Genomic DNA, 72,089 nt, shown 5'->3' with positions numbered 1-72,089 from the left:
GATGAATTAACAGTTCTCCTAAATAGTCAAGTGAGAAAGAAACTATCGCCAAAGAAACTATTGCATTGGGTTTGAAGGAAGTAACTAATGAATGTACAGTTTGCACTAGAAGGGTATAATTTGGACTTAAAATCCAGCCACCTAATGGTCACAGGGCACTGCTTATGAACAAGCTGGTGGTGCAGGATTATTTAGAATGAATCCATGATCTATTGTTGTGCAGTTTACTGACTGGAAAAATAATTACAGTATGCTAAATAACCATATATCCTGATTTCTGATAGCAACTTACTACTGGAGTATTTAACTCAAAATCTAAATATTTATTTAGATTTATCTGCTATGTTATTGTTGTTCTCATGAAGTCATCCTTTAAAAATAAAGTGCAAGTATGATCTGGCACATATTACAAACCTCACTGTATTTTTACCTTCATCAAAATGAATAATTTTCATTTCTCATTTCTTCATTGTCATGCCTTTTTTTCAGGATTATATGGCTAAACACTTGATGACAATTTAAATTAAACATATTTCCAATAGTTTTGATAGAACTGTTCAATAGAATGGAAAATTAAATACTTGCTGCCACAAACATTTTGTACAATGTTAATTTCTGATAGGAGCAGTTGCATGAACCAGTGTATTTATATTACTCACATGTGCAAAACTCTCAGAACTTCATAGACCAGCTAATGTACCTGGACATCATAAGCTAGAAAACATTAACATCTGCTGCACACTCATATGAATATTAGAAGTTCCCAATATTTCACAGACCTTAAAGTTTCCTGCTTTATGACATCCAAATACATCAATCTATTTATTATACAACCATAAAACAAGGGATTTGGAATGTAAACATTCAAAAATATAGAGAGAGAACCTGCTCCAACTTCAATAGAAGACCTTCTCCTGGGGAGAAGATACAGAAGAACAAAATACAGCTTAGTTCACAGTTTTTTCTCACTGTTTCAAACCTGTGTTTAATACATTATACTCCATATTTTAAAGCCCTTTCATATATCAAGTATATATACATTCATATAAAGCATTTATACTCAAGAAGAATTTTGCAAGAAAGAAGTATGATTTTTAAACAGCATGAAAAAAAAAACAAAGTTAATAAGAGAATGGGCTGTGAAGATGGAAGTCCATATTTCATTTACTGTGTGTGAGAATTTAATAACTTTGTGGAAGATAATATTCTAAAGTGCCTGATTCAAATATTCGTATTTACTTTAAAGTATTGACTACTATGGGTCCAACTTAACATCTACCTGCAAATGCAAAATGTGTTTTGCTGTTGGTGGTGGTGATGGTGGTGGCTGTGTTTTTTTTTTTTTTACAGTCCCGACTTCTATCCTTCTTCTAATAAAATATTTATTTTTTATTTTTTATTTTTGCTTTCTCTTCCCCATCCAATTCCAACTACGCAACCTCGGTGTGGAATTCTGCGCTTGAGATATGAGAAAAATGGAACGAGTTTTTGTCTTCCAAAGTACTAATCCAGCAAGGTGCAACCCTTTTGTATATGATATTCAGTATCCATCACCCTAAATGAGTGGATGACTAAAGCCAATGGTATCAATCAAAATCTAGCAAAAGACCAAAATAGGTGCCCTCAGAACGATGTACAGATGGAACATAAGTGACAGATAGACTTATATGTATAGTCAGGGAAACAAATAGTATCCTGTAAGGAGCGTGTTTTTAATTAGCACCTCACCAAGGAATAGTCATGAGGAATTACACTATAAATTACTTTAAGCTAATTTTAAGCTAATTTAATTTTTAGTGACTTCTCACTTATGGGACATCCATCCAAACTTCCATACATTGCATTGCATAGACTGTCACTGCCATCTCTGCAGGACTCCAAAGAATTGCTTAGCTTGTACAGCATGGAGAAATTAATCACAGTCCTTAGTCTGATAATTTAAATCCAGGTTTACATATGCTTCAACCAATAAATCAGGCAAGCATAAACATTAATCTTATATGATCAGATTCTGATCTAATAAGTGTTAAATTTAATGGAAAGCTTGTACTTGATAGTTTGATTGCCTTTTTGTTGGACATAAACTTGACATATGGATACTGTTTCCCTTTTTCAAACATTTTCCGACTTATAAAATAGGTGTGTTTTCACTATCACTTGGTGATATGTTCTTCCTCCAGGACCCAGCACCAGAGAGATTTTCAGTGAAAACTTCTTTTGAATTCTTTTTGTAGAGCCTCCACATTAAAGGAGTGAGCAATGAATGATCTGCACTCACTGTTTCCTGCGTGTTTGGGAGTGGAATTATACCATACAAAGAGTGCCTGCAGCTGTCGGAGCAGAGCTCAGTGAAATACGCCAACATTTTCACATTGCGAGAGCAGATGTGGTTGAAATTGTTGACAAGAAGCAAGGGCAGAAGGTCAAATGCAGATTTTCCATATCAGTTTTTTTCAAATGTCTTTTCCAATTAAGGCAAGGATGGTACTTGGCCAGAGAATACTACACAAACCTTATGAAAGGAGTAATTGGTTGGGGAACAGAAGCTAGTGTAACATATTCCAGCTCGTAACAATGCTGCGTGATATATAATGCTTGGTCTGATTTTTATTTTATTTTTTAAATGTTATGGATATGTAGTAAGAGGTCTACTTTCAGTCTTATGAATGCATGTAAACACCTATTAATGTTAATGGGAAACATGTATGACTTTCAAGGAAAATGTAGAGCATTCCTCCCCCATACACGCCATTTTGCTAGGCATATTTGGAGGAGGAAACCCCATAACGCATAATGATTGAACTAGTGGGTCTGATTGTCATTGCCATTTTTTTACAGAAGAAATCACATACCCCAATGTGTAATATGAGATGTGGCCAACCGAGTATTGGGCTGACCAGGAAGTCAGCATACTAACAGTCTTGAACACTGCCAACCATAAATAGTCAGACCCCTAGAAAGGAGAAGAGTAGGTTAAAATTCATGTTTAAAAATGAAAACACAGTATCCACTAGGGTGTGGGGTATTCATCCCTTTTTTTGAGTCTCAAAGGTATACATGGAGTCACAGGTTTTTCTGTACAGTGTAAGAGCTTACTAGAAATTTATCCTTTTAATGGAAACTGCGATTCTCTTTTAGTCATAAGCTTCAGAGAGATAGAACTGTAAGTAAAGCAGCAAATGTTGTGAGATTCATGATAAAATGTCAGGGTCTGGCCAGGCTACATCCCAGTTTATAGTTCAGAGAACTAATATTCCAAGGAAGTGCATTTGCTGCTGAGTACTACACTCCTGGGTCCTGGTGCTCCAGTACAATGCTTGAAGTCAACTGAGCTACACTAGCGTGATACTGGATCAATGTAGTGGTGAACCAGACCCCGACTTTTATTGACTTTTCAGGCAATCTGCCACTTGGCAAGAGAATTTAGATTTAAAACATAAAAGCCAGTTTTAAGGCATGAGGGATTCACTAGTAACAGCAACTGAAAAGCTGAAATTCAAACCAAAAAGGCAAAGTACCACATTACCAATTCCCTGAGACATCTTGTCCCTTTTACTGCTTTCTCTATACACTGATCATTAATCATTTTTACTTGGAGTTATGAGTGAAATGAAATATTCCATAATTTATGTTTTTAAATCATTATTTTGTAAAAGTCATATTTTAATTCATGTAGCCTTATTTTCTCACAGAGCGGTTTGGAGTTGCCTTTCACTTTGTTAGTACTCTAAATTATTTTGCATATTTTCAATATTCTTAACTTCTGGACAAGTGACAAATATTAGAAATATGAGTTGGATTGGGTAGCTTTTGCCAGACAGATTAAATCTGCTGAGATTTTCTTCTCTCCCTGCATGGACAAGTAACCAACCGTTATTTGCTAGAGCCTGCATGTGCACAGTTACATTTTGTTTTTGACAAATATTCATGTTTGCGACATTTTCTTTGTACTAAGATTTTTGTTAGTAAAATTCTGTTGGTCCAGAAAGCAAAATGGAAAGTGTGAAACAATGTGGAAGCAAATAAAATTAGCAAGCCAACTCTTTCATTGTTTAAGAAGATAAAAGGGGCTTGTTTTGCATTTTACAGCCAATGAAAGCACAACGGAAAAACTACGCTGTGATAGGTTAGCCAACTATTTTAGTAACCTTGCTCGTATTGCAAATTACATCTATTGTACTAGAAAAATAATACCTTTCATGAAAAAGTTTCTTTATACTTGTTTTCTAATACTAAGTGTCTATTTCCAACACAATATATTGACCATCTTCAGAAGAAGGGATATTACACTCCCAGTCTGATACTGAAGTCTTCAGTAGATTTTTAGATATTTATTTAAATGCCTCATTTTAAATGTTTCACTCTGAAGATGTTTTCCTTTGTGTGCAGTTGGTTCCAATGAATTGTAGGTTTTCAGCAACTGATACTTGTTTTAATGTGGTGGTTTTCTGTTCAGTAGCTATATGGAGTGGAATTCTGAACTGCTTGTCTTTTAGCTTTTCAAAGGTAAAAAGAGAAGTAATAATAATATTGTCACTAATATTATCAAATGGGTGCATTTGATGTTTCACCCTTTTGACAACCTTTTGTTATAACAAGATAAATGAGTGGGTTTCTCTTGGACCTGTAATCTTCTATTTTTCATATAAAAAGTGACCTAATAAGTTTGAGAAATAACCAGCAGACGCTATGCACATTCTAAATGATTGCTCTATGTTGAAAAAAAAATATAAAAAAATCTGTGTCTGGAGAATAGGATCATCATGGTGAGAGCAACAGAGAGACAAGTATGGTAATGCAATATGTTGAATGCCTGTAAGGAGAACATGATAGGGATCAGAATCTGAACATCCCATGCTAAATTCTCACTGAGATGGCATTCTGAAACAAAACACAGAGGCCAAAATATAAAAATGTTTCAGATAGGAAGACAACTGATTCAAAGAGAAGTAAAATAAGTCTCTAAGACTTTATAAAGGGAGAATGTATCAGAAATTACTTGTTTATTAGGAGCTGATTCCTCTCAGCCAAGCATTATGTCTACATCTGTACTTGTATAGCTGCAGATGAACAAGGCCAAAATTTGCTGAAGGCTCAGGCAAAACTGCATTAAATTGTGCTGAGTAAAAAAAGCAAAAGCGGTGCCCAAGCTTAAAAATCAGTAAGAGAAAATAATTGAAGAAAATAAATTTCAGTGAGCTCCAGTCTGGTGTAAGGCAAAGAGTTTGAAATCTCTTTGCAGGTTTGTTTGTAAATTTGCGGGGAGGGGGGCTGGAAAAAGCAAGCAGATAATGTCTGTTTGGTATATCTCACCTTACACATGGCAGTCTCATTTTGTTCATTTCAACATTCCTTTCTTCCAGCTTTTGTCTTATCAATTTAGATAACAGGTTTTAGAACCTAACTTTCAGGTTCAAAGTCATGACCATTTCTTGTGAAGTTTGTGTTTCTGCATTTGCAAGTATGCTGAGGGTGGTAAGACTGAATATATAATATACCACAACAACAACAACAACAACAAAAAATAGAAGGTTTTCTGAAGTACAAAGGCCTTGAAGAGTATGGAGATTTTTTATGTCTTTTGGGAGGGAGGGCTTTTAGACCATAACCCTCCATATTTCAAGAGCTGTAAGACAGGCAACTTAAGAAGCCAGTCGTGGTGGAAAATAGAAGTTATCAAAGTGACTTTTTCAGACAACTCAGGACATGTATCCTTTTCACTTGTTGCTCTGGACACACCCTGCTAATTTTTCATGTAATCATTTTATTATTTACATCATACACTGTGAATGAAACATGGAAATTGAAAGACTGTTTACGAGGCAGAAGGCTCCAAAAAAAAACCAAGAAACTTAACTGTTTTCAGATGGGCATACCAGTTTGGCTGAGAATTTCACAGACGTGGTAGATGCCAGTTTCATAACTAGTCATTGACTTTCCTAGATGTTCTATCTCATTAACAGATCAAGACAATAGTTCTAAATTTAACTGATTGGGAAACAGGAAGAAAGTTGACTGAATACATTGTATGGAAGGGCTATAATCTGAAAAGGCTACAAAAGGGTATTTTCTAGCTGAACATTTGCAGTGCTGTTTTTAAGAATGCTGGCTCTTTAGAATACACAAAGAAGCAGATAACAAAGCCTCAAGGCTAAAAAATTCCTTGTTCCATTGCTGTATCACTGGCCAACACATGATGAAATTCAATTTGTACCCTAGTCAGAGGAAAACAAATCCATCAAGATGGTGATAAAACAACTGCCAAGACATAACAGTTTGTGATATGGATGCTTGTTGTTACACCAACTCCAGAACATCACAGCCTTTCAGTTTCCATTTCTGTCTATTAATCTAAACGATAAAGCTGATGGTAATTGAATGCAGTATTTCTGAGTAAAATGATTACCAACGAAAGTCCAAGAAACAACTTCATTTTTTTATGGGATTAAACTGTTGACTGAAATATAGAAAGGAAAAAGAAAAAGTAATGGTAAACCTGGCTGAAAGACTTGTTTACATCTCTGTAATTTCCTGTGTTTCATCTGGTTGTGAACTCCGGAGACCAAACTATTCCTTTGGGCTTCAGCATGTTTCTAAGCTTTCTCTCTGTTCCCAAATACCTACTTTTAATGGCAGTATAAGTTTTCCAAAGTGCTTTCAGATTTAAAAACACAAGTTTCACCAATTTTCTGTTTCCAGTCTTAATGAAGAAATTAAGATATCAAAGATTCATATTTCCTTCCTGAGTGTCTGTATTCTACTCGTGTGAATATCTGTCGTTCAGTAAGGCTGCAAATTTAACCCTTGGCTAAGTAATAGATTTTTAATTCATGTATGTTTTATAATGTGCGTGATATTGCAAGTCTTAGAATCACACTACTGATTTTTTACGTTTCTCAGCTCTTTCAGAGACCTAAGTCTCTATCTCCAGATTGGGGGAAACCTCATCTTTCGTATGATCCTTCCTCAGGAGTTGGTATCCTGAGGAAAAGTGGGTGGTATCATGGGTCATGGGGAGACTGACTCAGTCTTGAGAGCATTTAGGTGTAAAATAAACATCTATGCATCCAGTCAGTAGTGACCTCCAAAAACAAAGGATTAACAAAAAGGGCAATTTATAGGGCCTCTGCGTTCAGTCTGCTAATCTAATTTTTCTTTCTTTTCCTTTCCTTTGTCTTCTCTTGTCTTTTGTCTTTTCTTGTCTTTTCTTCTGTCTTTTCTTGTCATTTTTTTTCTTTTCTTGTATTTTCTTGTCTTTTCTAGTCTTTTCTTGTCGTCTTTCTTTCTTCCTTCTTTTTCTTTCTTTCTCATTTTCTCTTGCATGATTTCTTGCTTGCTTTCTTGCTTGCTTGCTGTCTCTCACTATTTTCTGCTTTGTCCCTCTTCTTCTTTTCATTTTGTCTCTCTCTAAAATCAGTAACTTAAACATTTCCATCTAAAATTTGCTTGGCTACTTGTTCAATACATTGGTCTGCTTTGGGAACTGGCTATTGATTAATGAAGGTTTTATGTCTCCATAGTGAAGATGCATATTATCTGACTAGTGAAAAACTTTCAGCATACAGGAAACCTGGCTGGGGCACTTTTATTTTCTGTGTGCTGTACTACTTCCACACTCATTGAATCCAGCTAACAATTCTTTGCCTACTTTTAACCTGTTACAAAGCAGCCTGAGAAAGTAGAATGTTCTTTGTAAAAAAAACTGACAACTCTCTTGATTTTAAGTATCTTCAATCAGTCTGTTGTTTCTATGCAACTAATTTTTGGGAATGTTACTCTTAAACATCCCTTTAAGTATGCCAGGTGTGAGAGTACATATTGTAAACAGGTTCCTGGGGAGGTGCATATTGGAGAACGTGTCTTGGGTGACCAAATATTACTGCCAAGTCTTTTTACAAACTGAGCTCCCCCTAAAGCCCTTCTACCTTCTACTCATATTTAACTCTCTCTCTCTCTCTCTCTATATATATATATAGCTGCTAAACATTAAAAGATTCCACTGACTTTGTGGGTGCAAAGCAGTTCAGGCCACTTATTTTCAAAAACATGAATTTCTAAACCTAAATGCAAGTATCAAGCTTCCAACTGTTTGTCTTTATACGGGGGAAATCACAAGATCTTTGTTGTTGTTAATAAAATATGAGGCAACACTTGCTGCAGGTCAAGCACTTAGTTAAGCCCTGGGCATGCAGCATGAAGTATAGTGTGTGCCTACAGCATTGCCAGGAAAGCCATCCCATTACCAAGCTCAACCTGGAATTTAATGTTGGCTTGTGAACTAGGTATTAAAGAGAGAATGCAAATGCTTTAAATAGAAAGTTTACAGTTTTAGCAGACTGCACTCAAGATGCTGCAGATTTTAACTTCACCTGTTGACTTAAACATTATAAATCTCCACAGCCTCCACATCCCTTTTCAAAGAAGCATCTGTTTCTCATGGTTCATTGAGGTATTAATCGTTTCAGGCACCAGGTGGTTTTTATGATTAGATTTAAGGCATACCCTACAGCCTTTACTTGAAGATTGTTATAGTGTGTAAAATGTCTTTAACAATAACAGAAGGAAGGGAAGGAAAATGGCTTATAGAATCATAGAAACACAAGGTTGGAAAGGACCTACAAGATCATCTTGCCCAACCGTCCTCCTATCACCAATACTACCCACTAAGCTACTAAATCTTATCTCATAGCACCTTGTCCAGGCGCTTCTTAAACACTGCGAGGGATGGGACTCCACCAGCTCCCTGGGCAGGCTGCTCCAGTGCCTGACCACTCTTTTAGAAAAAAGTTTTTCCTGATATCTAATCTAAATCTCCAGCTGGACTTAACTCCATTAACCACAACCCGCTGGGCACGGCCCTCCAGCCAGTTCTTGACCCAGAGAAAAATATACCTGTCCAGGCCATGGGCAGCCAGTTTCCCCAGGAGAATACTGTGGAAGACTGTCTCAAAGGCTTTGCTGAAGTCTAAGTAGACTGCATCAACAGCTTTTCCCTCATCTACCAGTCTGGTCACACAGTCATAGAAGGAGATGAGGTTGGACAAGCACGACCTGCCTTTTGTGAACCCATGCTGACTGGGCCTGATCCCCTGGATGCCATGCATGTGCCATGTGATCTGACCCAAGATGATTTGCTCCACAACTTTCCTTGGAACCGAGGTCAGGCTGACAGGCCTGTAGTTCCCCAGGTCTTCTTGTAGATGGGAGTCACATCGGCAAGCCTCCAATCCTCTGGGACCTCTCCAGATAACCAGAAACACTGATAGATGGTGGAAAGCAGCTTGCCAATCACCTCTGCCAGCTCCCTCAGCACCCTAGGGTGCAGCTCGTCTGGTCCCATGGACTTGTGACATTCCAGGTGGAGGAGCAGGTCTCTAACTGTCTCTTCCAGAATCACAGGGGGGTGATTCTCTACCTGAATTACAGGGGACATCCAGGTCAGGGTGTAAAGTACCCTGAGGATAACTGATCTGACTATTAAAGACAGATGTAAAGAAGGCGTTGAGAACCTCAGCCTTATCCTTATCCTCAGTGATCACATTCCCTGCTGCATCAAGTAAAGCATGGAAATTTTCCTTGGTTCTTCTCTTGCTGTTAATATATTTATAAAAGGATTTCTTGCTCTCTTTTACTGCAGTGGCCAATCTGAGCTCAAGCTGGGCTTTTGCCTTTCTAACTTCCTCTGCATATCTTAGCAACTTCCTTGTAGTCGCCCCAAGTAGCCTGTCCCTTCTTCCAGCACGCATAGACTCTTTTTCTCTCAGAGTCTCAACAAAAGTTCTCGGTTCATCCATGCCGGTCTTCTTCCCCTCCAGTTCTCCTTATGGGACTCAGGAACAGGCTTCTCCTTTAAGATTTGTGCCTTCAAGATTTCCATCTTGAAGAGCATCGAGGCTTCCTGGACCCCTTTGCCCTTCAGGAGTGACTTTCAAGGGACCCCTGCAACAAGTGACCTGAATAGGTCAAAGTCCGACCTCCAGAAGTTCAAGACAGCAGTTTTGCTAGTTACCCTCCTGACATCACCAAGAATAGAAAACTCTACAATTTCATGGTCACTCTGCCAAAGACAGTCCCCAACTTTCACTTCTTCCACCAGTCCTTCTCTGTTAGTGAAAAGCAGGTCGAGCAGGGCACCTCCCCTTGTAGGCTCTTGAACCAGCTGCGTCAGGAAGCTGTCTTCCACACGCTCTAGAAACCTCCTGGACTGCTTCCTCTGCGCAGTATTATACTTCCAGCATATATCAGGGAAGTTGAAGTCTCCCATCAGAACAAGTGCTGGCGATGGTGTAACTTTTGCAAGCTGCTCACAGAATGCCCCATCTATTTCTTCATCCTGATTATATGAGACACCTGCCTCACCACCACCTTCAGCATTGCTCCCCACGGTACTTCTCTGGTGAGCCATTTTATCCCCTTCTCCCGCCATAGCTAGTTTAAAGCTCTCTCGACGAGTCCTGCTAGCTCCTGTGCTAGCCCATAGGGTGGACTCGAAAGGGAGGAGAGACAGAACCCTGTGCCCCACCACACGAGCTCCCTCACCCACCCCAGCAGCGCTGCAGGCGGCTACAAGACGCTGGGCGCCCCTCCCCGTGCCCGGCGGGCCCCGCGCGGCGCCGCCCTCCCGGGGCTGTTTCTGGGCAGAGGCCGTGGGCGCAGCCGCCGTGGCCGGGGCACCACCCGCTCTCTGCCAGCCTCTGAGAGTTGGCGGGGGCGGCGTGACTCCGCTGCTGCCCCGGGCCTACCCTGGCCAAGCGAGGGCCCGAGGTCCCCCGTAACGTGTGGGTGGGCGCTGCGGCTGCGGCTGCGCCGGCTCCGAGGCCGCCGGCCTCGAGTACTGAGTATTTATTTACTTACTGTCCATCCGTGACTTTCACATCATACATAGTTGATTAGACGTAACATGTACCTTGATCTGTTCCCCCCAATCAGCTTTGCACATTTCACTTGAGATCTAAGGGTCTAGCTCACTTTTTCCCTGTCATAAGTGCCTGTGACAGCAAAGACTCCCAGACTGAGTTATACCTGCAGAGCCCATCTCTTGACATTGGGGTGTGTTAATGTAAATGATTGGCAATGTAGACGCTTGTCCTGCCTGCAACTATCAAGGTAGCTGCAGTGAGTTAGGGTACCAACTGCAGAAGCTGCTGCACAGGAGGTTGACTTGGGTATGAGGTGAAATGTGCTTTCTACTCCTTTGTTCTGAAGGAGCTGGCTCGAGGCGTGCTTTTAAATTACGATTTCCATGAGATACCTTAAAGCTCTTCCACTCCTTGTTGCTGTGAGTGAGAACTTACTCAACCTGCCTGCTCCACATCAGTCACTGTCTCAGCCTCCCAAGGGGGTATGACTTCATAAAGCACTTTAAAAATGCTCTTCTCTATACTTGAGGAGCAGAGAATGAATTTTATATGATGGATCCTGGCCATAATACTTGATGCACCAGCTAAGACGTTTAGTGTAAAGGCAAGATCTAATGTCCATAGAGGTTTGAAGAATATGAGTTTTGTCTTATGCATTTTAGTCATTCTCTTTGTTTTCTAAAGGTTTGTTATATTTGAATGGAAATGGTGGAGTAATATTTTCCCTGGGTTTCCATGGGTTCCCCATGAGATTTGTGGCGGTGTTTTTTAAGGAGTCTTCTAATTCATTTTTGTAGGTTCAGCAGAGACTGCAGTTTTTTATCAACATTGATTATCTTCCTACCAAGAGGCAGGGCCTTGGTGAGCCAAGCAGGGGAAGCCTGTCTCCATAATGATTGTGCGCTGGATAATAAAAGAGGAATTATATCCCCAATGATAGCTATCAGCCTGGCAATACTCAAACCCACTGGAAATGCATGGACAAATTAGAACAAAACTGCTCTTTCCCTTTTCAGCTTCTTAGTTACTTTGAAAATATTTTTTTCAGTTATTTATTTAAAGGGTTTTCATGGCACATAATACAACAGTCATTGGACTCAGTGTCCAATTTTCCACATACAGCATGTTCTGTATCTCTAAAACTGAAAAGCTGAATCACACTTTTCACATGACAATACACAGAGCCCAAGCAACGGCAGTCAGAAGGTTAATACTTAACTCAGCTCTTCAGTGTGGTCAAAACAGGTCAAATGCACTGGAATAATGAAGTAAGAAAGATGTGAAAGCCAAGGTTATAATCAAGGGGGCCTGCACTGGGCAGTCGGGAAGAAGGCTAGGACCTGGGACCTGGGCCGGGGGCTTGGGCCAGGGGCTTGGGACCTGCGCCTGGCTAGGCTGAGAGGGGAAGAGGAGGGGGAAGGCTGCTGTTCAGTCTACATTTTACAACTTGCTCTTGCTTGACTTATCCTTATGTTCCCTACCTTTTTTTTCTTCTTTTTTTTCTTCTTTTTTTTTCTTTTACGATGTCTTTTTAATTTCCAAACATTGAAAATTGACAGTGATTTACGAAAACTACTGCTGCTTAGAAAAAATGTGAAGAGCCCTGTTACTCTTATTACAAGAAAAATACTTGAAATGTCCGACTGCTTTGTCGTGTGAAAGTATGTTCCACTCAGAAGGGAAAAAGTAGTATTTTCTAGGAAAGAGATTGTATCCTAATGATGTTTAGAGAAAGAAAGGAAACTGGCAAAAAAGTAAAATATAGCCTAAGAATAAATGGCAGGCCTTGTGGTTTTGTTACAGTAGTTCCTTGTTAAACCAAGTTCTTCCAGAAAATTATGTTTTGTTGGGAATTGTGAAATATCTAACTTAATGAGAAACAAGCATGCTGCCAGGGGCCCTAAATAGACACTAACCATTAACAATGTCTTCTACCAACACCATCAATAGGAACTCAAGCAAACTCAGGCAGTTTTACAGGGGCAAAGTAGAGCCTGGTGAAAAACAAAAAGTATAAAGAAACATGGGGGAAATTTGCAGAGAGTACCAATCATTTTTTATTTTTAACTCAGACTTTTCAGGTTTTGCCTTATCATACTCCCTTCAGGGGACAGATGTGTCTATTAGTTTGGAGAAAATCAACAAGAATGTGCAAACAGGTATAGCATTCTCAGAAATTCTGAAGGCAGTGTCTGACAAAGAATCTATCCCATATTAGCATATATGATTGTTTGCTTCTATAAAGTAACTTTGCCTTTTACTCAGTTGGAGGACAACAGCAGTTGTGGGCAAATACATGAACTGTGTGCAATCCAAAGCATGTGATAACTATACAGCAAGGAAAACAGCAAACAGAAAGGATCTCTCTCATTTTAAATATCAGGTACAGATGTTTCAGCCACCCTGAAGACTAGAGCAAAATAAACAATATCCCCAGAGTTATTCTCTGCTATCTCTACTGCAGGAGCCTCTGACTTTCACCTTTAGTAGAAACGGTGTGTGTTGCTCCTTAAAGGAGAACAGAAAAGTATATAATCTGAAATTGCAATTAGAAACTGTGGTTAAATATTCAGCAGTACCTGAGTTTAAAAAAAAAAAAAAAAGTGGCAAGACGGTTCCCCCAAACCTCTATCCTTTGTACGTAAGAAGTATTTGTATTAAAGAATCTTGTATGTTAAATATCCCATACTAAGGGTTCCTAAGCTATACTAAGGCCAGGATCCAGACCAAACTGAACTTTATTGTAGAGACAAAACCCAAAAACTGTGAGAGAAGAAGGTAAGGTAGATACAGGAAGAAAAAAGGGCAGTTGAAAGGTCTTGACTGTCAGAGTTGGAAAAACAAACAACAAAACAAAACAAACAAACAAACAAAACAGAACTAAACAACAGAAAGAAGCTAAAACTGTGAAAAAAAGACAATATGACACGAATGTGTGTCCAGTAGGTAACATACAAAAAAAAAAAAAAAAGAAATAGCTTGCATTCAAAAACTCTTCATGTTAAAAACTATCTAAAAATCCATCAATCACCTCTAATACAGCCATAGAATATGGAATGATTGGTGTAGTTACAAGCAATCAATCTCTATATAAAGATGCTAGATAATTTTTCCTGACACCAGATATATAAAACCTGTTCACGAGGTGTTATATTGTCTCTACCAGTATGCGTGAACATTGAATATCTGCATATACATTTAGAAACTTCATAAGTATGAATTTGACTCAGTCACAGGAATGGGAACTTCAGTGATTTCTTCATCCATAAAACTGTGTCAGACAGTAAAATCTTAACCAGTGAGATACCAATGGTATTTTGAATAAAGCAACATAGGGATATAAAACCACAACATACATAAACACATAATCTGTGTTAATGTATAGTATCTCTCTATATATCCTAGTACCTATGAAAAATAATATTATTTAGGAATCATAACTGTATTTTGAACACAGTAGAAGGTTGGGACACAATAGCAAAACCCTTGATTATGTGCATTACTGGCTGCTAATTTATTTGTGCCAGTGGTGACAGAAATTACAAATCAGACTCTAATCTTCTGAGGTGTGACAGACCTAAATTTGGGCTGCAAGTAGAAACACACTTCCTGTAGATTAGGAAGATACCAGCACATATTAGAGGTCTCAGTCACTAACTACCCTATCCCAGGCATGAACTGTAAAATTAAGGCTAATTAAGGCATTCAGGCTAAACCCGCAAAGGAATACATGGATGCATAATCCCAGCTAGAATTTGTGAGGGTGCAGGAGAAATACTTAGTCTTTAACCCTGTACCTTGAAATTATACAGTGGGCTCACAGTGCATAGCAGATTTTCACAGCTCAGATAAAGGAGTATGTAGGAAATGCATGTTTTCTCATGGCATTTCTAATGGGATTTCTCACTGGGATTTACCAGATGCTCTTTCTTAGATTTGAGGGTTATGATTATGAGTGATTGTACAAGATGCATCAGGAGAGTAGCACAAGTTCAAATGATGGACTCAAAAGGCCCATCCCAAGAGAAGATCACTGTTTAAGGCAATACAGCATTAAATTATTCAGACCACAGTCTGAAGGGAAGAATTTGTAGAAATGCTATGGAAAGCCTGATGAGCACCCTGTATCAACTTTATAGGTTTAGGAGGTGTGGAGACTTCAGTAAAGCATCTGAATATTAGGTTTATCAGAACTCTTTTTCTAATTCTTTGATGTTTATTGTATACACATGTTCATAATGCATAGCATGAAACAAACAAAATTTTCTCAGATCCCTAGTAAAAATGGTTTTAAGAGTTTCTTTACATCTACTATATGTTTTCATCAACAAATGAACGTGTTTGGGTTTGGTTACTCTTCTGTTCACTTTGTATTTCTGGGGATAAAGAATTGCAGTACAGAGGCATTGCTAGAAAAGTACAAGGGATCCTTGTGCAGAATCTGCCTTTATTTTGCCCAGTTTAACTTTGGTAGTTTTCCCCATCAAAATTCATTGATTTACAGAAACTCCAAACACAATCCCTCTCTATCCTTTCCTGACTCTGCAGTCAGGACTAAGAATTAATGAGGCAGCCAGTTGTGGGTGTTTGTTTCAGACAATCTCTCTTACTAGCATTATAGTTCTAGGTTATTATACCTCCTTAAATAGCTCAGGCTCAACCTCTATAAAATGAATAAAACTTTTCAACTCTTGTTCAATAAGATGTGTTTGTTAAGTGCTTGATGATTTTTTATATTTTTTGGGAACTCTAACCTTTTTAATGAGCTACAAAGTGGTGAAGATTTGTGTGCTGCCCAAAGCCAAGCTGTTTAATTTAGGGTTTTCCTATAGCATATGCACAGATTTGAAATATGTTCTGGGTTATTTGTTGTTGGTGGGATTTTTTTTTTCCATTTTTTTTTTCATTTTATTTTTTTTCCCCCACTTCTGGCTCCACTCCTTTCAAAGCTTAGTGCTAAAGTTTCCCCAGGTGGCATTTTCCAAAACAGCTCAATTTGTTGGTGTCATAGGCTTGCTTAGCACACACAAGACACATTATTCCCTATTTATTTTGAGTTCCAGTATAAACACATTTGCAGCATTAAGACCAGCTCCCTTCTGCATGCCTGTGATTTCTGTTTGGTGGGTGCCAAGCTGCTTCTGTAAACGTAAGGGTGTAGCCAGAATCCACTTTGGTGGCTTTATAGAAAACCCAGTCTGTCTTTCACTTCTTATGCTTAGCAATATTAGGTAATAAAATTCATGTTTTTTGCAGACCATTCTTTGTGTTCTTGTGTATTTTCACTTCATCTGAAACAGGGAAAAGAAAAATGGCCCTGGATTCATTTACAAAGAGATGCTTATGATGCAAATGGCACGGGAGGTCATTAAGTTTGTATTAACCCAGGGACACTTCACATGCGTGTATGAGTGTGTGTAAGAAGCCTTTTTTTTCTTCGGCATATTTGTTCTACCCTCTCTACTAGCTTGTTATAGGTCCAACAGCAAACATTATTCAACAGCTATGCAAGCAATATTGTGTGTGTATGACTGTTATGAGCAGTCATGGATCTGGGCAGAATACAGGTAAAAAGAAGCTATTGCAGATACCACAAGTACAGGCATTCTGCCTGCTGCCTTCTTAGACACTTCCAACTCTCTCCTCCATGCCTGACTGTGCCACCACTAGAGCAGGCCAACTCATTGCTGGTCTAACCACACATACTTCACTGATCTTGCACACTCATTTACAAGGGAAGCTGGCAGCTCTTCCAAGTTGGGATTTTTATTTTTTTGTGTGTGTATTGGATGGGAAAAAGGTAGAGAAGATTGTTCATGTGATGCAGTGTCCATTGATACAGAGGACAGACACTTGCTCATTCAAAATGTTTACCAACAGCACTGCATAATGTAGTCCACAGTTTGCCCTATGACTATCAACCCCCACACAGAACAACAACAACAACAACAACAAAATAAAATAAAAAATCTGTTCTGCAACAGCTTTTTCTCAGTTCTGTATTTGACTTTGCTCTCAGGATGCTACCCAGTGCTTACACGTTTCCTTCTTTTTAGCTTTTCTGAGATAAGTCCAGGGGAACACACAGACTTCAGCATAATCCACCAGGTGTTTTCTACACAGTAGAAACAGTTCGGTAGAAACACAGTAGAAAACTACATAGGTAGTATAGTAACAGTGGATTAGAAAGACACTGAATATGTGTTAGGGCCAGAGTTTCAGCTGGCACGAAGAGATATATTTCCATTGAAGTCAAGGATCTGGCCTTATACTATCTGAGTACTTAAAACCTTTAAGACTTGGCTACAGACCTTATGAGAATAAGCTTTGTTGCAAGATTTTCAGCACTGAATGCTTGCACTTGGAACACAAAGATATCCTTTTGTACAGTATTTTGGCACTTCACCTTCTGGTTTGGGCCAGAATCGAGATGTACATGAACATGGAAAATAAATTTTAAAGCAATGGAAATGTTCAAATGGAAACTTCAGATGGGTCTGTGCTAATGTTTAGTTTGAGGGAAAACTTCTGATCATAGTTATTTTTATGTGTACCATTTCATTCATCCGTCATTCAGTAGTGGTCATTTTGAAATGCACTAAGCTTGAATCTCCCAGGAGGGGAAAGATAATCTTGCGGTTAATGCACAGCACTAAAAGTCAGGAGTTCTGGCTTCTCAGACATCTAGAGTGATTTTAGGCAGTTCACTTAAGCCCTGATTCAGCAAAGTATGTAAGCATGTGAGTAACTTTAAGTACATGAGTGCCATTATTAAATCCAATAGTGCATTTAGCAGCACTATACAGCTATGGAGTATTGTAAACTATTTTTGTTAATGATGAATAAACAACTGTTATTCCTCATGCTGTGTGTTGAAGCTTTGGAAAGCAACAGAATACACAAGGCAACTGAATAGTTCCCACTACAAAGAGGGATATTGATAAGCACAAAACACTGGACAAACTTTAAAAAGGGTCCTAGACCTTTCCTTGGTTTTGGACAAAAATCTGCTTTGTAAGGTCTTTAGACATCCTGAGTTTCTGGGGGGCTTTTTGTGATGTTCTGTGAAATAGCTGAATACCTACCTAAAAGTGTGAAACCTAGACAAAATATTCAGACGGAAAATGCCTACCAGAGTTGTGGGGAATGGTTCTAAAGAGGTGAAAAAGCTAAGGAAAACAGTCTTTCTGTGAGGAAGAACATTTGTGTCAGGGGACTGTACGATAGGGTCTGGAGTTTCATAAACACCAGTGCTGATTGTCAGTACTTCCTTCATAAAATACTGCAAATAGTTTATGTAGAAATGCATAATAAAGCACAAGGAGTGAGGGGGTGTATTATCCATCACTCTGCTTTATTACACTTCTCAGGAACTGCAATGGGTAGTGTGAAATATGTTGTTTCTCCCAGCAGAATCTCTATAAATGCGAAAATCAAAACTTATTCTACTGCCAAATAAACACGCTAAAGGTTAAATAATGTTGTGCTAGCTAGTGCTGTTTGCACACAGCCCACACTAAGAACCATTGAATGGCATGCACCCCTGGGACTCTCTAGTTATGCTTGGGTGGGGGTTAATTGGAAATGCTTCTTTCACATGGTGTTGCATCCTTTCTTCCTACTGTAAAACAGACTTCAAGCTATGATGGATCCAGCTTCACATCCCTCACTGCCCCTTGTGCATGTTAGTATTGCTGAGATAGTGGACACTTATAGGGGGCCACAATGGGCAGATATCTTTTCTTCTCCCTTTCACAGCTCCAGAAGAGTAAAACTACTTTGTCTCTGACAAGCACTTGGAGATCCTGCTCATGGTGCGATGTGGAAAAAAGGGCTGTAAAGACAAACTTTTTGACTCATCATACCAGACTACCGGTATTGCAGAGGAATCTGTTTTATCTGGGACCTCTTCTCCTGTAATCTTTGTGTTGGCCCTGCTGCCTCAGGCCCTAGCTGAACTTTTCTAGGCAGGTATTTAAATGTGCAGTTTTATTCCTGTCACTTGGACCCTGACAGTAGTCTTGTGTATCTCCATGTCATTGCTGGTTTCTGAGACAGTGCAACTTTGTCTGTAGGAAAAATAATGGGTAATGGTTTCCTTTGGATTCAGACTGGCTAACAATTCTCCATTTCACCACAGATTTCCTACCTAAATTGGTATGTCTCATTTAAAGAGATTAAATTTAGTGAAGGCAGAAGCTCAAGAGCATCATCACCAAGAAACATAAATTTACACAGGTTATTTTCCTTAAGTACTTGAAGTTTTATCTCTGACAAAGTGGACAACTCATCTGTCTACTCATCATGGTTGGGACTCACCAGGTAGGTATCCTGACACCAAGATGGAAGGATTCACTTGTGGAAATTTCCCATCACCTAGAAGGATGCCTCCAACCAGGTCTTACACTAAGCTTCACAGAAGGGAATGTAAAGTCCAGATCCCAACACTGCTTATCATGTATTTAATCCCCTGAGGACCAGAGACTTTCAAAATTTAGATTTCACACACTTGCTTAATAAAGATGTCTAAGCAGGCTGCAGGCTTTCCATCTTGAAAATGGAAATGACAATGATGCTCTGCTTTTCTAACACTGGAAAAGAAAAATCACTGAGGTAAAGTGGGACATTGAGATAACTACATTAGCTGAGGCTTCACAAATATCTCAAGAGTTTATTCTAAGCTTGCAAGAAAGTTGTTGGTGAATCTCCTCTAATCTACTTTCCCCATTTATGAATGACAATTAAGAGGATTTAGTCTTCTGTATTAGCCTAGCATGATTCTTTAAAAAAGCCCTGAAAATCTATAATAATTTGTAAAAAGCAAAATAATACTAGAAACTGAATTAATTTGATTTATACTTGTATTCAGTTGCTGAAATATATTTCTTTCTCCATGGCTGAAACACAAAATCAGCACAAAAAAATGTTTCCGTAGGGGACTCAGTAGCTTTGTTGGTCCCCAGGATCATCATTCTCAGCATGACCAGTCTGAGGAGGTTCAAGGCTCTAATTTTGATGTTATTTTTGGAAATGGCTTGGGTTTCTGCAGTTTTGGCTTTAAGTGAGATGGGAGTCATGCTTCTCAGCCCCAGCTGCCAAGCTAAACTTTTCCCTTGGTGTGAAAGCACGTGTTTGCCCACGTGCAATCTAAGCTACAATGTCTTGCAGTAATTACATTTGTAAAATGTCTTCCTAAAAATATTGCCTCTTAAGAGCATTCTCAGTTTTTGTTTGTCTGCACCCCAAATGGAAATAGTTAAAAAAATGCAAATGACATGTATTTTATATAAGTTAGTTTATTTTAGAATGAAAATAAGCCACAGCATCAGCTGCTATTATTATTGTTAATTCATTGCCTCACAGTATCTGCCTCTGTATGACTTGATGAATTTCTACTACCCATTCATTATTGCAAATGCATTTCCAAACACTTCATATAAAGCAGGCTTTAGATAGCTCACCACATTCTTATGAAAAGCAACATTGTGGAGCAATGCTGGCGAACAGTCGTTTAAAACAAATTCTCAGCACCCACTTCCCAACAACACAAAGCGAATAATCAACTGACAAGAGTAAGTTGTTTTGTACATGTAACATTGAATTCCTGTGAAACTGTGTTTCCTGCACCAATGTATTAAATTCTTTTGAGTAGTTTGTACAGGCCACTCTAATTCTGCATAACCAAATTTGGTACCTGGTTACTGTGTATCTTCCAGTAGACTGTAAAATCAAATTGAATATGGCAGCATTATAGAAGGGCTACTACCTTGCCAGTTTTACCTATTTGAAATTTAAAGCTTCTTGAAATCAACTGTTTGTATCAAATAAAAGCTAACCTGAGTCATTCCAAAACTCAAACCACATTTCCATTGTGGTCCAAGAGCAATATAGGCAATATGGCTCTTTATGCTCCTGGTCCTGTCTGTCCTTGAGTACTGACTCTAAGGCAGCTCTAGCCTGTATTTGCAGCTACACAGAAATTCTTTTAATGAAGAGTAAAGGAAAGTCTTGCTGAAACAGCGTCTCATCCAGTCACTCCTGGATACTCTCTGGCCACCAACCCACACACTGCTTTGGCCCTGCTGACTGCCAAGAGATTTTCCAGTAAATGCTGAAGTTGCCTGTTGCAGCATGGCCTTCACCTCTTAGCCTGCCCTTCAGTCAGGGACCTACAGTTCCGTAACAGACTGTAGAATCCCAAGTAAACCAAAAATTAATCAAAACTTATCTTTTATTTCTTTAGCGATTTTCCACACTTCTGTTCAGGCTAGCAGATGACAGTGCTCAAATAACGTATGAAAAACTATTCCTCTTCTATTTTTGGCATAACCAGAAACAGACTGTCTGGTAAGTCTCACTGGAGAGGTTGTTCACTGAACATTTCTACTTCCATTTTGTGGAAGCAAGAGGTCTAAATACTCACTGAAGTTTCAAAGTATTCTTCTGGCCAAAATACTCAACCAGCTTTGACTTTCTTCTACTACTAAAGAGCACTGTTAAACTTCTGTGACTTTATTACCATTTAGTGCAAGTCCATCTGTCATCACTGCCCACTGTTTTCTCTTATGGAGCAACATTTACAGAGTGTATCTTTACTACAACTCTTAACAATTTTTGATCAGACAAATCTGTGTACCAGGGAGATAAATGTGTGCGTTATCCTTTTCTCAGAATGCTGGCACCCACAGAAACAAAAGTGCCAGGTGATGTCTGTACAGAAAAAGACCCAAAAATACCTCCTTGCATTTCTTATCCCATTCAAAACCTCATAGGCTGTATCTGCAGATAGCTGTGTGTAAGCACACTAGAACTTTGATAAGTTTTCTCTTACCATATCTCACTGTGTTGTTCCATTTGATCACATAAATCCATGTAAGAATTTAAGAAAAGCCATCCTAGGTCAAGACAGAGATTTCTCTAATTCATTAGCCAATCCTTGTCAGTGGTGGTAGTGCACTTGAACAATGATCGTTTTTCTCCTACATAGCTCCTCGCCATCTAGTAGTATGTAGCTCAGGGGACCAGTGAGTTGAGGACTGCATTGCTTTTAATATTTACCACTGGATATATCTCTAAGGAGTTGGTCAAATCACTGAAAGAATCCCTTTAAACTTTTGACCTTCACAATATTAGGTGGTAACAAGATCCCATATTTAATTATATGCTATGCGAAAACATTACCTCCTTTGTCTATGCACTAAATGTATCACTGATGAAGACACTTCTCTAAGTATAGCAATGGGTTTTCCTTGGACTGCTTTCACATGTTGATTCTGACTGACATCAGGAGATCAGTTGCACATCTTGGAAGAAGTGCAACAAAAATAATGTGGCCTGTTCCCCTCATTTTACAGGTACATTTATATTTGTTTATCTAATCAGGTTTATTTCTGTGTGTGCTTTTCATACATCAGGAAATGTTCATAAGAGCTGTCAGAAAAAAAAAGAAAAAAAAAAGTGGGATTTAGTTGTACTTGAGAAATAATGATACATTGCCACAAGAAAGGTTAAAAACAACTTGTGAAAAACCCTTTAGCAGAAACAATCAAAAAGGTTGGTTTGGTTGCATAAAGGGAAAAAAAAAAAAAAAAAAAAAAAAGGAGCTCTATTGGACTTGAAATTGTCATCTGTTTATTCCCAGTGAATGAAGAAGATAAGAACTATTTGCAAAGTTTGAGGCTGAATTGTGTTTTTAAACGTGCTACATACCAAAAGGGTTCAATATGGAGGTGAAGAGAAGTTTCCTCACCCTGACCAGTTTATGCAAAGATTTTACAGTAAAATGACAATAATGTGAAATTCACCTGTTTTCATTTTTTACATTTTACATTTTGTTTTTACATTTTAGTTATTACAAAATAAAATCTTAGACTATCTATTTCAAGTGCTTGGCTTAAGTTCATAAATCTGTTGAATGAAAAGGGGAAGATTTATGATTTCTTATGATTTGATATGAAGTAAGGCAACTAAGTGTGAGGTCTTTCCTAAGTTTTACTTTGAGTCTTGGATCTTCTTTACAACAAAATGTAGGTTGCAAATTGCAATGAATTGGAACTGGTAATGGCTGAAACTAAACCTGTCCTATAAACTGGGACTTCAAAACCAATGCTATATTCTTCTTTGTTTGAATTTCCTACATTACACCCTAGCAACCTTATCACAGAATGCCTATGATCTGTGAGAGGGATGCAGCGATTGCCCTCCTGACAGTACCTCCTTCCCCCTCCCTCCCTCCCCCCCAAGAAGAAAAGAAAAAAAAAAAGTGAAGAATGAAAAAAAGGGCAGGGCAGGGCAGGGCAGGGCAGGGCAGGGAATGGAAGAAGGGCAGGGCAGGGCAGGGCAGGGCAGGGCAGGGCAGGGCAGGGCAGGGCAGGGCAGGGCAGGGGAGGGGAGGGGAGGAGAGGAGAGGAGAGGAGAGGAGAGGAGAGGAGAGGAGAGGAGAGGAGAGGAGAGGAGAGGAGAGGAGAGAGAAAGTAAATATACATAGAGAAGAAGCATTGCCATTGACTCAGGAGAGATGTCATTTGGTACCCTCTTGGTTGTACATGTTTAAAAAGGATTAATTTAAACTGGAATAACTTCAGAAAGAAAAGCTTTCAGTCTCATTAGGGAAGTAAAAGGAAATAAGAATAAATTGTTAATTTAACATAGAAAAACAAAAGCAAGAAGAGGATGTGTTTGTGCTCCATAAACATTTTAGAGGGAGTAAAGCAGCTGATTCTATAGGACAATGTTGACAAATAAGCTAATGGCTTTAAAGTGGCGATGAATAAACATAAGCTGAAAGTCAGAAGAGGTTATTAGCTCTCCGAACAGTGAGGTGCTGATGCAGCCTAAGAACTTGATTAGTTTCCTAGGCAGATTGTATACCATGGTTGCTTGCAATAATAAATGGCTGCATTCACTGATCTTTGGTTCTTATAAGGTTTCATGTTCCTGTCTCCAGATACAGTACTTGGGTTTAGTTCACTGAGCTGTTAACCCTGATCCAGATTTTCAGTCCAGATTTTTGGCTAGTGTGGTCTTTACGGAAACCAAAGAAAATATTTGTAAGAAAAATCTGCAGCAAAGTGAAATGCTTTGGGTTCTCAGGCACAAACAGAACACACCGGATAGGGTCATAAGACAAGAAGAGCTAATATAAGGCATATCTTTATGTCCGTACAATTTTTGAACAGATGTTATTTTAATTGATAGCATATTTGATTTCCTTAGGTCCAAGTTCCTGTTACATGAAAAAACACTGATACTATACCTGGGCTCACAGAGAAAATAGTCTTCAGACCTTTTTCAATACCTGAACTTCAGAGAAAGCACATAAAATATTTGTGATTGGCCTCCAATTATATCCTTAATGACCTGAAAAGAGCACTGAATGTCAGCCTTCCAAACTTCAGGGCGACTTGGCTATGTATCCAACTTTTGCAACTTGGCCCAATTGTTAGTATACATTCATGTATCTTCTATTTATATTTTCTTATTCATCTTACTCATCAGTAAATCTCATTTTCAGAGAATTCTCTCAATTTTTAACTAAGTCAACATTATGTTTGCCAGGCGCAGTATCATTACTGAAATAGGAATTTCACCTTGTGCCAGCAAAAGTCATGGGACTTATGCTTGAAGGCAGCCTGCAAATCATCCTCATTAAAGGAATACCAGCAACTCATTCTGAGGCTTATATCCTTAAACAACGAAGCCATATGACCATTATTGCACCCTCTGGAAAGGGAAGGAGTGGTTCTGCTCAGTGGAGGGATGGCAATCCTGCTTCAGACTGAAAGTAAGACTAGATGATATTTGGAAGTTCCTTCCACACAGCATTTCTATGATTTACTGTGATTAAAAATACCCAGTTTAGAGTTTAAGTATTTTTAGCTTTGGCTTCAATCATCTCTCTGAAAAATCACATTCTCTGTGGAAGAGAAAAGATTTTCTAGGCAGTTTGAAATGCAGCCTTAGCTGCAGTTTGAAAATATAAATTGTATCACTTCCTTAGCACAAAGACAGTGCTTTGCATGGCATCATGCTCTTTGGGCCTTTCCCAATCTCTATAACAAAAATTCACTTTGATTTCACTGGTATAATGCCAGGGTCTCAGTGACAGCAGGTAGTCACATTTCAATGATAATGTATTTATCTTCTGTCATTGATAAAAATGTCATGAATTAGCAAGAATTCCTATCCATTAAATTATTTGTATTATTTTAACTATAAGCAGATCAGAAAGTAAATGGGAAATATATGTATATTTTGTAGGGCAGAATTCTTTATTGAAATTCACATTTTACAAGAAGTGTGTTACCAAAACCCAGGAGTTTACAAAATTGAAACTGAAGATAATTAAAGGCTAGGAATAAGCTGGTGACCAAGAAATAAGAGTGGATAAAGCAGGACAGAGACAAGTTGAACTGAAATGAATGAGAGCCCTTCATTAATAAATTGGATGTTTTTAAGAAAGTGAAAGATGTCATTTATTTATATATATTCATTATCTGTCTCTTGTCATAACTCAAAATGCGTGCTTAATCTGGAGCAGGAGCTTTATGAGATAGGAGTGAAACTGGAAAGATCAACACCACAAACCCAGTGTCATGATGACTTTACAATCTATATAGTTAAATAGTTTATAACATTTTTCATTAGAAAGCTCAGAAAGGGCCTACTAGCTTACAATTTTCTTTGGCAAACAAAAACCTGATTTAAACACAATGAAAAAACTTGCTTGGGTTCAAGAAGGGTGACAAAAGCACTGTTTTTTGCTATCATTGGAACGTTATCAAATTATGTGTCCAAAACAAATGAATCTGAATGGAAGTAGTTAAAATACTGAAGTAAACCAGTCCAATTCTTTTAAAGATATTATTGCTAGCAGTATCCTCCCCCATTTGAAATCTGCATTGGGAGATAGGGACCCACTTCAAGTAAATGAGTCATTTTTGCTTCCTAGCCAGAACAATTAAACTTCTTGTATAAAACATGACCTGAAGCCTGCCCTTCACCACATCATCCCTCCTCAAACTCCCAGAGGTCAGCTCTGACATTTAACAGCTCACAAATTCAGTTTCTTAGCTCCTGAGGCCAAGTGCATGCCTTTAAAACCAAAATTCTGTTACTGGGATTCATATATGTGCATGGATATATATGCATATACCACTCATGTATGCACATATACAGCAGGCACATAGGTTGTGAGCTTGCTTCCGGACTATTCAGTATTACAAATGTCTTTTTTATCATTATACAGAAATAGCATATTTATTTATTTTTTTTTTTTTTGCATAGTGCGATAAATAGTCAAGGTACATATTGTCATACAGGGCACTATTTTTCACTGCTGGTGCCAGGATAAGAGCCATCATATGAAACTGCGCAAAACAGATGATACAAACAAGCCAAAAAACAGTTAATGCATTTTGCAACTCTTTACTTCTTTATTGCTAGCAGCTGAGGAGTTTTAGGTGTTTGGTTGTGTTGTTGTTGTTTTTTCTTTTTTCATTTGTTATTGATCTCTTGCCATATTGTGCATATAATTCCCTAAAAACATTAGCTCATTTCTACGCCAGTTTTAAAGATTAGCTCATCTGGGTTATGTACTTTGGTGTGTAGGTGTTGAGTGCTAAATACAACTTAATTTTTCATTTTTAGAACATTTCTTAACAATAACAGCTACTTAATTAATTTGATCTTCTGAGCTATTTATCACACTCCGTGTATGATTTGATGACCATACAAGATCATCATCTGGCAGGTGCAATTTAAAGGATCAGGAGGAGAGAATTTTAAGTTATTTATATACATTTCCCCCTGTAATTTCCTCACTTTTCCAGAATGTTTCTTTTTTTTAGTGGTGGTAGGATTGCAGTAATTTCCTTAAAGTAAAGGTCATAATTCAAAGTTCAGTAATTTGCGATGAATAAAGACAAAGAGAATGTGTATTTTCCTTACCTGCTCTAGCCCTTTCAAACAAGTTCCCCTTGGCAAGAAGAAATAATGTATTATTTCAGGTACTTGATAAGGCCCAAATAAAATTGAAACCACAGATGAGGAATTTTTTTTCCTAAGTTTGCTATCCAAAATCAGCTTCCTGGTGATAGGCAAAATATATAACCAAGCTTCTTTAACGCAAATCATTTGCAAAGCCCAATTTTATGATATCAACAGAAAGTGATAATTATATATTTTAAAAATCCCACCAAACAACAGCTCCCACCTCTTTTCTAAGTTTTCGAGGGCTTTGTAACACTTAGGCCATTAACTGAACAGCATGGGTAGACACATGGAAAAGTCCCACTGAAGCTACAAAACTATGTCTATATATGTTCACTTTCACTTAATGAAGACTACCTTAATTTTTATGATTTATGTACTGGAAAAGCTGTTTTCTAAGCAAACAAATAACAAAAACAAAGCCAGACATAATAACCTAGTAAACTCCATTATGTCCTTGCTAGCCAGATTTCACAAACTGGCCACCAAGGTCCTGTAAAATTAAACCAACAGCTCATCACAGAACTTCACAGCATGCGAGAACTTAGAGATGGAGAAACCCAATTAGGTCATCCACTCCAGCCCACCCTTCACCTCAGCTAACGATACAAGCTTCCATGGTGTTCTCATTTTATGCTAACTAAAGGAAAATGAATTTCATCTCATATAAAAGAAAGAATGTAGGGTAAAGCATTGAGGCAGAGTACAAACTGTGCTCACAATAGCCAGCCCAATTTTCCCAAACTCCTTTCCATCCAAAAAAAAAAAAAGGCAGGAAAAAAAATAAAAAAAAAAAAAAAACAAGAAACTCCAAATCGTCTGAGCAGCTGAACACTTAAGTAATGGGCTATTTTAGTCATTTTGTGAAAATTGCTGACATCAGCTAATAGAATTACTCTTGTTTTTGAATGACATGGGCTGTGACCTGGTGTTCTGTTCTTGGAGTTGTAATCATGTTATGGCATTGAAGTCAATGCTGTTACTGTCTTGTCTGACGGAAAAGAAAATTGTTCTTTTTTTTTCTTTTTTTTCTTTTTTTTTTTCAGTCAGCAGATTTGTTTGTTTGTTTGTTTGTTTATTTTTAGGAAAAGCAGACTTTCCTATGCCTCCAGTAAACCAGTTTCTCACAGACAATTTCCTATTTCTTTCAGTTTGACAGGGCTAATCTTGATTGTTTGCCCTTAAAGTTATTACTTCAGAAAGCACTGATTTTATCTCCTAACATTCATTTAATCAACTTTACAAAAAAGTGAACAAGTTAACATGGGATATTTTGGTGTGTCTTGGCTGGCTGCTTTCTTTTTCATTTCTTTTCTGTAATCTTTTGAAATCTGATGAGCCAGCTTTCAGAATTGTTGAAATCACACCACAGAATTAATTGACAGAGATGAAATTGCTCAGCACCGATAGAAATAGAACAATTACATCTGAATCTTCACAATTCTGAGCCCCTCTCCTTCCCTTTCTGGGCAAAAAGACTGGAAAACTGTACAGAAGTCTCCAGGAGATACTTGGCACTCTGAAAATAAAAAAGGTCTTCTTTATGACTATTTTTCCAAGAAAGAAGAATAAAATGGGAAGGGCTACAGTGATGCTTCAAGGGATAGAGTATGAGTGGAGGCTGCACAGTGCTGTGACTACAGGAAACAAGCAGTGGGAAAAAAATATAGGCTGGAAACCCCTCCTGTATTTTTAATACCACAGCCAAAACTAGACTACAGTGTAGGTCAATATAAATATCAGGTGGCTGCATCTAGGGAGGCCGAATTAACACAAACTTTTATTCTTGGCACGAAGTGTTTCTAAGACCTCCATAGCTCCTACTATTTGCGACAGTGATATTGATCAGAATGATTACAACCCTTGTCTTTTGTATTTTGCTTCACAAGTAATGTATATTAAGTGGAATCTGAGCCTAGTTCTCCAAAAACACAAATTGTGTTAAACAAATATACACACATTCTATTTCAAGAAACACAGTAAAAATAATGCTCTAAAATTAATGTGTTTCATATGTATATGTGTATGTTACAAATTAGCTGTTACTTTTAATGTTTCACTATAAAAAGCCTCCATTCAGCATCAGAGGGGAGTCCACTCCTAAATGGTATTATACTCTGGGGGTATATTTAAATAATTGCTCAAGTTCCAGTTTTTATTCTAATGTAATCAAATTATGGTTTACTGGCAAATTAAAATTAAATAAATATTAAGTGTTAATTTATCTGTAATTCTTTTTTTAGTAAAATAATAGGACATTTCCATGGTTTGCTGTATAATACACAAAAAAAAAAAAAAAAAAAAAAAAACCATAGAACTATAGCATCATTCAGGTTGGAAAAGACCTCTAAGATCACCTAGTCCAACCTTTAACCTAGTGCTGACAAGTCCACCACTAAATCATGCTACTAAGTTCTAAACCTACACATTTCTTGAAGACCTCCAGGAATGGTGACTCAACTACTTCCCTGGGCAGCCTGTTCCAATGCTGCACAACCCTTTCAATAAAGGCATTTCTAATACCCAACCTAAGCCTCCCTGGAGTAACTTGAGGCCATTTCCCTTTCCAAGCACTAAGTGATAAGATGAGAAGAGCTCATTGTAATATGGAAGGTGTACACTAGATTATTCCCAATAGCTATGATTTCAGATGGTGATATGAAAGCTTCTCTGTCTGGTGAACATTTCCAAAGCTAATGTGCCCTTGACCCAGTAAGTACAGTAAAACAGTTAATACAAAACAACAACCAAAACTGCTGTCATACCATAGAAACACTCTTCTGCTTTCCTTTATTAACTGACTATGTCTTAACCCCTCACTCATGTATGTATTTTATCACTTTAGGGGAATAGCTTCTTCTTCGTCTGAGCCAACATACTCAAACATGACATCTGTGGTGTGTGTAGGATGAACTGATTCAAGTTATTCACTTGGAACTAAAGAGTTTCTAAAGTAACAGTGTTGTGCTATTCATAGAGGAAAAAAAGGAGGACTAAAATACAGCATCACAAAAGTCCTCTGAAACCAAAATATTTGACCCTCCCTCTCCCTCTTTTTTTTTTTTTTTTTTTACTATTTCTAAGTTCTGAATGAAAATATACGCATTTCATATTTCTCCTGAATGCAATTTGTCATAGAATTATTTTTAAATGTTTCTCTTTTCTTCTCTCCAATGCTACTTGTAAGGAATTTTATGGAAGTCTTTACAGATGCTGAAATGTACACAAGCAAAACTCTGTAAGCATCCTTGACTCTTGACCATCAGACTAACCTGTTAGTTGCTACTTTTTGTCACTACAAAATATCCTTTACTCTTCGTCTATAATAGCAGTGATTAGTAGGTTGAAGTAGTAATTAGTAATCGAATAGTAATTAATAGTGATTGGTAACTGAGGTACCAAATACCACCAAATGCTATAAATGGAGATTAAATTTCTCCCAAAACTCTCTGTGTGAACAATTTCCACCCTTTTATTATTTGAGGTTACATAAAAGGGTACTTAACTGAAGTTTTCTCTTCCATTGGTCTGGCTCCATATAATTCTTAGAGAAATATGCATTAATAAAATGACTTATATAACTTTATAGTATGAACTGAATTATGACTGAACTACATTATGACTGATTTATATTAGGACTGAAATATATCACCTTATATTACATCAACTGGAACAAGAATATAGACATATTGCCAGCTAAACTAAGATAAATAATACCTAACTATTATCTACAATTTTTGCATATATTACTTGAATTTTCAAGACATCTTTGAAATGCTGTCTTTATGTATAATGCATGCTGACAGTGTGTTTTATGGTCCTATTTTATTTTAAGACCTGAATTTTCAGGATGAAAGTTAACAGGTATTTCAAGCCCCACTGTGAAAACTGTTCCACAGATGAGTAATCAATTTCTGTACCTACAGGCATAAAGCTATGTGGTTATGTGAGAGAAAGGACTGAACTTGTTTCCAAAGCAACTCTCTTCCTTGTAAAACATGTGGAAGGACTGTCTTTGGCAGTGGATTAGAAGCGCAGGGAATCTTTCTGAATGGCTTCTTGAGAAGCCTCATTTCGTTTGCAGAACCTGTGTAGGTCAGCAGGGACATTTTCTCGTTTAATGTCTATATATCCTTAACAGTACAAAAAATCAATAATAATACCAAATAGGATGTACATGATTGTTCCTTGACTGCCAGATTTTCACTAGAACACTGAAGAACCAGTTAGAATCTTTATACACAATAAAAAACAGGGTCTAACCAAAGATGGACGTTACTTCCAGGTTCTAACAGTTGATAGATGTGAAAAAGGGTTCATTAAGATAATGCAGAAAGATATTTCAAAAATAGTAGAAATATTTATACTTTGCTTACTGTGCATCATTCAGTACTGTGCAATGGTACAACAAGGATACAAGAACTATATCAAGTACAGAGAGCTTTCATACCTGTAAAAGGCTTGCTAAGCCCAGCTGAAAATACAGATATGCCACTTTCAGGAGTTGGACTAACACCTGCACTACACTGACTGATGCTATGTGATACTTCTGCTACCTGCAGTGTACCTCTTTCCTTACAAAGTCACAATGAATACAGTACAGGATGTATGTTGTTGTTAATGATCATGAAAATACATCTTTGGCAGAGACTCTCCTGCAACATGTTACATGCAACTTTTAAAACCAAAAGGGAAAAGAGAGGAAGGAAAATGTACCCATTTTATCCCCCTCCATTCTCTTAAGATTAGCCATTACCATATGGGATCTTGTTTTGCAGGGCTTTGGATCAGAATCAAGGGTTTTGTTTCTTCAATTTTAAGAACTTTTCATCACTTTTTCCTTCTAGCCTGAAAATGCAACCTTAAATACTTTACCAGGGAAAACTTCGATGTTTGAAAAATAATTTCACTCTGTGCCAGCGTCTGCAATTGAAATCAGCATCAATCCTGATTCAGTTCTGACTCCCACAAAGGAATATTCATTTTCACAAGGAATCGTCTTTGCTTACATATGTACACCTATTGCATAGAGCTGAATAAAGAGTGGGGAATTCTCTGTTACTTGAGTGCATCCCTTCTATTGTTTGTTCTTCCTTCTCTGATCCCCTCCATAACATGTAAGGCACAGACAGAAAAATACAGTCTACCACAAGGTGTCTTTGGCCCACAGTTAGGATGGAAACCAGAGTCTTGGATTACTCAGAGATAAATACAGAATGTAAACTAATTAATAGGGAGCGGGAGGGGTCTGGTAAATGGCTATCAATATGATAATTGCGCAACAGATAAGTGTGTGCTGGACTGCAGTGTGTGGGAAGCTGGAATATGGGATTTCCTTTGTTCAGGGTCAGGACATTGGTGGGCTAAGTTGAGTATTCTCCTGCCAGCCACCTTCAACTTGTGCTGAATCTGGATAATGTGAAAAACCTCAGCAATGAACCCACCCTATTGTGCAGCTCTGAAGGAGTGAGCTGAAGGTGAAGATCTAACTCCTGATCTCTGAATGAAGAATGCAGTTTATCTTCACTTCTGTTTCACCAAGTGTGGTGATATAAAACCATCTATTCCAGGGGTTGGAACTAGATGATCCTTAAGGATCCCTTCCAACCCAAACCATTCTATGATCCTACGATTCTATGAATTCTGTTCTTACCTAAGATCCTCTTTACTCTTTTTATATTGAGACCTCCATGTACCATTAAGTTGCTTAAATGGCAGAACCTAAAAGCCTGAAGCTTTGCATGGACAATTCTTCGTGACATTATGGCACTGCAGTACTACAAAGTCTGTATCACAACTATATATATATATATATCTAGGTGTGAACACCTTGGTCAGAATCTTCTGCTTTCTGATGAATTTTGCTGTGGTGAAGGTAACAATTTATTTTCTCTCTTCCCATCTTGCTAACATGTTTGACTTCCTGTGTGCAACTGTATATGCAAGTCTATATGCTAAATCTTTAGAGGAAAAAACAAAACAAAACAAAACAAAAAAACTACTGATTTTTGAATTTTATCCTCTGGGGCCTTTGAAAGCTTTGTAATTGATTATTTTGTGTCCAGAAATATTTCTTCTGTGTATAAGGTGATTTATAACTTCAGTTTAAGACAAATCTTGGACACAGTTTCTGCTTCCAGTTGAGTGGCTGATACTCTTTAAACAAAAGCCTGAAATAGTGACTGCTACTGTAAAATGGACTTCTGTGATAGATTTCCAGATGATTGTTCATTCATCCCATTCATCCAAAACCTTTTGAACTTCAAGTATTTTCAAACATTGTCATGGCTAAACTGTAACTTAGCCTGAATATCTGTGAACAGTATATGGCATGAGCCTCAAAAAAAAAAAAAAAAAAAAAAAAAAGTGAAATATACCCTGAAATCATTATCATTTTGCAGAATTACTGCAGAATTACATTTTTGCAGAACTGATCAATTGATCAATTCTAATTTTCTGTCAGGTGTGAAAAATTAGTTGTCACCAGACTCTCTTCTATATGGTTCTGAACTCAGCCTACAGAGTCAACAGGAGTTTTTCCCTTGGCTCCAATGGGGTTTGAATCAGACCTAAAAAGGAAAAACCTTCTGAATTCTATAGGACTTTCCCCTAAGGACATAGTTGCTCGCAAGTACAAAACCCTAAGAAATCCTCAAATGCTCTAAAACACTGCCAGCAATTTGAGACCAAGAGATACAGCACTTCTGTTTATTACTTATTTTCTGCAGCAGCTCAGCAATACTGAAAATGCCAGTCTGTTTGACATATAAATTTATTTCCAGTTTTAAAAATTGAACTCTGCATTCCCTGGTAAACGGTGGCAGGAGCTGCTCCTCACTACTACACTTTTTTTTTCCATTTCATTAATCTTTTTTTTTTTCTTTTCACTTCTTTTTTCTTCTTTTTTTTTTCTTTTTTTTTTTTTCCTTAAGATCAGTTCAGATATTTTCATAAGAACATAGCGATGATCAAATAACAGCATGATGAAGAAAGTGGAGGGTTTTTAAGGCCCTTAGAAGAATAGCAGGGTTACCAGGAATTAACAGAATATTAATAAAAAAGCAAGGAGTATTAGGCAGAGGAAGGATTTTAGAGCAGGATGCTGTTGTTCCTGGTCTGGACCTAACAGTCACTATCAATCATAAGCATTGTGTCATGCTGGAAGAGTGCAGGAATAGTGTGTTCAGTGACACTGCAGGAAATAATCTTACCTCAGTTAATAAGTTTACATTTCATTTAATAGCTCACCTGGATAATTGGATCATATTCTTCCATCATCTGATGCTTGATCCCAAGACATAGAAGAAGTTTGGTTCTTGCTATATTGCAGGCAAAGCTTCAAGTTCCCTTTGTATTATGAGCCTTTTCTAGAGCTTGAGCAAGGATGTGAAAAATGTACTTGATATGCAAACATATTCTTCAAAAAAAAATTTGATCAAGTTTACCTAGTGCTGGAATTTAATCAAGTTAAACTAAAGTAAATGGAAATAACCAAAGCACGGAAACTGTGGACCCTAGCCAGTAGTTCATACCCTTGTGAGTGGTGCCTCTGGGGTCCATGGTCTAATTTATTCTTGGTATAATTCCATGGATAAATGTGCAGTCTTGGGACTCCTCTGTGGGTTGCAGGTTCCAAGTCTCTATCAATAATGAAAGCTGAATTGCAAATCAAGAAAACACACACTGAGAACAGAAAGAATCTGCTGGTACTTACACATGGTAAAAGATGGAAACTTTCAAAGGCAGAAAATATCATGAGCCACAACACATCAAAGTACATTAGTTATTAAATAGGTAGGCAATACATAGCTCTTGAAGCATTTAGGAGTGCTACTGAAAGGGTATTCATAACTTTTTATTTCCATTGCAAAATCAGTAAGTCTCCATTGCACTTTTTCCCTCATCTGCTTTGTCTTAGTTGCTTGTGTATAAATAAACCTCAGTTTTGCACATTGTTTTAATGCCACTGCTGTTTCTAGTGGAGTATAAAGATTATATATTCATTATAAAAAAGGTTGCATTCTATTGTGTTGTGAAATTTCAGTCTTAAAACAATATTCTTTTTTTTTTTTTTCCCTAGGTTAATGCCTTAAATAGATGCCACAATATTTTCAAAGAAATAATAACAGATTTTCTTAAGATTTGTAAGTGTTTGTTTGCAGAGAGAGTCACGTTCTTTGGAGTCATTTAATGTGTCACAGCTAGTGACATGCTGATTTCCAGCTAGCCGTTAAAATGTTCTCAGTTCAGCAAGTGATTATTTCTCTCAGGAAAGAATGTAGGGGCAAATACAAAACAATATTTTTATTATTTCTCATTTTTATTATTTGTATAAAAAATAAAACATGCTTAATTGAGAAATAAAGTAAACAAGACACAATTTGTGCTCCAGTGAACTTATATCATGGTTTTGTATAGAGATGAATGCTGCAGACAAAAAAAGAATGATTTGTGTGGCTTTAGGGTCAGCTAGACATTCTCGGGAATCATTTTGCATGTTTTTCAGCAAGTAGAGCACTTACCATATATGTTCATAATATTTACATACCATACCGTTCTTAGTTGTAAAAGCTCAGGGTCATATTGTCACACGCCTTGGAGGATTAGTGGGAAAGTTGCTCACTTGTAGCTTGGTGCCTGCTTGTCTGTGCATACATTGCAAAACAAAAGGAAATTCCCTTCAATTCAACTGATGCCAACAGCTCTCCTTCCAAACCATAACAGAAAGCCTTTGCTGTAAGTCTACTGACTTAGGATTTATTAACATTTTGGTAATTTTTCCAAAAGGAATAAAATCACATTTAAAGAAATATTTTCAGAAGTACTTTGAAGATTTAGGAGCACAAATCCCAAGAGTAAAGGATTTATGAACCTAGACTGCATAGGTTATATTTTTCCTAGGGGCATCCTGGGAATCTGTCATGATGGCTAACCTCTCCCACTTTCTTTACATCAAGAAGAGGCTCAGATGCATCTGGCGCAGGCTCTCCCACACACCTGTGAACACTCAGGGTTGCAACTCCGCTAGTGAGACTAGCATGAAGAAGCCTGGAAGCTGTCCATTAGGTATCTGTATCGATGGGAGGACTCTGGGAGGTGCAAGGCAAAGCTGGCAATCACACAAGGGGCTTTGCCTTCAGAGCAGGAAAGGCAGATTTCCACGTGGAAAAAAATTTCCAAATTCTGTTTTTTGCTTAAAAATAGCTTGAAAAACTCACCTTCAGCTCTGCCTTCTGATATGTTCTGTGCTACAAGTGAGAAAAAGTTGAAGAATATACAGAAAAGGTCATATTACCATTGTTATAATCACTATATTATTATGTGTGCAGATTTATGAACACTATGTTTATGATCACTATTGCCAAGCGCCTTGTTTTGCAGTTAATATGAACTAAGTATAAAAATGATACAAATTTATAGCCAGTCATCTGAACATCAGGTAACCGGTGTATCGATACTTCCATATCTGTATGAGTGTTAGAAATTTTACTGATTGTTCCTCTCTGAAAGTTTACAGCTGCTTTTGATTTTGTTCATTTGACAAGGAAGTAAATATTTTTTGCTCTTCCCTTCCCTTCCCTTCCCTTCCCTTCCCTTCCCTTCCCTTCCCTTCCCTTCCGTTCCCTTCCCTTCCCTTCCTCCTTATGGTGGTATTGCTTATCTGCATTACTTTCTTGGATAGTTCCCTGGCAATTCCTTTGTGGTAGAAGATGAAAAGTATGGAGAAGTCATCTCAGAAAATTACTGGAGCTTTTCTTACCCCTGAAAAGGAGAATTAAAACAACTTCACATCAGTGAAGTTGACTGTGATGCTGCCAAATAGAAATTATTATTACAAGGCCTTTAGCTGTTAGCATAATGAAATAGATCTTGGATTAGTGTTACTCAAAACAGCCTTTAATGGAAAAAAGCCACACCCTGCTAATGTCTCTGAACTTAAGGGATGCAAAAAAACAATGATAAGAGAGACCACACAATTCTGTACAGAGTACAGAGTTCCAAAATTTTAACAAATAAGGGCATTGAAGAGCAAATCCTGGTGGTGGTTCTCATAAGTAAAAGATGACTTCATTTATTATTTTACCAAATGACATTCTCTTATTCAAGTAATAAGTACATATATTGGAAGACTCAGCTCATGACATGGTACTAAAAGTTTACATTTTTTGCACACAAACTGCAAATTTCTTTATGATTGAACGGGGAAAAAAGAAAAAAAAAAGATGAACGGATTTTTAAACATCCTAAGTGGTCATACTCCCCATGAAAACTGTATTTTTGTATGCTTTTAAATCCCTCCTAAAACATGTCCTTATAGTGACCTTACAGCTAGGCAATGTCCCCTGATGATGACATCATAGAGGCCACTAAGTTACAGATTAATTTGTTATCTACTAATAAATATTAATCTACTGTCTTTAAAATGGGAAAAAAATGCTGCATCTATGTCAGTCATAGGTCTTTAGAGTGTTCATGCCTGCACTGAAACTATATAATAAGTAAATGTCTCAAACCTGTGAACTCTTGCATTCTCAGTATTCTTTGCTGATGCTAAGTTAGCAGTTGGTGTGACCATTATCTCATTTTGTACCTCTCACTCTCTTACTTTTCCCTGTTACCTTTAACTCTGCAACTGTCTGTAAACAAATTTGGTTAACAGAAATTCCCTCCAAGCTTGTTGGTGTCTTCCTCTTTTTTTATCCTTTTTTAAATCATATTTTCATACATTCTTTTTTCGTGCAGTTTGAGCTAAGAAACCCTATTTAATTAGACTATGTGATCTGATCACTACAGGGTCAAGGAAGGAATTTTTCTCCTGGAGGGCAGCATAGCTAAGAGGGATAATGCTTCACTTTTTTTTACCTTCCACTCACAAATCAGGTGTTGAATGCATAATGCAAGACTTCATGGACCAGTGGTCTGACCTGATAAGTCAAATCCTATGCTCCTCCTACTTACATTGCACGGCCAGGGTTTTACTTAAATCATTAAGATATACATTAATTGAGTAACACATGGGGAATCTTGAATGCATAGTGTTAACCTTTTTATTTTCTTTTTTTTTTTTTTCCTTTTTTTTTTTTTTCAAATAACTAAAGCCCTTAATTAGTGCACAAAAGGAATGCCAGAAAAGTATGAGTCAGATTGTATGGATACATGCAATGCAGTGATAAAGGACAAGTCCCTCTTCAGAACTGAAGAAGCTGAGGAAATAAAAGCCAGTTTTCAGGCAGCTGTGAAGTTGACAGAAGAGCCTTTGTAACACTATAACCACCACCTCCTGCATGGGACAACCTCAGAACATTTCTGAATCATCTTTGGGATTTATAGAAGCTAAAGGCTGATAAAGAGATGAGTCAGTTTCCCCAGAGGCTTGTAGGGGACTTCTGTGACCTCTTGTTTGACTAGGGTTTTAACTCTCAAGGGGAACCTTGGAAAGAGGACAGACCTTACAGTTGCCTTTGAAAAAAAAATAAAAAATAAAAAGCAAACAACAACAACAACAAAAAAACCTCTAGTATCTTTTCATTTAAAGCCAAGAGTTTATAAGCTGATTTACAGAAACATTCCAAAGGAAGAAAGAAAGAATGAAAAAATTCTGCTGATGAATGGACACTTGTAGTCTCAAAGTAAAGTCAGGCCAATAGTAATTTATTTGGAATACTTGAAATCCTCCCATGTGTATGAATTTTGTTGGGCATAGACTTAAGTTTGCTCAGTTGCTGTCCTTTAAACAAATGTAGGCAAGCAGTTATATAGGTTGAGAATTTCAGATCCAGCCAGGAGACTCAGCCATACAAAGCTAAAATCAGATCTCCAGTGGGGACTGTCTCTGCTTAGCTTTGGGATCCGTGTGTGTAAATCCTCTGTGTACTTCTGGAAACCTCAGCCATTATATGCTTGAGTGGGGAACTGTGCAACTCGATGTGGCTACATCTATGAGCCAATGGCACTGGAGGCCATTTCTCATCTTTATAGAGTTGGATGTGTTGTCTAGTAGCAGGCCCTGCTATTATGCATCATGCTTGATATGCTTTAGTTTTCAATTGCCTCAGGCTTAGAAGTGTTCTGCTAGACTGTCATCAACAAGAACTTCGTAGAAGATCAGAGAAAAAAGGATACTGCTGCAAATAATATTTATGAAGAACCCCACACTCCTTGAGTATGAAAAATTACCATCACCTAGATTTCACACAAAATCCATCACTTAAAATATCATTTTTTACTACCATTTATGTAAAAGATGGCTGGATTGAACACACTGTCACTAAAGGTTTGCCGCAATATCATCTGGAGCATAGACAGAACATTAAAGATGGATAAGCCAGTTGCAGTAAATGGCTTACAACTGAAGAAGGTGACTGCAAACGTTATTGCACCTGTAGGCTTTACAAAAATGTGGGTGGTTCTCATAGACTAAATGAATTCTATGATATCAACTATTATAAATTTTGTAGGATGGATCTGCAATGTTTTGTAATGAGTATCCATGTATATTTAATGTCTACCCAAGGTCCTTGTAGTAGAGGAAGTACCATGGATTTTAATTATGAGGAAAGAGAATTTATTCCTGCTGTATTATAGATACATGACATCTATAATAGTCCCCAGGAACTGAAGAATTGCTTAGACGCTTCAATTTCTTTTAGTATAGGACAAGTTCCACCCAATATGGACACACTCTTGAACTGGATAGGAGAGGATGCATAAATCTCACAGCTTACAACACCAGTACTGTGGAGCTACCTGAGCAGTTGGGGACATACCATCATTTGCAAATGACCAACAAAAGCTGTGTTTTCCAGTTTAGTTCTTACTGGAAAAATAAATAAAAGTGCAAATCAGAAAAACTGAGGAAAAATTGCCTTTGAAAAGATAGAAAATGCATCAAAAATTGAATAACATCATTCACAAAGCCCTTTCATTTAATCATACCTGTAAGAAAAACCTCCAGCTTCTTTCTTCTCCCTTCCCCCTTTCCACCTTTTCTCTGGCTAGAATCCACGTAGCAGAAATGTTACACAAGAAGGAACTCTTTGCAGAAACTTTAAATGAAGGGTTGGTTGAGGGCATCAAAACAGGGTTTGTAATGGAAACTTTCACACCCAAAGCACGGGACAGCTACTTGGGATTCCACAGTAGGGCAGGTTTTTCTGCAGCTTATCAAAAACTATGGCTATTAAAATACTACATTTTAACCAACTGTTTACCATTTGCTATTGCTTTTTAACACTGAGTGCATAATCACTGCCCGAGTCTGCTGGATCACTGCTGCATATGGCTGTGCTTTAAAAATGTCAAAGGCTGGTAGCCAACAGTGAAAAGTACAACCTTCCCATTTAGTAATACCATAAGCACAGTCTTTAGTTAGATTTTTCATCTGGTCTTGAGCTGAAAATTTTCACTGGCTACTAATATTTTGAAATAACTTTTCACTTCCTTGTCTTTCTGTGTTGTTTTGCAGACTTTCTGATATGGTACTGGAATTTTATTTTATTTTATTTATTTTATTTTATTTTATTTTATTTTATTTTATTTTATTATTTTATTTTATTTTATTTTATTTTATTTTTATTTTTCCTAGGATGATGTTTATACAGAGGAGAAAAATTAAAAACAACACATCTTAAGCTGTTTTCCTAGAGACAATGCCTTCAGGAACCCTCCTTCCACTCCAGTGATAACTTTGCTCATCCATGCCCACATTGACATTCCTAGTGCAGGCAGTCCTTCAGTGTTTTCACCTAAATTATATTCCTGATATTACGAAAAATTTTGACGATATATCTACAACTGAGCAGACAATTTTCTAGAAGACCTGCCCATTCATTGTGTAGGAAACAGGAGGAGGAAGTGCAAGGAAGGGACGTCTTGTGTGCCACTTCTATAACTGGCGAATACCGTTCGGTATTAACTGAGCTCTGGGTGCAGAAACTCATCACCAATAACATTTTTCACTGACTGCTGTGAGGAAGAGCATTAAAAAAAGAGAAAGTGTAGGCTCAATGCTCTGAATGCGATTTAAGAATTCTCCAGAGAGGAACAGAGAGAACCAGCATGAATAACTGCTAGCAACTTTCTCGTTAATTAAAATCTGACAAGCAGCTGGCAGCTGAAAAGGGGAGCTGTAGGTGGGGGAATCCTGTGGTTCACCACCACATTCCTTACATTCATTAAAGCTATGGAATATTTCACTGTAGGCATGCCAGAAATGTCAATGGAAATGTGAATTAAAAGAGCTGTCTGAAGGTGACAGAGACATTGGATGTGGCCTGGGTAATCCACAGACTAAAATATCTGAAAGTTTAGTGACATACACAAAACAACTTGTATAAAGAACTTTTATTCTGATGAAAGGTGATATGATTCAAGAGATTCTGTAGTCTGCAAGATGAACCTGTCTGGGCAAGAAACTCATTTCAGGGAAGAGGCAGAATAAATTTGTTCTGTGCCATCCCTCTGAGCCCAAACATTGGGCTAAGGTTTTTGAGCAGATTGAATGAGCGGTTCAGCATCTCTGTGGGAGCTTCACTAGGCTGCAGCACACTGTGCTGTAGCTTTCCTTGCCCTCTCATGAAAAGGCTGTGGCGTTTTTCATGAAAGCTCTCCTGCTCTGGAATCTAATACTTATCATCAGTCTTGCAATAGCATCTTTCTGGTTCCCGATGTCAGCCCAAAAAAGGACGTGCTCATTCCTGAATGAAGATATCTTGTATTTTCCACAGTGTCTACTGAGTTGTTCCTGGTCTTGACTTTGGGCTGCATGTATATAGTTAAACAAAATGCACTGATTTCCTCTTGCAGCTTGGTCCCTTTGCTGGTACCGCTTGGTCTTCTTTCCATATTACCCCTTGTATGGTCAGGCAAAGACTTGTGAAAGAATGTAGTTATTGCTTCATACCCATGAGATTTTTGGCTATATGGGGTGAAATAGAACCTTATTTCATATCCAGTGTCTTTTCTGTATCAGGTCTTAAGAGCTTTACCAAATATGTGAGGTATCAGTACTGCCATGACTGGGAGGTCCAGAACAGGAGCCATTTTGCGTGAAATAATTAAATGCAATTTCCTTGCACTGAAAACAGTGGAAAGTTGGCCAGTCATTATCATGTGGAAAATAATTTTAAATCCCCCTGGACAGTCATCACGGACAGCTGGAAGAGTTTACCCTGAAATAAAAAATCATCTTGAAAAACGATGTCTCAAATGATGTCTCTGATACCATTATTCTAAGTGTGAACCAAAGCCTGGGGAAACAACAACAACAACAAAAACAAGCCTTTCTTAGTTGTTCTGTCATCAGTTACCTTAATTTCTTCCTCATTTTATCTTTCTAAGAGCCCATTTCTTTTTGGTGGGTGGCATTTAGACAGAATGTTTGTTGATCGAACATTTCCAAATTCCAGGAGGTGACAGAGGAACAAAAAATATGTTTTTAGGGGGTACTCAGAGGGAGTTCTTTCTGATTTCTCTGTCTCACAAACATAGCTTCTTAGGTTAACTTTTTAATTTGTGTAATTGGAGACTATTGGAGATTTAACTAAAACAACCTCTAATAGTTCTTTCATCCTTGGAGGGCAAATACATGGGACTTCTTAGTGTTTCCTTGTTCTTTAAAGAGCTGCCTTCTCTTACACAGCTAACTAAAGTAGTAGGCATCAATTTCTCTCTGCTAAGATGTCTGACTACAGTTCAGTTTTCCAGCTGAATATTTTCTCTCTTATTGTCTGGTGCAGTATGAGTGTGGTAAAGAGTGCTAACTGCCTGTGTTGTATTGCAAGTCCATCTCCTGCAATCTGGGTCTACTATGGTGGTTCTTTCCATTGTTCGCTTATAATTCAACGCCCTTGCAAGTACACCCTCTGTGCATTTATGTGTTGGTAGATGATGCTGTAAGATTGTGTTCTCTCTTGTCTTACATTACATATTTGCACTTGAGATTTTTTGTAAGTTTTTGTTGTTGTTCTGTTTCTTCATGCAAAAGATCATGAAGCATCACAAACTTTCCGTGAGTTATTTTCCAAAAGGCATGTGTTCCTTTTTGGGTCCTTGCCAGTGAACTATGTCCTTCTGGGAAAATCTTCACTTCTGCCATGGAATCCGTCCCCACAGAGCTTGAATAAAACACAACTCCTGGGTTGTCTTAGTGATTGTGCATGCTCCTAAAGACTTGTCTGCTGTACCAATCTGTAGAGATTTAACCTTTCCATGAAAATTAGGTGCCTGTGTCTGCTGTCTTTAGATGAGTAAGCATGAGACAAAGCAAAAAAGTTCTATTCTCATGAAGCAAAGCCCTTGATTATTAAATGAGATGCATATTTATAGAAGAAATATGTACAATGAATAAAATACAGCTATAGAATATATCCAATATAAATCTCATATTCTGTTGCTGCCAAAGTAATTTTCATTTGGGGAGTCTTTTGAAAACTCTCTTCTAGAATGGGATCCCAAACTTTGCTTTTTCTTTGTTATTTATTCTTGGGCATCTGGTTGCTTCTGAGTATAAAGGAAATTTTGAAGCAGTTAGGAAGCAGCCTTTTACTTCTTTGTGAATTTAGGGGAATTCATTCTGTGGCATGGTAGCTTCCTGGTACAGGGAAGAATGTTAAAGGTGCACTCAGCCTATCTGATGGCACAGCTCTTTGATGGGTATAACAGGCCACAGCTTGTTAATTCACTGGTCTCCTTTCCTTTCCTTGCAGGCTGTGAAATAAACTGCACTCATAAGTGAGCAGGGTCATATTCTTAGACTGTCTACCATATAAGATCTGGTTTTTGATTTAGTGTTTCAGACATTCTACAGAGACTACCTGTAGCAAAATATGTCCTGCTAACTTTGAGGTTGTTGTGGCAGTCTTTCTTTCCATATAATAACCCTCCACTTTTTAATGGAAACAATTATTTGAAACTATCTAGAGTTTTCAGGTAAGTTGGAGACTTCAAAACATTTTATATACGGTAAAAGGTTAATAAGAGTGATGCCTTTTCAAGAAGCATTTTTATTTCCATTAACAAATATCCTCAACAGATTAAATATCTTAGAAAAATCCCCATACTTTTTAGCACACATTCTGTATATACTATATATTTGTAAACATGCAATAAAGTTATTTAAATATGCTAACACTACAGCCATAACATAGTTCCAAGAAACTGTTTGAAAGATCATACTCACTTTGAAAGCAAGCTGGGGGAGAATTCAGCTGATATTTTGTCGTATACCTGTATTACTGGAAACCTTATTTTCCTTTAAACATTTATTACTGCTCTGTGTGTGGCATAAACAGATAAAAGCACTCAAGTATTACACAATGAAACATTTTTGTGATAGACGTGGTTTCTGCTGAACTGAAGAACAGCCAAAAGCACACTGACCAGAATTATTATTCATCCTGATTTTGCTGGATTTATACAGTAAAAAGGGTGTCAGCTTTTTCTGTTTCCTGTAAAAAACCATATGTATTTGTGTTGAAATAATGATACTGTGTTGGACCGGCTTAGTGTAACAGTCAGTATTACTTTCCTCATTCTACAAAATGGTATTTTGTTCCCTGCCAGTGAATCTAAGATCCCAATGGAGGGCAATGGACTCCTTCTTGGTTCTGAAGAAGCTACAGTCAGCATTTCCAAGAAGGTGCTAGAGCCAGAAAACCAGATGCCTCCACAGTAGGCCTTCTCCCCATCTTGCCACTTCTGTTTCTGTACCAAATGCTCTGTTGTTTTTTTTTGTTTGTTTTTCTGTCTGCCAAGAAGGCCTCTTGTTAAAGTCTCTTTTCTTTTATTTCCACTTGTACTACAAATTCATCTTTTGGGGGGAGAAGAGGGCTTAAAAATTGTCATATTGCTGCATCCTCCTCCAAATCCACTCAAAAGACTACTGATAGTATCAGATTCATGACTTGGCAGTCTGTGCTCTTTCCTTTGAATTCTTTTATTAATTCTTTCCCCATTACTGTATCAAAAGTAAACTTACTATCTTTGTTTGTAAAATCCTACAGTGTTTATCTCTTATTAGATCCTCCAGAACACAGTGGTTTCCTCCCACCTTCCTCCATGCCCGTAATGTTTGCTTTCACCCCTGTTTCTTAGTCTACTCCAAGCATAAGCACCTTCCTATCACTTCATCTACATCCTGAAAGTCAGTACTTTGTCATCTTTGAAATAAGGATGTCATGCTTCCAGAAGTAATTCCTGCTCATTATTGGTTAAACATTTGACATACTGTGATTTCTGTCCTTTTTTTAAAAATTTTTTTCCTATTTGATTTTCCTCTTAATTTAAAATAATTTCAAAACTTAGAGTTGTTCTGGATCTCATCCTAACAAATATCTTGAATGAGTGTTTAGGCAGCATCTATTGTTGTTGTTGTTGTTGTTATTATTTATTTATTTATGTACTACCTAGCACAACATCTGCTTGACTTGGACGGTGGTAGTACTTTTAATGATCCCTCTTTTTACAGATACAGGTATGAAAAGGACATACAGAGTCAGCCTTGTTTGGGGATTCAAGCTTGAATCTTGACCTGCGTTTTGTGGAAGGTGGATTATATTCTCCCCTCATCAGCATACAAGATAAACAGAGTAGAAAAAAAATTGTTACCCAACTGGCACACCATGGCGTTGCTTGCAGTGGAGATACTGGCAATTAGTGTGACTGTAGTGGTGTCCACCTCTAGGAAACAGAGGATTAATTTTGTGACTTGCAGAATAAAGACCAGAAAAAATGCTGTGCAACCTCCACAACAAAATACAACACAGGGAAACATAAAAAATAATAATAATACAATAAATATAGAAAAGAAAGGAAAGCACAACTTACAAGTCACTTTCATTCTAAAAGGAATAGACAAACTACCACTTACACATTTATTTTTATTAAAAAACAACAACGACAACAAAAAACTCTCCCTTCCCTATATTTCATTACTAAAAATAATAAAAGTGTAAAAGGGACAGCTTAAGCCCTGTGACTTTTCTATAACATCCGTCTTCAACTCTTTTTCCCACTGAGATAATAAAAAGACTTAAAGGAAGCAAAGCTCAAACAGATCTCCTAAAAATTTCAGTGAATTCTAACAAACACATCAATTTGAATATCTGTAATCATTGGATCATCTTCTGTTTTTCTATTCTGTGTTTTGTTTTGTTTTATTTTTTCCCTTGTTCTCCTGGGAATCATCTGATAGCTAGCTCTCCCTGGATTCTGTTTACTCTGTGAGAAGAATATTTACAGTTGGGTAAGGAGGTGTAATATCTGATAATCTAATTCTGCATATCTGAATGTCTCCTACCTCCCAAGCAATCCCCATTCCTTCTCTCTTCAAAAGAAATCAATAAAATAATTTATTTGCCAGAACTTCTTTGCATTTTGCATAATAAAACCATAGTGGATATGAAGCAATAAGGAATTTCTGGAATTCTGGCCTGTTTTTAACTCTGTATACTTCGGTGGTCAAAGTTACGCAAGCATTTTCTAAAATAGTGACACATGTCCTCATAGTGGAACATGCATACCTTACAGTTTTATCATCAAATGCGGAAATAGCCCTAAACATCACTGTGAGTCTGCTGAATGGGTGGTCTGAAACTCTTATCCTTCCTTCTTAGAGCAGAAAAGAAACTCAAGTATCAAGTCCTTGCAGAAGAGACTAATGTGCGGCTAGAAGATCAGATAATTTCAGGACAGTTTACACTGATAAGGTCATTAATCCTTACTGTTCTTAGGTTCACATACTTAACAATTTTTAATCACCAATTTGCATTTTGAAGAAGTGGGTGGCAAGTTAATCTGCTATTCAGCTTTTCACAATCAATTTCATGAAATGATATGGATGCAAAGGCGATTTCTCTCATTCCAGTGGATGGATTTTCCTTCACTTAGAACTACATTAAAATATCCAATTAAAAAAAAAAAAAAAAGCTACACATACATAAGGCAACAGTAGAAACTTCTTTTTTTCTTTTTCCTTGAAATGTGTGAAAGTTGCTGTTGGGTAATTGCTGTTTTTAATGTAGCATTGTGTAGAGTGTAGTGTTTGACAATTTTTTATGCATCTCTTCACAGAAAGATTACAAGCTAATTTATCCTTCAGTCCATATTTTTCAAAGTCTTTTTCTGTAGAATGGATCCAATCTAAAATATAGACGAACTTCTTCAAAATGTTGGACTCAAAAGTCTTTTGGATTCATACTTCGTGGGAGTTACTAACAAATGCCTTTTTCCCTCAGTCTTCTCCATTTCACTCTCTGAACCTAATGTAAGTAACTTCATTAGCTTGGCAGGAGCCTATGCATGTACAATGTGTCTGCCAACAAGGAGTATAACACAGCTAAAACCTTCCCTACAATATGCCAGTCCAAGTCTGCTTTCAGCTCATACTAACATCCATACACTTGCTAGTTAGGGGACCTACTGTAGATTTAGAGTGGCAAACCAAGTGGAATTTGATCTGAAGTGTACACTGAAATCAGATGGTCAATGTCTGCATTATGGAAATGTTTAGTAAACTTCAGTGAAACTCATTGGTCTCTCTCTCTTAATCAAATCACTGAAATTTGCAAATGAGAAAAAATGCTGCAAATTCAGCATAGGTATAAAAACTGGGGAAAAAATGTTTTGGCTAAACCCCAAACTCCAGGATGTTTTCTTTTTCCATTTCTGGGAATGCCATTCAAATTTACAAATCACACTTACATTTGTACAGCAAAGCTGCTGAAGTTTTGGGACAATCAGGAAAACCAAAAGGCATAATCAGTTTTGTTTCTTCTTTCCATCTCTTTCCTTTGCTGGTTTTGTGACTAATACAACACCCTTGGTGATGGACTGCAAATGCTGCAGGGGAACGTAGAAAAATATTTTAAAATAATTCTAACTTACCTATTTTTTTAAAAGTCTCCTACTAACAGAGCCTTTTGCAGACTTTCTCTCTCTTCCCATCAAAGCTTAAATTTTTGGTCTAAGTTACTTGACAGCAACCCTTTTCAAACATTCAAATAAAGCATGTAACTTTATTTGCAGTTCCTGAGGCAACCACTGTAAATGAAAGTAACACAGAGAATTGCTGTCAGTTTACTGTTATGTCACTATGGTGTCCATATATAAAAGCAAACTACTGTTTTCTCTGGAGCTGTAATAAATATATTTTAAGGCACCCAGTTGCTAAGGGCGCTGATTGCTTTCAAGACAGGACTTGAAAACAGGCTTTTTTCTGGTGATGGGGACAGGCCCATGTGGCCTTGAGCATGCCACTGCAGTGCCCAGCAACATGCATGGTGATGACTGCTTCTGTGAAGGCTGGCAGAAAATGGGAAAGGGCTGGGTCCATCCCCAAAGCCAGTGCCTCTAGATGCTTGAGACAGTGTGGCAGTAGTGGGTGAGTGCCAGAGTGGCCAGCAGGGAGTCCAGAGAACAGCAAAGTCATCAGAGGTTCTGGATGGTCCCCATTGCACTGTCTCACCTCCTAGAGGGTTGTAAACTCTACTTTCCCTTTTCAGCAAATAGCTGAACAATGGGACTGCAGACCTTCTGGGGCTATCATAACAAACCTCACAGCTACTCACCTGTACCCTTGAACACATATTCTCAGGCAAGCTGTTGAGACCAAGAGAAAAATCTGAGGGTACTAATTAATATTTTGATGCTGCAAAGATTTCTACTACCTTCCTAGCTTTTCTCTAGTTGTTTTTAATGGGAAACATCCAGATGTTTTCAAAAATTTATTTTAAAATGAAAAATTGTTCCATCACTGCTGACTATACTGTCAGCACAGTATGGGTGTTTTTCCTGGTGCAACCTGGAACAGAGGGCCCTATATGTGTTGTACATTTCCACAGTCAGACCAGTAGAATATTTCCCTTCTCATTCTTTCTCTCTAAATATAGTCTAAATATAGTCCCTCAAAACGCACTAATTGCTCTGATTTTTTTCCTGGGAAAATAAGAGTTACATTGGTCCTATTATTCATAAATTCTTAATGTTTCTAGCATGCTGCATGTGCAGACAAAAAAATAAAAATAAAATCAGGTGCCTAGCTCACATCAAAATGTATTTGATGGGATACAGTTACCACCAAGATGCTGATAATAATCTTTTCAAAAAATTAAAGATACTAACTTCCCAATATTTTCCCTACTTTTCATATCAGAGTACATCAGGAGCTAGTGATATTAACTTGCTCTTCCATTTTCAGGCACTGTCCTTAAAGATCTCAGAAGTAGACATATATTTATGTAAGAGAGCTATAATCTGCACATCTAGAACCCTGTGGGCTCTACTTCATTACCATTCCCCCTTGTTTATGTCATCTTGTTAACGCAAAAATGGCTAAGTCAATTCTTGATGTGTGGCTTCATCAGATATTGCTCTAATCAATCAGGCAGGTGCTTTAATTAGGAGGGTCTGTGTGCTAAGCTAACATTTTAGCATTTTCTACTTGAAACTGTAGGAAATCATTGAGGAATAGCCCTCTGGCAAAGTTAGTGTGATAAACTATCAGCATGAAGAACATGAGCACTAGCCTCTCCAAAAGGTTTAAGCTTTACATTCTTTTCTTTTTCTTTTTTTTTCCCCACATTTACTTATCAGGTGAAATTTAAAATATATATTTTTGATAGTAACTTTGCTAGTATTTTCTACTCATATGTACCTGAATATTTATACTGTGGTACCTATAAGTAGTTTCCTGATGAAACAGAACTATTTAAAAAAAAACACATCAATATCTTTATCATAAAATATACCCTTCTATCTCTGCCTTTGCTTTTATTCATCTAGGTCCACCCATTCGAAGGCTTAAATTTATAAGTTCTGAAGTATTTGGTCTGTTATCCCTTCACAGGTGTTGTAACACAGTTTTAAAGAGCAAATGGAAAATTCAAGTAAAATTACATTATTTTTAGAATGTTCTAAATCTAAGACTAAAACTACCACAATAAATAAATAAATAAATAAATAAAAGTTCAGAAATAAACTAGTGGTATCTCATAATTCCTTCCCTTTTACCTCCCTTTTTTCTCCCTTTCTCTAATTGGGCATCCCTGTTTTCTAAGGTCAGACCTGTTCATGTCTTCATCTTCCCCTGCTCACCTGTTTTTGCATGTAGGTGTTTCTAGGAAGGCCCTCAACTTGAACCTATGATGTAACAAGGCAGTCACGTGAACAAAAAAGGTAGCCAATTTTCCCCATTCACACTGTGGACAGCCAAGACCTGGCTGAATGTAAACAGCCATTTCATTATCAATGATTTCATTTAAAAATATCAAAAAGCTTACAATTATTGCAATGCAAAACAAACAAAACCAAAGCTGCAGGTGGTGGTACACTTTTAAACCATAATTTAGTGCCTGGAGATGCAGATCTATATTTCTATGGATGCTCCATGAGTATAATTCCTCCTTGCCTTTGAGTGATAAAGAACACCACAGGGCACCCTGGTCATACAAAACCTTACTACAACCTTAGCAGCCTTTCCAACAACATTACACACAGCTAACTTTCTGGTCTATTTAGGAAATACAAGCCTGCATTTAGGCTTTCACATCTTCTTGATTTTCTTTCAAACCCCTGCAGAAGAAAGAACATATACACACCTTAGTGCTGTCACCATGGTTATGCTTCTGACTCACCTGTCAGAAAAGGCATAACTCTGCCATGTTTGCCCAGCCAGCTGTCCAGCTTCAGAGCTGAATTTGCTGAGTGCTCTGTGTGCTTTGCCAGCTGTGGTGGGGACAAGCAAAATTAGTACTGTAGCTCCCATCCAGGTTGATCCGAATTGCTCTGCAAAGTTTTAGCTAGGCTAGAACTTGTTCCTCAGTGACTGAATCATCCAGAGCACAATGAAGTGATTGTTTACTGCCACAGAGCAATCCTACCTAGCATGCAGGACAAGAAAAGAGGAAGTAAAATCATGTTTAAGTGAAAAAGCAGAAGAAATTCAAGTCCTGAACATGAAAATTGCATAAGCCCGTTCTTACCATTGAGTAGAGACGTAAGGTGCTGTGATGAACGTAATTAATGGATGTAAAATGGAAGTGTAATTCACGTTCAGCACAATACTTAATCCCTGCAATGGGGCTGTGGTGAATGTCAGATCTGTGGCTTATGTACATGCAGCGTGCTTTTAGCAATATAAGCAATCTGAATATGCAAGGCAGAATTTCAAGAATAATCAGTGCTCTAAAATATCATGGCTTCTGAACAACATTTAGGACTGTTTTGGGAGAAGGAGTTAGGAGGAATTAGGTTGCTAAAAGTCAGAAATGAAGGATTCCTATGATTTTTCCCATATTTCTCTTCAAAATTTAACTTTGACAATGAAAAAGAAACCTTTAGCCAACCACAGAAGCATTGATCTTCTTTCTCTCCAGCTTTATATTTTCTTAGAATAAAAAGAAGTTTTGAAAAACAACACTTTTTCTTTTGCTATAAAAATGGAAAAAAAAAAAGTATGGGAGAAAATTATTTAAGCAACAGCAGAATTTCAAGCAATATTTTTCTATTATGTCCCTTTTGACTGAAAAATACCCTTCTTGACTTGTTCTTGCAGGAAGCTAAGAGCAAGTTTGTAATAATATAAGCATGTAAAAAGGATAATAGTAAAACGCTTAAGGGATTGACGTGTTGATCAATTTGTTCTGCATATATATTGCCATTTCAAGTAGTAGAATCCAAGAGAGAAAGAGGTATTTCCTTGTGGCATATGCAGTTTATATCAGGAATTGTCCTAGGAAAACTAAGAGGACATCTTAAAAGGATATTTAAATGACCCAATGGCTTTGTTAAATGAACAATAAGATTATTTATTCAACACTAAAAGTTCTTTTGGCATATGAAAATACCCAGCAGGAGCCCAGTGGCCAATCATCTGGAAATCAAACGTTTTATACTGCAAAGCCCATTAGTGTTTCTTACAATATCTAGATTCATCAGGTGTGGCAAAATGAGGCCTTATGTTAGGCAAGCATACAAAAGCCAGAATGTTAAATACCCGTCTGAATTAGAAAGATGGATATTTTTATGTTTTAATTAAAATTATTTTTATTTATTTGTTTGCTTGTTTATTTGCATTTTTTTCTTCTGCTGGGAATTGATAAGTAAAGGAAATTCAATCTACATTTGCACTTTGCAAACTATTTGATGAGACATCTCATGCCCGAATGAGTTTGGTAAGTGAGCAAGATTTCAGTTTAGCTACTCAAGCCTTGAAGGTACTAACAGCAATCAACCCAAGGCTGTACTTCATTTTAAATGAAAGAAGAGCTAAGAGTTAAGAGCTACCAGAAGCATCTGTTCAAGAGTAAGGGGCAGCATGAAGAAAGAGCAAATTCAAGACATAGGAAAGGGTATAAAGAATGAGATTAGACTGTCTGGAAGAATGCAGAGCATAATATGCAAGTGGCAAATAAAAGATATAGGCAGGTGTGAGCTGACGAATACAGCCTCCTGGAGATAAAGTTGGAGTGTCTGAACGTTGTGATGTAATATTAAGCCAATGAAAGGAGCTCATCTGAAGGGGAATTCTATTCAAAGAGCAAGATAAAATACAAAGTTGAAATATTTAGAGTATTACTAGTAACCCAGAAACATATCAGTTCACATATTCCAAGATAAAACCAGATTCTGTGTTTGGGTAAAAAGGCAGCGTCTGCTAAGATGAGGAGGAAAATGGTGTCTTATAATTTTTATCACAGACTGATGCTTTCAGAAAGCCCATTAGAGGTTCTTATCAAAGTTGCATGTACTTACAAGAGGCAAAGAGTAACCAGAAAAGAATTCTTGTAGTGTTGTTAGTTTGTTTGTGTGTGTGTGTGTAATTATAACATTGCCAAGCACCCCACTGAATTTCTGTGAATTGGAAAGGAACTTCCAGTTATTTTATAAAACTCTACCTCTGACACATGATTTTTAATGACTTCACATGGGCTTAAAATCTTGAGTTATAAACTTTTCTCATTCCTTGCAGTCATAATCTCCCAACAACATAAAACATTAGTGTTTAACTATAACAAGTGAATCACTCCAAAACTGAGGTATAAGATGGCAATGAACTTTCTGACACTTCTGACAATTGTCATGGTCATGAACTCTTGGTAATTGCAGATACCCAAATTTGAAACCTCTTGAACTTAAGAGCAAATGTCTACCCAACAAGACAAAGATAAGGTGCACCGTTGTGTTCTATGCTAAATTGCCTTTACTGGAAAGCAATTTTCATGTATAGGGTGCACTATAAATTTGCTTATACTTGTTAACACCACTTGTAACATTTGAATCCTTCCTGTGTTTTGTACATCCTTCTAAAGGCTTTGGAATTTTTTGCAGATATTAGTCAAGTTTCATACTGTTTCAAAGAGGCATTAGCTCACTGAGGCATCATCTGCTTACATTCTTCTTTTCAGGAGGATATTTTTCTTTTCAGACAGTGTTGAGTAATGGATCTACCCAAGAGCTGATGAGATCTCAGTAAAACTCCAATGAGTTTCCATTGTATCTAGCCAGTCTCCAAAGTCTGGCAGATTTTCTCATATATTTAATAACCCTCACCTCTTGCAGGAACTGAAGAGAATGACCAGAGTGGATAATATTTGTATTAAAATTGAAAGTAAAGTTTTTAAATGTTCTTGCAAGCTGGTAAGTATTTTTTTAAGTAGAAAAAAAAACACCACTGAAAATTACAGGCAATAATCAGTTCCTCTGAGAATTGTTTGTTTAACTTGAGTTTACTTTTAACAGGTGTTCCCATAAGAAGGAGAGACTTTATTCTCCTTTATGATTTATTATTCCCAGATCTAATACCCTGTATTTCTTCAGATTAAACTATGTTCTCCACTGACTGACATAGTGTACAGAAAGGTTTTGCTTCCTCTAGATCTGCTGCAATTTCATCTCATTATTTATTCTGCACCTTTGATCAGCAACTTGCTATCAGTTATTCATTTGTTATTGTTACACCGTTGAAATTATGGATTGGACAATTATCCTTAAAGAGTTATGAGCAACTTAAAAATACAAGTAACACCAATAGTAACCAAATCCAACAAAACAAGCAAAGGAGAAGAGCATGCTATGCACAAGTCATCTCTGGTAGAAAAGCCTAAGGTTTCAAAAGAAAATTACCATAAAGACGGTAAGTGTTGCAGCTGTGTTTAAACACCAGCACCAGCACAAAATTGCACCTGCAAAAGGAAAGAATGAGACTGAAAACTGTGTGAAGTTACTTTGGCTATCATTCAACTGATGATATGATAAGTTACATCTTTTTTCCTGGAGGAGCTCATCAAAAGGTTCACTATAAATCTAGTCCAAAACAATGTTTTATTTGCACAGGCACACTTATCTCCAAACTCCTGAAACGACTTGGTGTTTGCATCGTAAGACGACAATAATAAATGAATGGAAGGAAGTTTTTCTCTTAAGAAACCCTCAGATGAATATAGCAGCAGATAAAATGTTCTTTTGCAAGTTATTGGTCTCTAGAAAATGCAGTGAAGAGTAAGTGTGAATTCTAGCATTACCGATATGTAATGGATGAAATTAGGGGATGATTTCTTAGTGAATCAGTGGTTCAGATAGCTTCACAGGCTACTAGTGTACAGTCTGCTTAAGCTGCTGGCTCTCTCAAGTGTGGGTGTTCCTGATACTCTTATTTATAGACATAATATTTAGGAAAACTGTGTCTTCCCAAGGGTCCAATTTCAGTAACAGGGGTCAATGGTGATTGAAGTCAATGGGATTTCAAAACATGCTTAAATACATGCTTCAGTGCATTGCTCAATCAGAGCCAGGATGAATGGTGTTGTTCAGCATTTCTAATCAATAGGCTCTCTTATTTTTGAGATGTGCAGTATCTGCTTATGGTCTTTATCTCCTCTCTGTCTTAAGAGTCTGCAAAATTCCTCCTATTTGTCCTTTTGTTTTAGGGGTACGTTTTCAGTTAAAAGCCCCATCTGCTGATCTGAGAAAACATTCTGAGATATTTAACACCCAAAACTGAATATCCATTCTCTTTTATTTTCAGTTCATATTTGGCCTTCCAAAGTCCTCATTTCCAGAACCTCACGTATTTTCTGCTCCATGAATTCTTAATGAGTTCCAGTTGAAAGTGCTGCAGATCCACATTTGGATCATAACATCCCCCCGCCCCCACAACCCAAAACCCCACTCTCCCCGCTGTTCTAACCTCCCTCCCTTCTTGCTAAATGTTGGAAATTTCACCGGCACTCAGTCCGACCCACTATGTTTAACAACCTTTTAATCCTCTTTATAGTAACAGAAACATTTGAGACTGATCTTTGAAGGCTTTGTAGAGTTGCAGAACACCTGCAGCTTAACATGCTGTGCTAGCAAACACTCCCTGTGAGTCTAATGCAGTCTGGCATCTGAGACCACTGCTGCACAGCGCTGCTGCAGTAATGAGGCTGTGCCTTCACCTTAGGACCTGTACTTTCCCTGCTAAATCTGCTTTATCAAATGGCATATCAGCCCAATAACTGAGTGCATCTCACAGGTGTCACTGGAATTAGTGCACCGTGTTGAGTGGCAGCTCAATGCACGCATGCTCCTTGCTCATTCCAGCACAGAGCTCTGTGCCCAGATAACCCTGAAATAAAGGGTTAGATCCTGCCTTCCATCTGCACTCATTAAAATGTGCTCACTAGCAACCTGCAGCACCTCTGGCTTTGACATCTCTCTAAAAATATATTTACAAACATTAAGACAGAATGAATTTGCTAAGAAATAAAGGTTCCAGGCTTTAGCCTTTAAAAATATCACTAAAAGAGATGTCATCTATTTCCTTATGTTTTTCTGCTGTCTTTGAGGTTTCACCTTTTGTATTTTATGCCTACGTACATCTTGTCTCTTAGAAGGACTCTGGTGTACCAAACTGTGAATTTATTGAAGTGTTAGCTCAGAAACCTCTCTGATAAGGAGATAAGAGAGAGCCAAGACATGATGAAAAGTATGCTGAAAGATATAAACCCACATTTACATGAGGAAATCCACTCTGGCATCTTATAGACAATAAAGAAGGTAATTTAGTGCAGAGAACAGGAAAGAAGGACACGTAGGCATCTATGAGGACTAAAGGCACAGATGGGAGTTTGGAGAGCCCACGATGTACATCACTGGATTTCTGAGTTTGCCATGAATTTCTGATGACCACAACCTTCAGACTTCTTTGACATGTAGTTCTCCATCTCCAAATCAGAAAGGGTGATTTTATACTTCCTGGGAATACTATAAAGTGCAATTAATCCTGAGCATACATAAAATGCTTTGAGATCCCCAGAGGCCATGAACTGCAGCAGTGCAAAGCACAGCCGTGACAAATGCTGCCAACCCTGGGTTAGGTCCTGAGCTAGTAGCAACTGGTGGGGCCCCAGTAACATAAAGGAAGGGAAAAGAAAGTTTGTCTGTTTTATGTACTGCTGACAAGTGAGACACTACTTATCCTAGGGAGAGCAAACGTACATCACAGAGGAAGTCAATAAAGAATTTCTGCTGGTAGTCAGTGTTCCCTCCACATTCCCTTCTCAGCTTTGAAAAATGGAAGAGTTCAATGTTCCCAAACTGATAACAGCTCACCCTGAAAATTAATTTTCATTACAAACAGAGTCTGCTAAGAAGATGATTTTTTAATATTTTTTTTTTAGTGAGAAACAGCTATAAAAAGCCAACTGTATTTGACCTCTTAAATTCTCAGTTCACCAACACATGATTAATAATAAATAATAATTTGGTTCATTAAGTACTCTTAAGGTGCCATTAAAGTGTTTTAATGAATCTTTATTGGCTTGAAACTACTTTTGAACAGAAAATATTAGGCAGCTTGAAATAAAATGGAAAACTAATGAAGTATCAGGCTACGTTTTGCTTTTATTTACACTGGTGAAAACATGGTTTTGCACTGCTAATCCACTTTTATTTAAACCTACCATCTTTTCCTCTGGATTTTTTTTCTTGGAAGAAAAAAGTCCTGCAGTCTTGCTGGTTCATCCAAGCAAATTCCTGACAAAACCAATTTACAGATGGCAGAATATAGGGTTAGGTCTAAATTTTTCCAGGCACACTAAAAAGACTTTTCTTCTCCTGTTACTTGCACCAGTAAATGGTTTTCCAGGAAATAGGGTGGTCTGCTCCCTTCTGAGCTTCTGAGCTCTTTGGCCAAGGGGGTGGCGTCTTTGGCTTTGGAGTGCCTGTGGCTTCCACTAGAACATCTTCATGATTATACCCTTGGGATTTTCAAAGATTATCCAGCAAAGCATGCATCCAAACTTTTCAGTTTCAAAACTGCAAGGTGTCCCTAAGTTCATTCTTAAGAATAGTAGATTAATTATGCATTGGGTATTAAAATTTTTACTTTGTGATTTGTTTTATCTAAGTAATAACAAGTTTTCTGTAATGTTTCTGTTTTTTTGTTGTTGGTGGTGGTGGTGGTGGTGGTGGTAGTGGTGGTGGTTTGTTTGTTTGTTTTCATGTGGTATTTAGATGAATTAATTTGAAAATAATTGGATCAGCTGGACTATTGATATGCAGTTTCTCACTGGTGTCATCCTATCTCAGAAGTGTTCCAGATCACACAGGTTTTGATTCAGAGAGCTTTTCCTTTTTTATTTTTCATTGGAGGCCTGTGATCATGTGAAATGCCTTTTTCCTCTAACAACCTTTTAGTATAAGACCCATAAACTCCCATGGAATTTCCAAAAACAGAGTTTAATGCTTTTGTTTGGAAATTGCTTAAGGGAAGTAACTGGTAAATGTTTCTCTTTTGAAGAACTGTCTCTCCACCTCCAGATTTCCTTCTGACAAATGCAATTGCTGATGAAACCCTATCTTTTTATACAAAAAAATAAAAAGTATGAAATTGAAAATTTTCAAATAGTTCTAACTGAAAAAGGGCCAACAACCATAAGGAATCAACACCAGCAGAGAGGAACACCACTTCTAGTTGAATCAGGAGGGATTTCAGCTAAGATATTTAGAAGAGTCCTATAACATACTGTCCTTCAACTTGCACATGGTGCAGACAATGATGTAAATGCATTTCCACGCATGTTTACCTGGTATGTTTCCAGCCACCCAGTAGTTGCTTCTACCATGGTAAGTATGTAACAATTTCCTTGGTGGGTTTGTGGGACTGGTTTGATATAGTCAATTTTCCAGGCCTCACCATAACGACTGATCTACTCTTCAGTGAAATCTCAAAATCTCCAGCTTTCAAGCTATCTCAAGGAATGTACACACATGCTTGTATAAATAAAGGGGTACTTTTTAAAGTGTACCTTAGCTGAGCTATAGCTTTTACTTTTTTTTCTTTTTTTTCTGCAGTTGCTATGGAGTCTCTGCTGATTGTACACTGTAGAGTTGGGGTCATTAGAGCTGCTGCCCCACGCAGGTCCGTCAGCTCAAAGAGCTATTGTATTAAGTTGGCACATGTGATGGCAGAGAGAAATGAGATGAAGATTGATTTATTTCAATGTGATTTTATTTCTCATGCTTTCTCGCTGAAGCAGTACCTAAATAGCAGAACTCTGAATGGAAGGAAATGCGGTATCAAAGAACAGAAGTATAAAAACACAAAAGAAATCCTATGATTCTATATTTTGAGCTCTGTTTCAGTTTAGGAATACAGTAGTGAAAATCATTAACAGTTAACACCTCCCAGTAATCTTAATCATGCCATAAAATCTAAAGTCTCCATAAATTTAGAGGAAATTTGGATAACAGCCTAAGTTTCAGGACATAGGTCATTCCAGTGATGCAGTAATATACAATAGAAACACATTCTTCTGTGTGATGAACAAAAATGTGTCCAGCTCCTATCTGATATTCAACATCATGCACTGAGAAGCCGTATAAACTCTATTTTGCCAATATTAAAAATAAAAAAATATTATTTAACTATCCCCACCCCCCCACCCCCTATGCCACCTAATTCCTAGAAATTAGAGACAAGGAGAAGGGGTGAAAGGTTTCTGTGCCCTTCTACTTGTTTTTGAGTCTCTGAAAATCTCATAATCTAACCAAATTTGTCGTTTACTGAAATTACTAGCCTTTCTTCCATCTTTAGGGAGTTTATGCTTGTTTCTTTAATATATTTCCTCTGAGAATCTGCCAACTTCTAAAGCTCCTTTCCCTGAGACTTCTTTTTCACCATCTGTAATTCTGAATGTGTTTATTTTACAAGTGAAACAAAATTCTTAATTGATCTCAGGAAAGGCAATCTTTTAGGTTAACCAAGTTCTTAGCTGTGCATATAAGAATATTTGTAGATATGTATCAACCATTAAATGAAGGAAAGATATAATGTAGCTGATATTACAGTGAATCTGTATTATGTTCCTAACTAAGACCGTGAGAAACATTCACAATAAAACCACACAGTACAAACACAGAAACTTAAATCTTGCTCATTGAAAAGTTTGCCAAGGTTCACAAATCTTTTGAACCAACCTGGGCCTATTTTGAAATGAACATAAGACATGATTTTGTATTGAAACCAGGTGGGACTCAGAGATTTTTGCTATTTGGAGTTCATTTGGAGTTGAAACTTGAAGCTGAAATCAAAGGATGGAACCCAAAAGTGATTATTCAACTGAAGGAAACCTTTCCGATATGACCATTTAAAAATTAGACTTTTTTTTTCTTTTTTTTTTTTTAAAGTGAAGTAATCAAGGCATATATGCCATTAGACAGAACATCATATGATATGATTACATATATGTTTTGGAGAGAGCTCTGAAGGAAGGCACAGTAGGGAAACATAAGTAACTTACTCATTTCTCATCCACAAATAGACTTATCTTTGTAGCAGTGAAGGACTTACTCCTTTCTGTTTATCTGCTGAAAAAAATCAAGACAGACAAGAGAATAAAAATCAGAAAGTCTGCATTTCCATCACCAGTGAGAAATATAAACTGCCACTTCTGATGGAGAAACTCAAGGAATAAAGTTTTTTTGCTGTCCCTGTGAGATGCTGAGCACTCACATTGTACTAAAAGTAAGCGTTGTTGGTGGCTGAAAAGCTGTAACAGTATGGCTGTGGGCTTGTGACAATTACAGAAGTGGTATAAATAAGGAGATGGCTTTGTCCAGTTCAAGATCTCTAAGTTTGCAGTTCAGAGGTCTTGATTCTCCTAGAAATTAGCTCCTTTTTAAAAAATGTGGTCTCAGTTTCTCAGTCTAAGGGATAAGGTGAATGATGCAAAGCAGATTTTGTCAAGCATTTTAAAATCTCTGAAAAACAAAACAAAACAGTATAAAACATAATATAAAGTATAAAATACTAAAAAATAAAATAAAATATGCAATTCAAAGTTGTTAAGGTAAATATTTAGTGAGTACTATATTATTTATAGTTATAAATATAAATATAGTTATAGTACTATATTATTTATATTTAGTGAGATAAGAGAAAGAAGAACTTACAGGTAAATGTTTTTATCCTTCTTGATAGCCATGTGAGAACAGTTTTTTAGAGTTTTCATTTTTGTTTTTGTTTTGAAATATATGAACAACAAACAATTCACAAATCAATCAATGTCTTTTGAAGTAACAACATTTCTGAAGGCAAGCTAGTAAATGAACAAGGAGCTAACTGAAGAAAATTTGGAATTTAAAACGATTTCCACAAGAAATTATGTTTTTTCACCAGTTCCTACATTAAAAAAGGAGAACTTTGAAGAGTGACTGTTGCACATTTTAAACACAAGAGAAGGCAAGGCCAAAATAAAACCCACTAAATTTTCAATACCATGAAACCCCAAAGCAGAGGCTCTGGGGAACAGTTCGGTTCATTGCCATGGAAGCAAACACATGAGAGAAAACTCTGTGGATCCTTTTCCTACCACACACAGCTAAAGACACATGAATGCAGGAAAGAATTTGATTGACTGACTTTTTAAAATTTTTAATTGTGTGATTCTAGTGCTTGTGAAAGGCACTGTATTCAGACATCTCTAGAGATGGCGAGGACCCTGCCAGCCCAGTTTTCCCACATTGCCTCCTGGGTAGTTTGCAGGTCTGCCTATCTGGCAGAAGTAAGCCAAATCCATTAAATTCATTTCATAAAAACATTCAAAGAGAAACCAGGTGACCTGTGTTCACCTACACATCTCAATCTCTGCAGAGTTTGAAGCAGGCTTAAATCAAAGAGCGTCTTTTCCTCATCGTGTATTTATTTTTTCTTAGATATTAATTTCTGGATCCAAAATCCTCCAAAAAAAAAAAAAAAGAAAAAAAAAAGGATGTGTTCAGATCAGCAGCTCTGGTTCATGTCCTTCTCATTTCACAGTGATCTTACTTGCCTAAAAGGATGAAAACAAAGAATGTGCCAATATAAAATGATCAAAGCTGGCAGAAAACATTTGTTTCTAATATCATTTGTGAAGAGATTTCACCCGTCTCCCTCTATAACTAATAGAGATAAGAAGTAAGATAGGCTTGATGCATTTAAATGGAAGTGAGCAAATAGAAGTAATTAATGGAGATAACAAGGTTAACTCTTGGAGAGCATGGAGAGTGGCTTCAAGCTGAGCGGATACACTCAAGTGAGAGGAATGACTTTGCATTTGCACTTTTGCAGCTCTCTATATATGATGTGTTTAAAGTCCATTTTGATCCAGACAGTGAACCTTAGGGCAGCATAACTACAGTGCCTTCATTCTTTTCTCTAAGAGAGGTCATCTACAGGCACTTTGGGGCTCCCTTATTGAACCATGCCCCCCCCCCCGAGGATTCCACATAACAGTGATGTTGAATTTTAGCCCTCCCAGTTATCCAAGTACATTACCATCAAGTCCCACGTGCATAAACATCTGAAGTGAGTGCTCATGTGATTCAATATCTTATTAGTGTTAGCAGATGTGTAACGAACTGGGAAAAGAACAACAGTGATTTTCACTTCCACTGTTCTGCTGGTCTGCCTCCCTAGCTGCTTTCTTACAGCTTCAGGCAGTTTATGTTCCCCCTTTCTCCAGCCATTTCTTTTCACACCCTTTTTCTGTCTCCTCCCTTGTGCCAGCAGGGATGGTTATGAGCTCTGCCCGAGGGGCAGGATACAGGAAAAAGCAGCTGGCAGCAGTAACAGAAATTTAAAGGAAAACAAAAAGGCAGTCCTGTATACTGATTGGTATTTATTGAGCTTGTCTCAAAATCCAGAAGACAAACAAAACACATCAGCTTAAAAATCTTGTTATTTTAAGCCAGTCTTGTGAAAGCCTGATTTTATTTTATTTTTTTAATTTGGTGTTATCAATACTGTCAGTGCATCAGCAACAGCTCCCAGCTGTTCTTGCCACCTGAATTCCCAAAATGGAGTGTGATTTTCGGGGTGGAGGGGGAGGGTTGTTGTTGTTGTTTTTCTTTTTTCTTTTTTCTTTTTTAATAACAGTGATTTCCCATGCTTACAAACAAGACCAACAACTCCTCTACACAACAGGCATGAGTCTTCACTCACATATGCTGTGTGGTGATAAGAGGAAAGCTCAGGACAGTGGCTCTGCTTTGCTGGACAACAAAAGTACTTACAAATTGGACAAAGAGCACAGAAAGATACATTTTTTTTAAAGTCTCTGATTCAAAGCAAATATTTTTATTTGAATTTTTAAATGAAAGTACTTTTACTGTGTTCCTTCCCTTCTGGACTCACTTTCCATAAACAGGCTAGTGAATGAACTTTATAAACAGAAATACTTGCTGAAAACTAATTTTAGAGACTGAGTTTTCAACTGTTTTCCAAAGGCAAATTCCAAACTGAACTTTAATATGAATTTTACACTCAGCGATGCACTTTGGGCATGCTTGGCCTACCTAAGACTGCTACTGTTGACCCAGCTACAGCAAGTGCCATTCCATAGTTCTTCCCACCACCACGGCTGCGAAGCCTTCTCCAGCTCAAAGCCCTGCCTGGACAGCCCTACCTCCATTCACTCTCTAGCTCAGGTCTGTGAAATGAGTGTTTCAAAGAATAACATGAAACTTACTGTAGCTTGGTGTTTTTTTTTTTTTTTTTTTTTTTTTTTTTAACTGAAATGAAACTGAATTTAACTCAGGCCAGAGACAAAAGAAATTCCTAAATCATTATTTAATCTGAAAAGACAGCAACTTCTGGCAGGGGGGGAGGGACCAGCAGCACTTCATGTGCATTGCTTTGTCTGACAGCATGCTTAAAAATGCAAAGTTCTTGGTGAGCTGTATAAACCATCTCATTGGGGAACTCAGGTAAAACCATCTAAGAAACTGTGCAACTCTGTACAGAATCTTTTTTTTTCCTAATCGGTTGTTTCCTGAAATGTTCTTTTTGCAAAGAAATGCATGAAGAATATAAAAGGCAATAAGAATAAACTTGGGAAGATAAATGCATCAATGCCAGCAGATAAACCACTATTAATTGTCTAGCTCTGAAGAAGAGTTGCTTCAGTCACCTCCAGCAGGTTGTTACACCCACCATTCTCCACTGCCACACGTAGACAAATGGTCAACTGGTGAAAATCTGCACACACCTCAGTGTCCCCAGAGATTCAAGAAGCAGCACGCCTTCCATTTCATTTGAGGTCCATCTTTAATGAGAAGGTTAAAAATAAATCTGCCATAAGGTATAAAGACATCAAGCCATACAAAAAATATGAAAACTACACAAAAGTTTTGCAATGAAACCACAACTGTGAGAAAATCAGAGTTAGAGGAAGTGAAATCCAAGCTCTGTTTCCAGCTTACTGTGTGGTCTTGGGCAAGTCACAAAAGGATGTATTTTGAACATCTTACTCACACTAGTAACCAGCTCCTTGTGAAGCACTTCTGCTTAACATTGCAATCTGTGAAACTCGCTCTTGAACTATGGAAGCAGTTTGGACATGGGTCTACTTACATACGGTTTTGCAGTCTATTCCTGAAGCTCTGTTTGCCTCCATCTATTCATAAACAGTAAAGATAAAAGCTCTTACCACTCTGACAATGATGTTGTTAAAGTTCAGCCTAATTAGTGAACGTTTGCATGGCCCTTGGAAAGTGTAAAGTGTGAAGTGAGTGCTATGCAGCTGGAGCAGATGTGGCTTAAACTTAATCTCCCTGCTTTGGCTTCACAGACTTTTTGAGTAGCTGCAGAGTAGAGCAGCATGTGTGTGAAAGGGGAATGTAAGGATTGTCAGGATCTCCTCTCTGGTGGGACCGGAGCCTTTATAAAAGTGCACAGCACATCCTATTTTAACTTGCATTTCTCTTTTACTGCCATGTTATCAAGAGAGTGGCCTGCCACAAGCCACAGACTTCACTCTACAAATCTTTAGTGTGCTGGGAAGTCCCAGAGATGTCTGTACACCACATCACCATTATTAAATAGTGTGGGTCCAGCAGCAACACGTTTCACATATTCCAAATCTTTTCCATACATTTGGCACTGTCATATCTTAGTTCCCTACATTTTGCTCCACCTTTCTTGTTTCCCTAATACAGTTAATGCTACCCAGCTGTTTGCAGTCAGCTTTAAAAACTATAACTAAATTAGCATTCCTGCTGAAGCTTATTCCCTGAGTATATATTCTCTACATTACTGATGCTCTCCATGCATTTCTTGACATCAAGTATGGCTTTGCTTTTATTTGTACAGTGTCATATTTCAGAAAACAACAGTTGTTTGGAAAAAAAATAAAAATAAAAAGAGAGAGAGAGATGGGCCAGGAGAAAAACCCTGGATCCAAACAGTCCCTGGATGATGGAGAAATTTACATCCAACCTGGATTAGAAATGTGCAAGTAACCTTCATAACTTGTCAGATTCTATGTCCTTCTGTTAAACTCTGAGTTCTTACAACATCTATGTCCCAGCAATGGTGAATCAAGACCTTTCTTAATGATGAATTACAGTCTAAATTCAATGCTGATTACTTCATACAACAATTCAACATTTAAACCCCAGGGCTGATTGATATTTTTCTCAACTGTACAATGTGCCCCTAAGTAATGCAGTTAGGCATCTTGAAGTGGATCTTGTTTCTCACCTTCACCATAAAAACAAGGTAGGGAAGCCCCTGGATTCAGGGTGTAGCACGTGTGCTGTGGCTTTCTTCCCCAGAGACAGGGGTTTTAGGGATTTTGTATCACCCAGGTTTGCTGTTTGGCCCCTCTAAAGTGGGATGTTAGCATGAATTGCTGGTTCTTGACTTTCAGAACTGGATCTTAAAGAAAATACATGTTTCTCTAATACCGTGATAGCAGAATGTAGGATTTTCTTGGAAATTGGCAAATTAAACAACACCCTGGAATTTAATGTGGCCCTACCTGGATTTCCAGATCTATTTCTAAACCTTAAAACAAATATTTTTTATTATTTTTTATTATTATTTTTATTATTATTATTCATCCTCCACACAGTCACGTGTAAACATCTCTCTTGTGTGATTGTCGCTTACAGTTCAGCAAAAGAAAAAAAGAGTCTTCTTATTCAACAGGATCACTCGTCCCTCCAGTGCCTGACTGATGTGAATTTTTTTCCCCTCCTTTTCTAATGCTACTTGTACAAAGCAAATCTCCTCTCCTATTCTGTGTTCAAAAGCTCATCTCATGGTGAACATTTTCCCCGCCATCCTGGGGGCAGTGAGGTGCATCAGCCCTGGGCATTCTCTGAAAGCTCTCAGCCCTTGCCAGAGAAACAACAGCCTAACAAAGGCAGGGACAGGAGGGAATTAAATTTGTGTCTGCAAGCCAGTCCCCAGCAAGCTCCTGCTGGCAGATTGTGCACTGGACTCCAATTTAGCAAGATGTAAGGGGGGCTACCTAACGATTTCACTGAAGGAGAGAATAGTCTATGTGTGCTGAGAGTTCACTGCGTGCTGAAATCTTCTGTTCAGTCAATTTTCAAAGGCCTCTTCTGTACGTCATGACATTAAGGGTCAGATTATTGATTTAACGGAGCAGTTGTGCTATGCAAGGAACTGGAAAAAATCTGCTTCCATCTTGGCCAGAGCAGGAGATCTACAAGCAGCATTACACATTTCTCCTTGCACTCACTGTCGTTGTTAGCCCCTACAAGGACGGGATTGCTGCTCCACACTCTGAAAAATATTGGTGTCAGTCCTGGCATGGTCCTTTGCCAGTACAAAGTCAAGGACCGCAGCAGACCTCTTGTTTACCCGTCACCGGTTCCAGCACAACCTGCACTCACCAGCTGTCAGCCGATCCTGTACAAGCATCGTGAGAGTATAACACTAAACGTGCATGTTTGGGTTTCACATATTGAATTCCATGTTTTGTTTGAATGTCTTTAAAGACATGCCCTATGATATTTAATTGGGGGAAGGGCCGGATAATTTTATGGTGGTGCTGTGTGTGTTGGGATGGGGGAGGAGTTAATACTAATTTCATAGGAGGGAGATATTTGGAAAGCAATGGTACTGAGAGAGACCTAATGGACATTAAATTAGGTATGAACTTTCCATCTGCTAAAATGGCAAAAAGCCTCATGCAAATATGGGATGCATTTACAGACAATTTATATCACAGGCCGAAACTTTCTTTCTCTAAATGGCAAAGTACCAACAATGGCATAATACCTAGAATCTTACAGTCAGCTCTTGACATTATTGTGTTCAAAAATTTCTGAGAAAATTAACACAAATAAATAAAGGCTGGCAGAATCGGTCTATAAAAAGCGTTAAATAACTGTGTGTGCATGTAGGAGGTGGATGCAGTCAACCCACGAGTTGGCTCCACAGCACAGTCTGGAGACCTAGGCTCTTTTACCCTGAGTGAACAGGACCAACCTAAATGGACACATCTCTAATCCCAAGGTGAAATGAATCCAGACATGCAGAGTCCCCCTTCACAAAACTGAGAAGGAGGAGAGCTGGTTGAAAAATGGAGGCTTTTCAGCAGAGAATATTGAGAAAATAGAGCTATTTTTTAAAGTGTTTCCAAGAAACTGTATTTTATTCTCCTTGTATAGAACTGGAATCCAGAGATTTGCTACGAAGATAGAGTGCTGAATTCATTGACCACAAACATCTTGTGTGTGTAACTTTAATTACAACTTTCCAAAATAAAAAGAAGTGCCTGAAAATTCCAGGAAAATAATCGATTTTTTTTTCTCTTTTATCACTTTTAAACAGAACCCATACCTCAGTTTCTTTCTACTCTGTGTGGTGCTGCACAGAGTCCAAAATGTCTATCTATACTTTGTCATGAATCCTGTCCTCACTTGACCTATAGGATTAATGAGGGTAGATATTTAAATATAAACCACTATTAGCATAAATATGTGTAGTAATTAGTCTTGTATTTGAAGGAAGGATTATGTGCCCCTCTATCCTTGATCCTGTCCCTCAGACAGTGAAAAGTGGCATAGAACTATTTCCATCACTGTATATCCCTGCTAGGAGAACTCTAATAGAAACACAAGATAAATACATCTCTGCTACTATTTTATACCTAAATAAGACTGTTAAAACATGGCCAAATAAAATGCAAAACGTGGTTTAGAAGGCAAGAATATTTGACTTCCAACTAATTCTGTATTTAGCATTTTCATCCAAAATTGAAGGCTATGACGTGCATTCTGATGATGTTTATGCTTGACCTATTAATTATTAAAGTTATCACTGGATATGTTGCTCACTAATAGGAAATAATAAATAACCATATCAATGTGAAACTGTTTCCTGTACTGTTAATTGCAGAAGAGAAACTCTTTCCAGTTAAAGGAAATGATCTATTCAAAAAGCATTAACATTTCTGGCCTAATTGATAGCATGAGTAACTGAGTAGAGTCAGGAAACTAAGTCCCTGTCACTTAAAAAGACAGGGAAGCAGGCTGTAGAGGTGCTTCTGAGGTGGATTTCTCACGCTATGGACAACCAAACCCAATAAGGATTTCCTCAGTGATCTGGCAGATGTCTTCCTGCATCAGAAGTAACTTGCAGAACTGTTAAAATATGGATAAAGAGGAAAATGTAATAAAAAACTTCATGAATGGGAATCATTGTGGAATTAACATGCAGCATCTTTAGAATCCCTGAGTAGAATAAAAATATTTTGAGGAGATAATTTAAAAGGAGAAGGCTCTCTGGATCAAAATTAGCCGTAGATGAAAACATATACAGTTGTTGGTGTAGCAAAGAACAGAAATTGGCGTAACTTTTTCTGTTCCAACAAAATTTCCAGAGGCTTGGAGTAGCTGAGCTGTCAAATTCCCCAGGGTTGTAGAGTGTGGAAGGAAATGGCCAAGAAGATCTGCCAAGGAATGAATCCATCACTATTGCCCATTCCCCATACTCCCTGTTCTCACATCACAAGTCATTGGAGAATGGCTTGCTGTACATTTTATTTCAGCCAGTTCCCATGTGAGGGGATAAAATGATCTGGTTTTCCAGTGATGCTTCCAGGTTTTTGAGGAGCTGTACTGAAATTAGGATATTGTCCTGCAGAGTTTGGGAAGGAAGCTGGAAGGATGAGAATAAAGGATAAGTTCCCGCCAACCAAAAAAATGTGGGCCCCCAACTCATTATTTCCTATGTTCCTTTCTTCATTGTTCAGCCAGTCTATCATCCCACAGTGTCATCTTGTGACACGTGTTTCACATCCCATTCCTTCCAGATCTAAACTTTTTTTCACCCTTCTTCTACTTCTTTCTCTCCTGTCCTTCTTCTAGCAAATAGCCACCCTACACAGGCTGAGCAAATGTACTCACACTGCGTGTCCTTAGAAAGGCTTCCAGAGTCGGCTTCCAAACTCTGATCACCCTCCCAGTTCAGAGCTGATGTTGAAAGACTTGCATAAATACAAACCCTGTGTCTGTTTCCCTGTTCTGTTCTTCATCCTGGTGTAAGTTAGGGAAAGTTCTACTAACATCAGCTATGATACTCTGGTAGAAAAATGACATGGGAGAGTGGAGAATGAGGTCCATCCATTTTCTTCTTTCCAAATGAAATGATGTCATTTGTTTGCCTTCTTCAAATGAAATGGTCTTTCAAAGGTGTTTTGTTGTTGTTGTTGTTGTTGTTGTTTTTTTTCCCTGTGGATATCACATGAGCCTTCCATTAATAACAATAGCTACATCAGCAGACTAATTAAAGAACACAATCTCCTTAGTTTCTTTATTATTGCTCTCAACATTCACTGTTGAGAGAAATGTGAATAGCAGGAAAATAACTCAAAATATTACTTCACAAGGATTGATTCAAGTTGCTGCTCAGAAGATATGGCACCATATGGAAAATGTAACTGAGTAGCTGACAATTTTGTTTAGTTTAAACAAGGGTAGGTAAGATCTGATAATGCATGGGATCATTTTGGCACATAGTACAGCTCTCCCAGACCCATTGCATTATGCCTATCATCAAGTTAGTTCATCTAACAGCACAAAGTGGAACACCCTGACCCTTCTTATCCCTGTTAATCACTTTTAAGTAAATAATACCTCTTTGGAGAATAGTGATTCATATGCTGCAACCAAAGATCCAGTCAAGCTGTGAACTGGTCTTCCTGCAATGATAGGTAAAGTCAGGGAGCAAAGATAAGAAAGGATTTTGTCAGACTATTATCATTACTTCACTTTTTAATTGCCTATAAAATTTTTTTAAAGCAGCAGGACCCCATCGAAGAACACAATCCTCTCTGTTTTCTTTCAAGACAGCTTCTAAACAGCTGTTCTGTTTCTCTCCCATCGTCACCTATTTAATTTTAAGATAAGGGAATCATTTAAGAACCATTTCCTCTGTGAGCAGCTAGGAAAAGGTTATATATCTCTAAAATGTCCTGTGCTATTTCCTTTGGGAAAAAAAAAAAAAATGAAAAAAAAAACCACTCTCAAATTTTTGGTTTCCTGAAGCATTGTTATAGCCATGATCATGAAGGGCAAAAGCTGAGCAAGATGTTGAGAAGTCTTGCAGATCAGACATTTATTTTTCCACTTTTTCTGCCTTCCTTTCCCAGGGCCCAACCCTGCTCAGTACAAGGTTGTTCCTATGTCATCTTGTGATAGGTGAGACAAGGTTTTTGCTGAACTGTTACTTACGGGATTTTGGAGAGCTGGGCAAAAGTCAGTGTGATTTTTCATTGGAATAAGGAGTTGAAGTGTATTTTTTATTGTCTCATTAAGCTGGAATTGTGGAAATCACTCTTTTACATGCAGAAGGGTTGTCCACACCACATCAGACAAAACCATGGATAGTTGTGAGCTATGTTGGGTCAAGTTGTGCAGTCTGTGGAAAAGTAGAGATACTTGTTCAGACCCTCATGTTGGGACAGCAGTGCTTGCACACCATATTTCAAGGGCTGGTGACCTTCATTTCCTTGTAAGTACCAGCTTGTGAGTCTCTGTACCTCACTCCTCAGTGCTGCATACATGTGCCCTCAGCTGTATATGGAGGCTGTGAGCCCTATTCAAGGGCTTTAGGACTGAAATTTTGCTGTTACTGGGGTTTCTAGTAATGCCTGTTCCTGTTGTGGATAAAAAGCCAAGATTCCACTCCACAAAATGTTTAAGTCAGTTATTCAAGTTGCTCAGAAACTGGAGTCAGTTCATTTGCAGAAAGATAGATGATGTGTGCAAGACAGGTACTTTGCAATGGACAGGTCAGGAAGCTCCACTTTATATGTAAGACAGATACAATAAATGTTTAATTTCTTAATCCATTTAAAGGAAACACATCATGTTTCAAGGCCCAGTGACTGTATATGCGTTTGTCCTGTAATTCATGAGATCCTGTAAGTAAAGACTGTGCTGGAGCAGATTTGGCTGTGGATTTGATTTTGCTTTGACTCACTCTCTCACACTTTGGTGAGGCTGGGGAAAAGACTTGCATGATATTTGACTTACTTTCACAATGAGAATGTTCGATACATGGAGAGTTTTAACACATTTGGATGGTTTTATTCCATCATTTCCCTAACTACTTACATCATGGTGCCCACTGCTAGTTTTTCTTAAAGACTATGTCTAACAAGTCTACTCATCGGAGAACAAGAGGCCAAATGCTCATCTGATGTAAATCAACTGTAGCCCACTGATGACCATAAAGCCAGTGGAGCTATGCCAGTTTACACTGGCTATCTGGGCTCAGGGATTTTTTTGAACTGCATAAAGTTTTTTGAGACATTTCCAGTTGACTTGAACCCATTTATCTTCCACACCTCAGTTAGAGAGCACTGATAATCTGTAGAAGCAGACCTTGAATGCTTTATTTCCTGAGAAACTGATGTAGGGTAAGAGTGTGCCTTTTGCAAGGTCTGGGAAACATATGCAAGCTGCTTTGGCAGAGACCCAGTTCTTTGTAAGTATCTAATGCTGAATGAAAATCTTCTCTGTAATACATATTCTTCTTCAGGGGAAGTTTTCTGCAGATGCCCATATTCCCTTTTTAATTTCTTTAATTGCCATGATATGTCTGCAGCAGTCCTGCAAGCTTCTCTAATTAAAAAAAATAAATACCTCAACTATTTAAAAATTTTCATCTCTGTACTTTACTTTATGTATTTTAAGCATTTGTCAAGTCTACATGGAGCTTGAAATAATTATGGTTCTGTGCATTGTAGTTCAGAGGGAAAAAAATAATAGAAGAACCAAAATCTTGCTTTACTGAATGAAAAATTTTCTTAGCTACTGAAGATTTCTGATAGTCCTTAGAAACAGATGTTTAGCATGACTTTATGTCCCAATGTAGAGCAAAAATGGGAGGTATAGGAGGATTTCACAACATGACTTTGTCATGGACTTCTGCTAACCTCCACAAGAAAGCTTCATCTATAGCACTGCGACCCACAGTGTGACAAATATTTTGTCCACAACATAGTGTGAAACTGAAACCATTTCACTTTAATTAGCATAAGCCAGGTGAGCAAAGGATTATAGTCTTACAAAATTTATATAAACATAGAGAAGCACACACAAAACTAAGCTTACTAAGTAACAGAATACTTTGTGGTTTTTACTCATTTTTATGTAAATAAAATAGAACATACTCAGTGCTCTGCTGCTTGACACCATCACCATGCTTAAGGAAATTTTTTAGTGTTTTTGGAACTACTTTTTGGTGTGTGTTTGTTTCTCCTCACATACAGTCCCTTTCTATCTTTTGGAATTAGAATTAAAAAAAAAAATACTTTTATAGAGACATGCAACATTTCACTTCCAAAAAGATGTCGTAAATAGTTTAGTGTCAGAGTATGAACTTTAAAAATAACATGTTTTTGAGGTTTTTCATCTTCTTGTGAACTTTGAAACTTGCTGGGTGGTGAATTCATTAAA

This window comes from Cygnus atratus, chromosome 3, assembly GCF_013377495.2.
Source record: "Cygnus atratus isolate AKBS03 ecotype Queensland, Australia chromosome 3, CAtr_DNAZoo_HiC_assembly, whole genome shotgun sequence".
Classification (NCBI taxonomy): Eukaryota; Metazoa; Chordata; class Aves; order Anseriformes; family Anatidae; genus Cygnus; species Cygnus atratus.
This window is presented reverse-complemented; position numbering follows the sequence as displayed.